This window comes from Phaseolus vulgaris, chromosome 11 (genome assembly GCF_000499845.2).
Source record: "Phaseolus vulgaris cultivar G19833 chromosome 11, P. vulgaris v2.0, whole genome shotgun sequence".
Classification (NCBI taxonomy): Eukaryota; Viridiplantae; Streptophyta; class Magnoliopsida; order Fabales; family Fabaceae; genus Phaseolus; species Phaseolus vulgaris.
In genome coordinates this window covers 47,335,287-47,406,795 of record NC_023749.2, presented here as the reverse complement: position 1 = coordinate 47,406,795, position 71,509 = coordinate 47,335,287, and the positions used below count along the sequence as shown (strand labels likewise).

Below are 71,509 nucleotides of genomic sequence, written 5' to 3'. Positions count from 1 at the left end.
AAGGTTTTAAATTGCAACCTGCCTCACATGATGCAGCTCAAAATCAATCCTCTTGATTGCCGATATTATAGACCCTATCAGCTGCAATTGCTCTACAAGAGTCCTCAATTTAACTATGATGATCACAATTACAACTGCAATTTAAAACCCTACTCGAGTTAAAAAAAATTGAATCTTAGCATACTCCTCAGCAAAATATAGCAAGAACAATGAGTTTAGATCAGAATCTAGACATATATTGACTCAAACTAACTTAACCCTTAAATAAGCATCAAAGTCACAGTAAATTGAAGAAAAGAGAAGGCAAAATTGGGTATGCCTGCAATTTAAAACCATAGACTGCTACAATTTTGTAGCCTGTATACAAGAAGCTCTAAATAAAAGCAAAATTTGACAAAATATTTTTGCAATTCAGATAAATTGAACCGTCATATAACGCAATTAAGAGTTCCAATTAAAGGAAAAGGAATTGAAGAGAGAGAGTGTTCGTTATACAGAGAGAGAGGGTGGTGGTGATGGTTGTGATTTTAGAGTCCGATCGGAGGGTCCGGCAGAAAACGATAGGGTTAGGAACGAAGGGAGACGGAGAGAGAACCCGGTGATTGCGTGTTTGGACTTGGATCGGATTCTGATAGGTATACCCAATTGGGTGGGTGTTGGTGAAGGAGAAGAGGAAACGGGTGGGTGGGTCAAATAACGGGTTCAAGTAGTTCTGTGTTTCGGGTTGGGTTGGTTAGGTTCCGAAATGCACACCTTTAGTGTATTTTTTAATTTTACAATTTGATTCTTTATTAAAATATTATTATACTATTATAATTCAGTGTCTAATAGATTGAATCAAAAGAAAGTGTAAATTAGTAGAAATTAAATTTTATTTATAATTTTAATCATTTGTTTTTATTATAATAAAATATTAAAGGCATAGTCAATCGTATCTCACAATAAATTATTATTTTATAAATATTACACACAATAGTATTATACTCTTGCCCACATTATTCTAATAACCTTAAAATAAACTTTTCTCACCCCTAACATATAAATATGCCCTCTAAGAGACTCAACACTTCCTACTCCAAGTTTGTTCCAGAAACTTCTGCATCTTCTTCTTCTCCTCCTCCCATCGTCACAAGCTCCTCCTCTCCACTCATCTCAGAATACCGGTACACCGGGCACGTCACATGGTTCTCCAGCCAACTGTCGAAGCAGTTCGCGTGGAATGTGTGCTTGCAGTGGGTAGTCATCTTCACCTCCTCTCCCTCTCCCACCCCCTCCAGACATATAGTGCACTCCCCAGCCGTCTCGGCCACCACCGTCAGAGATCTCGAAGCCACGGGATTCGACACCGCTTGCCCGTGGATGTCACCGGCCTCGAAGTTCGTCGAGGAGAAGCGCCTTTGAATGTAGAAAAATACCAATCTGACGACGAAGAAGAAGAGGATGATGAAGACAATGAGAAAGATATAGGCAAGTTTCATAGTGAAGTTACTAAACTTTCCTGCACTTCCTTGCGGCGGCAAGGAACCGTTTGTGGCATGAGGGAGAGGAGGCACATAGAGCACTCTATGGTTTTTTTTCTAAGATTAAGGTTAAGATTTCTCTGTTCTTCCATCTTATAAAGAATTTCTTTCAAATAGGAATCTCGTCACGAGGATTTTGATTTTGTAGCTTACCTTATAACTTACATCTTAGAAATGAACTCAGTAAGTCTATTTTAACATCACAATTGGCTTGGAAAATGACATTTACATATTGCTTGTCCATGATCCCCAAAAAGTTAAGAAATGAATGAAATATTTATAATTAGTTGGTTCAAAATCTATTTTGGCAACCTTGATTTTGTTTGAGCAAGAGGATTTTTTGGATGCTGATGAAAGACAGAGGGTAGTACGGTGTGAGGGAGCATCTCATTCCTGCATTTAATCGAGCATTAATCGTGACTCTGATAATTTTCTGAAACGTTTTCATCTACATTGCAAAAATAGGATGTGGGACAAAAAGTTTTCATCAAGTAAAGGAGACTGGTTAAGAATGGGTAGGAGTGATATGTCCAAGAATAAACGCTTAGAGACAATAATTTCAATGTTTTGACTTTCAGTGAGCTAATAATATAATTTTTAGGAACAATTAGTGTATTAGGAGTTTGATGATTTTATCAGTTTAGTTAAGTCAGCTTATTATAATATCAATTTTAGGATTAATTGGTGTGTTTGGAGTTTGATTATTGTATTGGTTTAGTCAATCATGATTTAAAATCCACCATGTCAAATTTAAAGTGCATGCAAGATCTTCCAAAGCGGTATTGTAGAATTGTGTCGTGTAGCATTCTGGGGTTGTTTGGGTTCAACCTCACAAATATTTATAATTAGTTTTTGGTTCAAAATCTATTTTGGCAACCTTGATTTTGTTTGAGCAAGAGGATGCTTTGCTTTGTTTTCCATGAATTATTATGGACATGATAAAGTATTTTTACTTCATACACTCCGAAGGAGAACGGTTGTATAGGATAAGGACCACTAGTCATATACTATAACTTGTACTCATGATTTCAAAAGGATTGAAACCATAAGTAGCTAAGCTTAGTCGTACATTTTGATGACCATCTGCAGATTTTGGATGCAATAGATCAAATGTTTTCCAAGCCTCAGAATCTCTAGGATGCGTCACCAATCCATCTTCCTTACCCTTTAATGCATGGCATGTCATAAAATCAATTGTCTTAGAATACATAAAAAAATCTTTGCAATCTTAAATGGAAAGTAACCAAGATTTTTGCATATTTTTTCTTATCTTTATCTTTTCACTTAGACGTCTTGAACCATTTACATTCTTCTAAGCCCCCATTCTCTTCATCCCAATATAGTATTCGATTTTTTGGACAAGCTGGTATTTTGGCATAATTAAGACCAAGTTTGTTAATAACATTTTTGGCCTCATAAAGCAAGTTAGGAAACTTAGCATGTTTAAATGCGTCATTTAGTAGGTCTATAATTAGAGTGCTTTGTCACTCATTCTACACATGCAATTTATATGATACAACTTTTTCATTATTGTCCATCAACAACGCATCAAAATTTGTATTTCCTTTATTACGCACCATATTATTTGCAGACCATCATTTCTTTACCCTCATCAAAATCATTGACACCATGTCCCCATAAACCTGCATCGTTTAACATGTCTTTCATTAGATTTTGAGATTCTATAAAATCTTCAATCACATGCACACTTGTAATGGTCGTAGACTCAATTACACTTGGTCCCTCATCATGCTAATATCAAGTTTTGTAGTTTTTAAGGAAAGATTTACATGTTAAATGTTCGTGAACTACATCCTTTGTTTGCCACTTTTTAAAATCACACTTTGAACATGGACACTTAATGACATGACCATTAGCATGTTCGAATGCAAATTCCAAAAATACATTCAATCCATTTGGATATTTAATGGTGTTTTGTTTAGAAATCCACGATTTATTTATTAGCATGACTACAAAACAAACATAAAAAGAAAAAAAATACTTATTTAGGAAGGGCATCATATAAATACAAGGAAATGTGTTACTATCCTTGAAAAAGTTAAATAAAACATAGTTAATAAACAGTTTCAGGTGATCTACACAAATAATTTTAGAGCTAATAACAGACTATACTGAAAAAGTAATTTACAATAGATGTATGCAGATATTAGATAGAAAAGTTTACCATCAAAAGTCAAAGAACATTTAGATGTGTATCGTGATTCAAATTCTTTATTCCTAGTGGTAGGTTTTGTTATCTAACATTAGATTTAAAGCAAGCTCTAATATAATATTCAATATTTGAGTTCAACCTGAGTCAAACCCAAAAGTGAGTTCATAAGGTGGGGATTCCTAAGTTTAATAAGTTTAATCTATTACATTAAACATTTCAAGTGTAGGATTGGACTGTGAACATTGTGAGACTATTTCTTCTTTTAATACTATATGAGAAAATTGTAAGGTTAGGTAGATCATTGGACAATTGAGGATTGTCTAAGATTAGATTTATGATAAGTTTAACTACCATATTAAGTTATAGATATTTGTTGGATGTTATAATGGGATAAGAGCCTGACCTAATGAAGCTTCTATTCCACAAATATTGAATAAATGTAAACTGTTGTAATAAGAAATAGAAAGTTGCTACCAACTAATCAAACTAGCACAATATGTACTCTAATTATTCATAAATGTTAATTAACAAACTTAAAAGTAGTTCACATTTTAGATATTTTACCTAAACCCCAATCAACACTACCTTCCATCTAGGCAATTAGTTACAATAAATCAAACCAAGTCCCTTGTTGTCTCTAACTTAGATCACCCACTTTTTCTAAACCTTTTTTCAAATATACCTTAAACAGTTGTAGGAGTCAATCAGTTTACAAGAAAGCTATCAACCAAATTCAAGATTCACCAAGGCAATAAATGTCCAACATATCATACATGATGAACACATCAATAGTCTCAAACAAAAATAATTTATTGAACTAAATTAATGAGATATAAAATGAAATTACCTTTGAAAAATTATGCTAATAGTAGAAATAGTCTTAACAGGGTACAAATCCACGTAGTCTCAGCAACCTACAAGTATAACATCACTTCTTATAAGTTTGTTAACATTTTCATGAACAAGCACATGAAGTAGTTATAACTTAAAACAACCAAAAATTGGCAAACTGATACATCAATTTGAAGCATAAAATATGTAAAAAATCCAAAAGGAAAACGACCACACTATTTTAGAATAATCCATCAATAAATGTCATCGCAATTATCACATTAAAAAATTCCAGCCAATTAAAGGAACTTACATCTTAAAAAAAAACATAACATCACAACAAAGACTCGAAACTAAATTATAGGACAAGCAAGAACTTATAATAATTTTCAAAACCAATTGGGACCAGGACACATTGTTGTCTAAATACCCAATTTTTTTAACTATGAAATAGAAAAGGCACACGCAACATTCATAGCATCTCAACTTTTTTTCCCTAATGTCCTAATGTCCACAATACAAGCCTCAAACTAAACAAAAACCAAACAGTAGAAAGACAGAACTAAATAACAACATTCGAGTAACTAAAATAGAAATCAATGTATCCTACATTAGACATTTACACACAAAAAATAAAGTGAAGTTTACCTATCAATGTCATGTATGAACGAAGGAGTGATTGAGGGCTAACGGTGAGGGTTCCTAGTTGCGTTGAAGGTTCAAAGAGAAAAATGAGGGTTCAAAGAGAGAATAAAGAGAGTAACAAGGGTTTCAAATGTTCAGAAATCACACGAAGATTTCAAAGTCAAAATTTGTTTTCTGGAAATAAAGCTTTTCATTTTTTAGAATTCACGAAAAAAGAACTGATATGAAGGAATGAAAAACACGGGAAAAAATATAGTCTATTTATAAAGTGGAAGTTGTAATAAATGCTAGTTTTTTAATACAAGTTGTGACCGATCTAAAGGTATTGTATTATAAAGATAATTATGATAGTTTTTAATAACAACTATATTAAAACTTATAATTTAAAATGCGTGTTTTGATTTCTTTTATATAAAAATAAGGGCTAACAATCAATAAAAAAATATATATATATATATATATATATATATATATTACATTAGTTAGGCTTATATAGTTTCATCCTAATCAATGTTTTTTTTTTATTTATGCCTATCTAATAGGCCATCATGAAGGATAGATAAGTGTGAGATAATATTGATGTGGGTGCAACTCAAGCTAATTAATTTCATGGAGTACATGTTGTTTGCTTGATTTTGTGTATGTCAATTAAAATGTATTAATTAGGTTTAGTGTAATAGACAAATTAGAAGTTATGAATGTAATTAACATTTTGTGAGTGATTTGAAAGATGTCGAGACTAAATAATTATGTTTAATTAATTCATTGATAAAGAAATTAATTCTTATGAAATAATTTTCTTTGCAATACAACCATTTGACTTTAAAGAAATTGAATACATTATATCAACATGAAAAACATTTTCTATTAATTTTACAACATATTAAGGTAGATGAAAGGTGAGGATAAGCTTTAGACTTCTTAGTTCTTTAATTTTGTTTTATAGTATAAGTTTGTAATTACAATTCTTGACCTTTACTATACTTATTTAGAATTTGTTTTATATATTTTATACTATTAAATATGTTAAATTATGAATATTTTGTCCTATTATTAAGGATATTTTACACTACTATAAAATCATTAAATAGAAATGAGACAAAAAATAATTAGTTACTATATCCTCTAACCGAGTCTTCATTGTCATCATTGCCAGTTATGAATAAAATGCTATCATTATCAGTGTGTGAGGTTAGCTCAGTTGACACAACATTTTTACGCATGTTCAAACATTATAGTCTCATGTGAGCTAACCACATCGTACCACGTTAATCAAGCTAAAATGTGAAATCAATTTGTATGACAAAGCATTTGGGGCATACTTTATGCACTATAGGTAAAACCTTTAATTCCAAGATAAACAACACGTTTAGAATTGTCTAAAAATGTTAAGTAAACATCGGTGAAGAATTTAAGTGTTCAATAAGTTCGACAATCAAAGATAAGCAGTAAATACAACCCATAAAGGTTAAAATTAAGAATCCCCCACTAGCCTTCCATCAGTTATGGTCTTTCTTAGATCCAGTTCTGAGAGGTTCATTGTTGGGTCTTGTTGGCCAACTCCAAACCCAAGCGGTCCACCTCAGCATGGAGGCGTTTAATTTCTTGTTGGAATTCGGCAGCTTGTTGAAGTCTCTTGTCTTCAGCTTTTCTTTGGTCCTTTGCTTTAACATCGGCTAGGCATACCAGGGAAAAGGCCTAATCGAGCAACTTCTTAGCGTCTAGGCGGAGACGATATTCGTCATGAGCCATTAGCCTCGTCCTATCCTGATCTAGCAAGAAGCAGGACTCACCATGTGCAAAAATATTGAAGTGGGGATCCTATAGGCTTTTTCCTTCGAGCACTCCACGACTTCGCACTCTTGAATGGTCAGACCATCCGAGTGTGAGTAGTAGGGGAAGCTTCTTCTAGTCTTCTCCTCTTAAAGACAATGCCCGAGGCGGTGTGCTCATCTTGCTCGGATTGGACTTGAATAAAGCCAGCATAAATTTTCCTTTTTTCTAATGAAGAATCCTTGGTCACGTTCGCAGCTACCCTCATCTTCTTGGCCCGCTCGGCCAACTCGACTTTGCTGATGTTAGATAACATGTTATCTGCAAAAATAAAACAATTATTCAGATTCACGAGTTAAGCTTTCCTTTTGAAGATAAGAAATGAGATATGCCAATATTGTCCTTGAGGGCACCAGGGAGATATTCTTTGTTCATTAGCGTTCGAGTGTCAAAGATGACCTTGAGATTTTCCAGAAACTCACAAATACCTTGTTCCCTTGGGAATAGGTCTTCCAGACGCCGAGCACTTTGGAATCGAGGATTGGGTGACCAATACAAATGGAAGCCATCCAATAGGGACGGGTCCCCCGCCAAAGCACGAACTTTGATGAGTCGACCTTCAAGTTTTTATAAAAGGACTGAAAAAAGGGTGAATAGACCTCTCCCAAGAGCACCGTTCAAGCAAACCCATAAATGGCGACCAAAGTGTTTTAGTTCGAAGAAATAAAGCAAAACCTCCACAGTTGGCGAAATGTCAAGATGGGAACACAAAATTATAAAGCCTCGGATGAACGCCCAGTTGTTCAGATGCAACTGGATAGGAGCCACGCTCAGCTCGGTTAACAACTCTCTTTCAAAAATTGATAGGGGAAGACGAAGTAACACTTTGGTGAAAAATGTGGCATAGAAAACACAAAACGGCCCGTCGGGGTCTGATGACTCATCATTACATATAGGCTCACCCTCCCTACAAGGGATGACCTTTACTAAGTTTTCATCTTTTTTACTCAGACCCCCTGATTCCCTTAACTCCCTAACTCTCAAACGGGGCGTGAAAATAGAAGTTTCTTTAAGCAATTCCATTTTAGCCCAGGGATATGCAGAGTTATAATCTATCTTCAAAAGCAACTAACACATAAACAAAGATACAATACGAACACAGTTCAGGGCAAAACACATGCATAATAAATTGAATCAACGTAGACTAAGATACATTTCACAAGTTAAAATCCACTAAGAAAAGTGATAATCACCCAACAAAGTTAAGTGGATAAACCATACTTGATTCTCTGATGGGAAATGACAGTGAGAGGTGGCGCGAGGAAGGAAGAAAGGCTTTTGGTTAAGCATAAAGAAAGATCAAAAGCAAAAGTGATGGGTTTGAAGAGAAAAGAAATGATTTATTTGAAAATGAGGAAGGCGAAATGATAGGATTTCTCCACCGTCGATTTACGTGCCACGTGTACGCTTCGTGTTTAGTAGGGTGAGATGTATTTTCAGGAGTCGCTTTGGTAATCGCGTCCCAACTACCCCTTGTGAGAAACGTCATGTCAGTCATCGATACAAGAGAGCCTATTCGCCTCGTCAACCTCGTCTTGAGCCTAGGGGCTGTGTACTGGTCAGACGTGCTCAAGTCCTCGATCCAAGCACTTAAGTGTGATAGCTCGGTCAGACAGGCCCACTTGGGAAGTACCTAGCTTGGCCTGGGATGAATAATAGGCCATGTGTCATGAGGTCGACCCAAATAATTGAAAATTCATACTAAAAAGATAATTCAAACAAAGTGACATAGAGAACAACAAAATTGGTTAAACGTATATATATTTTGATGTAAATAAAAATCATTAGAGATAATGATGAATAAAAACTGTTGGAGAAAATGTTGAATGTACCCGCAAAAGAAAGGCATATGTTAACAAAATATTCTTGCTTGATGAAATTGTTGAAGAAAAGTGATGAGAATCAAATAAAGGAGGCTTTTATTAATGGAGGAAGAGGACATCCACCCTCATATTTGAAGTTCTTCCTTCTAGTCTTCTCAAAATTAAAAGAAGACATAAAATAAAGATGAGGCCCAAGCCCAAAGCCCAAGCCCAAGCCCAAGAAGGCCAAAGCCCAAAGAGCCCAAGTCCATCCCATGAGGGGCAAGGCCAAGCTTTGAAATACTCTTGTATAGTTTTTAGGAGGTGTGGTTATTAAATAAAGGAGTGTGAAAATGCAAAATAAAGTCACATTGCCCATGTGACTTAGGAGAGTGGTGTAGGTGTAGTTTTTGGGAGGTGTCATAGTAGAAAAAGGTCACACCTCCCATGTGACTTGTTTTTTGTGGGAATTTCAAATGAGTTTATTTGAAATTTCCCACCTATTTTTCAACACCTCTAGGCTATAAATAAAGGTGCTTAGCTTGTACAGTTCAGATTTGAATTTTGATTAGAGAAACTATACTCAATTTTTGAGAGAGCATTGGAGAGCTTTGTGCCTTCCTCACTAGTCTTATCTTGAGAGTCCCATGGTTACCTCAAGTGGCGGCTTGCACACTCATCTTGGAGTCACCATCCTCTAAGTGGCGTGATCATTCAACCATTCCTCCATCTTCATGAGCTTTCTCTTCTCCTTCCTTCCTTCTCTTTTATGTTCATGTCTTATCTTGTTGTTCTTGCATTTTTCAGTTCGGCAATTCTAGTTCTTTTGGTTTGCTTCGGTTCATTTTAAATTCTGCTATTCATCTTTGGTTATTCTTCCTTTTCTAGCTATTTGTTTGGTGCAATTTAGTTTTTACACATTTTATTCGGTGCCTTTGCTTTTTCACTCCATTTGTTCGGTTCAATTTGACAATACATGGAACTTCCATATGAGTTTGGGTTTTAGTACTAGTCTTGGTGAGTTCTTGATTATAGAACCTTGATCCAATTCTATCTTAAAGTGTCTAGCTCATATCCAACTCAAGATGATTCCTAAGAATGTCAAGAATCATTCATATTGTGCTATTGGAATCATATCAAAAAGTCTATGAAAACTATAAAAGGGCTTGAGACCCTGAGTAAAAGGACTTTTTTTTCTAGTAACCCTACACTTAGATATTCATAGTTGTATGCTCTGAATGACTTGATCGTCAGAGTCTTGTCAACAAGTGGAGCCCCTCTCGTTGCAGAGTACTAGCATCTTGAAGCAACAACAAGTAAAGGTGATTCAACCTGGAGTCCACAACCAAGACCCGACCTTAGTTCGCCGGCAAGAACACTTTCCTACATCAAAAAAAGTATTTAACTTCCAAACTATCAAAATCTAATATTTATACATGTTCCTCACAACATAAAATCAAACAATTTTATCAAATAATATCCTTGCAAGAGAAATTGAAACTTGGGACCACGTCTCCTCCAAATTCAAATCTTCTAGCCTATGGTGCTATTAAAAATTAACGTTAGTTTCCCTTACCTGAAATTTCATTTATTCCCTTACCTGAAATATTACCAAATTTGAAAATATGGTAAAACAAGTTGAAAACAAGTTGAGATGAACACTTTTCTCAATTGTCCCCATCAAGATTGATTACTAAATCATAGAGAAAAACATAGAATAAGGAATCTTTAGGGTAAAAATGAACTTACTCTATTTGAAAATCTGATCGGGTATAAATGTTCTTTGACTCCTGAGGTACAACATGACCTGATCAGATTTTGAAATATATGAGGTATGAGAGAGAAAATTAAAGAGAGAATGAAGAAAGTTAGAGAGATAGAGAGAGAAGAAAGAAAAAGGAAAAGACACCATGGAGGGGGGTTTCTATGTTTTAAAAATTTACGTTGCATAATTTATGTTACTTACTTTCTAACAATGCCTTCTTCTTTGTATGGCATGATTAAGGGTGAATATGTAAATAAAAAAAAAAAGAGTTGACCTATTTGAATGGCTTTTGGGTGAATTTGAGTTTGAGTTTTTTTGGGAATTTTTTTATTTGAGCTTAAAGTTAAAATTTAGACCTGATGAATTACTTATAAATTTCATCAACCAGAGAGATTAACTATGATTTACACACATACTCATATATATGGCTTTTAAAATTAGAGTTTAATTTGAAAAAACTCTATAAAAAAGTTGATAAAGATGTAAGTATGCATCAAATCTCCAAATCAAAAACCTTATTTCAAATCAAAGCACCATAAAGTAATAAAGTAAGTATGCATGATAAACGAGAAATCAGAAACACAAATTAGTAAACCTGTGAGGGACAAAAAAAACTTCAATGAGAAAATCTACATGATAAGAACTAAAACTGATTTTGATTTCAATAAGTTGTTTCAACAAAATCTTAATTGCAATCACAACTAATTCCAGAGATTTACATTTCATTAAGAATAATAAATAGAATGATAAGCAGGGATAATTCTCATTCTCAAAGTAATTTTCATATAAACATTTTAGAATAAAGTGATCCAAAATCAAATAATTAAATTTGAAGCGAAAATGAAAAAGAAAATCAAATAAAAAAAACAAAAAATCCTACCTAATTCTAAGAACAACTTTAAGCTTGTAATACTGAAAGTTCAAATTCAAGTACATGTGTTTAAGCATCGTCACTGATAATAATGCGAGTCGTAAGATCGAAATAGAGAGTTATGAGAGATCGAGAAAAGCTTAACTGAGTTTGAGTGCGAGAACGAGATAGTGAGAGTGATCAATCACGTATCTATAACAATGAGAATACAATGAGACTCAAAGACATAGCAAGATAAACTAAAGACTAAATGAGGAAGAGGAACCAACCTGAGAGTGAAAAGAACGATACTACTGAGAGTATACAAGAGGAAAAGGAAGGAGAATTTTCTTAAAATTTTATCAATTCACTCTAGAATATTAAAAAATTATCTTTTAATTTTTTTTTCTAAGAAACTCTATATGAAAAACTTTAAAAATTCTGTAACTTCCTAAATTCTTTTAATATACAAACTTAAATAAATAAAAGTAAATTTGGTAATAATTTCTTGTAAATTATTATTGATAGCAAAATTTATAAATATTTTATAAGGATTTTTTTAAAAAATTAGTAAAGTATATATTCTTCTAATAGTGTTAGTTTATTTTTTGAAAGTTGAAAATTATATGTCAATTGTGTTGTTTGGACAACCCATTCATGAAGTTAGCTGTATTTTAACTTATAGAATAATCAAAAATCTCTTCTTGAAAAAACGAAAACTCTCCATCTTTTCTCTCAAAGATGTTTTTCTGCATAAAATCCATGAATTTGATCATGTAATTTAATAAAATTATTATTATTATTTTTCTTTTAAATTAATCCATATTTATTAATTTTTTTAGTGAAATACTAATTCTGAGAAATACAAACTCATTTAATTATTATTTTTATTTTATTTAATTAAAAGAGTTATCTTTTAGTGACATTTTAAAAGTATGACACCATATATTACGTTAAATTTATTTATCGTAGCATTTATTTATCGTAACATTTATTTACAAAATGTAACAATAGTGTGTTTATTTTATTTATAGCAACATTTATATAAAAAAAATGTTACTAAAATTTATGTAAGGTAACATTTAAGTATATGTAACTGGAAAAATATCATTTGTGGTGTGTTCATCCCTTACAACATGATAATTGGAAAAGGAGCAATGTCTGTGACTGTTAAAAGTTTTTTCTTACTTTGGCTACTTGTGCAACCTTCAACAAGCCATGCTATTTCTGTACCAAAACCACAAACAACTGTGATTGTCAGAAATGAATTACAAGGAGGTCGAGATCTGTTCCTTCACTGCAAATCTGCTGACGAAGATCTTGGTCTGCAACATCTTCATCCTCATGGTACTTTTTCGTGGAGTTTCCAAATTAACTTCTTTAGAACAACGTTGTACCATTGTTCCTTTCAATGGGAATCTGTTGTGCATAGGTTTGATATTTACAAAGCAAGCAGGGATGCCAATAAATGTTACTTATGCAGTTGGGAAGTCAGAGAAGATGGACCATGTTTGGTTTTTGATAAAGATGAATGCTATGGTTGGAAAAATTTAGAAGAAAGAACTAATTTCTTATCCTAATTTCTATTAACAAAACATTTATCAATAAAGACTATTTCAAGTGATTTTGCTTGGTTATATTTTAAAGTTAAATTCTAATTTGTACTTTTAATTTTCTTATAGTATAATTTTGTTTAAGGGTTTAAATTTTCTAGTGATTTCTGAAAAGAATAGTGTTGCTAATAATTCTACGATTAAGATATTCTTGTAAAAACAAAAATATTTAATTTTAATTGAATTTTATTATGAGACCTTTGGTAAGTTTAGGTGATCTTACAACAAATTTCATTGATTTCCCACTTCACTTTTTTACACATTTATTTTCAGAGGCGACTTTTAACAATTTTAGAGAGAAAGCGCATATCACTTTTAATTAGTTGTAATGATGCAGACATTCAAGCCAAAGACGACTAATCTTTTGGAGGTCCAATTTTTGAATGACCCATATTTTAAAAAGACTAAGCTGATTACATACACAACATAATATTATTATTTTGCTTGGAGTTAGGATTTGAACCCAAGACCTATAACTAAATTTGTATTTATACACTTTTGGAAATCAAAATGAGGGGTGAATATTTTGGAATTTTTTAAGAGAGAATATTTCTCTGCTAGGGTTGTTTCCTTCATCTTGTGATCTTATCAAGAATCCACCAATTCTTATGGCGATCATCCTTAGATTCAATCAAAGTGGAGAAGGTTCATATTTATTTATTTTTTATTACTGATAAAAAAAATAAGTATGACCAACTTATGTCACTCTGAGAACTCATTCCTTCACTCCTTAAGGACCACCCCTCTCGTATGACATGTTTGCTACATGTCATACTTGATCGGTTTAATGCATGGTTTCAATTCTCCATTTGATTCACAAAATTGATAAAATATTAAAAATTTATAAAAGAATAAAAAACTCAAATTATATTTAATTATTTTCTTTTTTAAGTTTGTAGTTTTAAATAAATTTAAACTATTAAAATAAATTTCTTTAGAAAAATGTTATCGTTATTTAAAATTTTTATTATTATTTAAAATTCAATCATAATGATTTTATTACAAGTAACAAACATACAAAAAAAAATTGTAAATTTATCTTTTATATATGAAATTTCTTCAAAGTTTTTTCATACTACATAATTTTGACAATAACTAATGAGATAAACAAAATTTTTAAAAACAATGTAATTATGGTTGTTACTAGTGGAATTTAAAAATAATGAATTTAGATAGTTTTTTAAAAATATAATTGAATTCATTAAGTTTAACTACATCTCACAGCTATTTTAATTTTCAAAAAAATTCACCATTATTTTTTCCTTAATTTAATGGTTCTAGCATATGACCGTTATATTAAAAAATGTTAATAAAATTCAAGAGTTATAAAGAGATATTATAAACTTTTCCAATTATTTAGTGTAAAAGAATTCTCCAACTAAATATTCCTTAAAGGTGTGTACTTAGAAAATATTAAAAGAATTTCCCATGGCTAAGAACTTTCAACTTACAAGCAAATATTTAAAATTAAATATTTTAAATGAGTATTTTTCTTTTTTTTTAGAGCTTTTTAAAATTTGAATACATATAAATTTATAGTTATTTTAATAAATATAAATATACATATCATAATGATAAAAATAAAAATGTTAATATATATATATAAGTGTTTTCACTAGTATTTAATAATATTTAATAGTCTTAATAAAATTAATAATTTTTAATAATATTAATAATACTTAATAATATTTAATAGTATTAATAATACTTAATAATATTTAATAGTATTAATAATACTTATAGTATTAATAATACTTAATAGTATTTAAAAATATTTAATAGTATTAATAATACTTAATAGTATTTAAAAATATTTAATAGTATTAATAATATTTAATAGTATTTAAAAATATTTAATAGTATTTAAAAATATTATTAATATTGAATAATATTAATAATATTTAATAATATTAATAATATTTAATAATATTTTTTATAATATTAATTATATTGAATAATACTTTTTATAATATTAATAATATTTAATTAATTTAATAATATTAGTAATATTCAATATTATTTAATAATGCTAATAATATTTAATAATATTTTTGTAATAACTAATAGTATCATCGATTTGAATAATAATAAAAATGATATTAAAAATATGAATATTAATAATTTCTATATTATTAATTATATTGATATTGATGATTATACCTATAAATATAATAATAATCATAACATTCTAACTAAACTTAGAGTATGATAATTGGAAAAGGAACTATGTATGTGATTGTTAAAAGTTTTTTCTTACTTTGGTTGCTTGTTCAATCTTTAACAAGTCATGCTTTTTCTATACCAAAATTACCACAACCAACTGTGATTGTAAGAAATGAATTACAGGAAAATCGAGATCTGTTCCTTCACTGCGAATCTGCTGACAATGATCTTGGTGTGCAACATCTTCATCCTCAAGGTACTTTTTCATGGAGTTTCAAAATTAACTTCTTTGAAACAACATTGTACCATTGTTCTTTTCAATGGGATTCTGTCGTGCATAGGTTTGATATTTACAAAGCAAACAGGGATGCCGCTAGATGTTCCTTATGCAGTTGGGTAGTCAAAGAAGATGGACCATGTTTGATTTTTGCTGGAGAGAAAGATCAATGCTCTCCTTGGAATAGTTTAGAAGAAAGACCTAATTTCTTATCCTAATTTCTATTAATAAAACATTTATCAATAAAGACTATTTCAAGTGATTTTGCTCAGTTATATTTTAAAGTTAAATTCTAATTTGTACTTTTAGTTTTTTATAATATAATTTTGTTTAAGGGTTTAAATTTTCAAGTGATTTCTGAAAAAAATAGTGTTGCTAATAATTCTACGATTAAGATATTCTTGTAAACACTAAAATATTTAATTTTAATATTGAAATTTATTATGAGACCTCTTGTAAGTTTAAGTGATTTTACAACAAATTCCATTGATTTCTCACTTCACTTTTTTACACATTTATTTTCGGAGGCGACTTTTAACAATTTTAGAGAGAAAGCGCATATCACTTTTAATAAGTTGTAATGATGCAAACATTCAAGCTAAAGACGACTAATCTTTTAGAGGTCCAATTGTTGAATGATCCTTATTTTAAAAAGACTAAGCTGATTGCATACACAACATACTTGGAGTATTAAAATAAAATAATATTATTATTTTGCTTGGAGTTAGGATTTGAACCCAAGACCTATAACTAAATTTGTATTTATACACTTTTGGAAATCAAAATGAGGGGTGAATATTTTGGGATTTTTTAAGAGAGAATATTTCTCTGCTAGGGTTTTTTTCCTTCATCTTGCGATCTTATCAAGAATCCACCAATTCTTATGGCGATCATCCTTAGGTTTATTTATGGCGCCTTCCTCTATTAGTTCTTTTTGGAATTATATCATGTAAGCACACATAATTTTAAAAATCACTTTTCTTATTTTCATTTCTTAATCTTCTTATTTCATCTTCCTAATTTATCTTCATTTCTTAATCTCGTTTCGGGGCACTTCCATCATATCAAGCAAGCATGTATTTTCCTATTTATTAATGATCCATCTATTGAAACTCTCTCTCCTATTTGTCTCATAATAATCTTTAATTTTCTAGTTTTTGCTCTTTAATTTTCAAAATTACATCATATATAAATGTTTAACTGAATTTTTTCAAACTTACACAATATATAAATCTTTAACTGAAAATTTTCAAACTTACATCATATATAAATGTTTAACTAAAAATGAATAAGTTTATGAAAGGAAAAGGTTTGATTTTTATTAATTTTTATTATTGTTACTAAACGGGTCATGATGGTAAAATGAAAGTGGAAGGGGAACCAACATGGAAGAAATGGAAGGATATTTTAAATTAGTAATAATAATTTTTGGTTATAAAAAACTTGACATCTCAACTATGTTGATACTTCAAATAACAACAATCATTTATCATCACATGAAAAAAGTATTATTAAAAAAACTAAAAAAGGTAATAATAATTTCAACTACTCTAGTTCTTTTGAAAGTCCTATTTCATCTAAACAATTTTTAAAAATAAGTTTACCTCTTTGTATATTTGCATATATTAAAGGAGTTAAAAGCCATTGAGGACTAAACAGAGGTATACATTCATGAAAGATAAAATTTATTTTTTTAGTTTTTAAAAATAGTTGTTTTGAAAGACTAAACCTATACTAATTTTATTATATACAAGGATTAAATTATTAAAGAAGAACTAAATCTAAAAAGTATAATTGAATAAAATAATTTTTACAAGTGAATAAAACATATTTTAAAACTACTAACATTTGTGATGTTAGATTTTCGTACTTTTTACTACAGTTTTTTTGTTGCATTATTAATAAATTAAAAACAATACGGATTATATTTTAAAATAATTACTAATTTTATCATACTATAATTGGATTATATAAAAATATTTGCACCTCTTGATAGGAAAATAAAATATTAAACAAATAATTGCTTTATTATATAAAGAAAATAAAATATCAAACAAATAATTGTTTCATTATATAAACTAGATTATTACAATCTAGTGTAACATATTTTTGCCACATACGTCCTCTTGTATTTTTTTTTTTATTCTTTGGTGTAGCACTAGGAGCAATCTAGATGGTGTCCAAGCTGGTGTTACAACCAGTCAAAGAGATAATGAGGTGGATTATTTCAGTACTAGTTGTTGGTGTTTAGGTAGTATGTACTCTTATATGGATTGTTTTTATATAAGGATTGGAGTACCTATTAAGTATTCTATTTTATTACATTTATTCTTAGTCGATAAAAAAATCAAATTTTTATTGCTGGAAGCTTTGTCGACCAAGTCGGGTTAATAGGCTATGCTTGAGATGCACAACTTCGGGTACAAGGTGTTGTTGCACAAACTTTTGTTGATGGCGTGAGATAGAAAATTAGAAAATTACTCAATCAAAGTCATTCCAACCTAGAACGACCTCAAAGCGAAATCACATATAACACTAAAGTTGTGGAAACACATAACAAGTTCTTCTTTGTTTAATTAAATCTTCTTTATTTGAAACGACTTTAGCAAGGTGAAGATCAAGTTAGTTTTCAACTTCAGTTTTATAATCTTTAAAAGTTGTAAGTGATTCATATTTTTCCTTAATGAGATACAAGTACATGTAACGAGAATAATCATCTATAAAAGTGATAAATGAATTATGTCCTGTTATTCCAACGATGTTGTAAGGGCCACTAATGTCAGTATGAATAAGTTCTAATAATTTTGAACTCATAGTGGCACCTTTCTTAGTCGTGGATGTCATTTTGCCTTTGAGGCATTTGACACATGTTCCAAAATCAGTGAAATCGAGAGATGGTAAGACTTCATCCTTCACAAGTCGAGATAAATGATCTCGTGAAATGTGGTCTAAACTTTGATGCCACAACATGGATGAAGTTTCTAAGTCTCGTTTTCTCTTGGTCTTTTTTAAGTTCTCATTAATATTATATGATAAAAAAGATTTGGAGAAGCTATCATCTAGTTCTAACTTATAAAGACCGTTATCCAGAAAACCAGTACCAAACAATTGAGAATTTAAAGAAATAGTAAGTTTGCCATGACCATGGGAAACATAAAAACCATCAATGTCTAACTTTGGTCCTGATACAAGATTCCGAGTAATCTCGGGAATATATAAGGTATCATAAAGTTTAATACATTTTCCAGTTTTCATAAGTAATTCTAAGGTTCCCACAGCTTCGACAAATAGTTCTTGTCCATTCCCCATCTTAAGTGTTCTTTGGTTTCTTTCCAACTTCCGGATTGTAAGGAATCCCTGGATTGAATTGGTCACATGAACCATAGAACCAGATTCAAACCACCAAGTATTAGTTGGAACATTTAAATTAAAGGACTCAATTATCATATTTAGATGATTACCTTTCTTAGCCAGCCACTCCTTAAAGCTTGAGCACTCAGACTGCTTATGTCCTACCTTGCGACAGAACTTGCAGTAGGACTTGCTAGTGGATTTGTTAGAGCTGGAGGGTGCACTTGCATCACTTTTAGGGACCTTATTAGATTCCTTTTAATGGAATTTGCCCTTCCGCTTCTTCGATTCAGCAGCCACGAGGTAAGCAACATCTGGTTTCTCCAACTTCAGGCGCTCTTCTTCTTGAACAGTCATAGTAATCAACTCACCCATGGACCATTTGTCCTTTTGAGTATTATAGTTGACTTTGAAGGCTTCAAACACATAAGGAAGAGAAGTCATAATGAAGTGGACTAGGAAACCTTCACTGATTTTCACCAGTCAAGGTCTCAATTCCCATATTAGGGGCTGGTTAGACGACGAATTAAGATACTTAGGCTAAGGAAAAAGTTAGAGTGACATAGGCAAACTTAGATCTAAAGCAGGCATAAGTAAGAACCTTTATGATAATGAAGTTGTGATAAAATCTATTATAACATCAAAATAATAGACTAAATTAAGTTCTACTTAAACAATCAGCTTTCACTTTGGTTAATTACCAATTATTTAAGCATAATGAACAATTATAAGTAAGGTATGTGCAATAAGAATGTGACACATCATCTTTGGACAGAAGAGAACATTTAAGCGTATGCACATATTAAGGTTGCAAAACACAAGTGCATCAAACATCGTTGGACATAATAGAAATAATTGTGTTTTTAGACAAATGTCATGTGAATATTTAATAATTAAGTGTACTCACAAGTAAGTGAAGGTACTTAATTAGACTCAAATAACAAGATATAACACATCATCGTTGGACAGAAGGGAGACTCATGTTATTAAGTTTAAGCAAAAATTTTAATTTTAATTTTGTCAAACTTAATATTTTTTTTTTTAAGAGTTTAACAAAATAAGTATTTTTTTTTTTTAAACATAATTACGGTATCATGAGATTTACCGCGTAAATATGTTACTCGTAAACCCAATAAGGTGAGTAGCGGAATATTAGGGATTTGATTTTAGATTTGGTCTTCAAAATTTTAATTAGATTGATATGTTTCCAAGTTTGACACGACTGCTATTTTCGAAAATAGTAATAATAATAATAATACCCGAAAATTAATAAGACAAGAATATACTATCCTAAATAAGTAAAAACTTGGAGACTAAGATATCAATTTTTATTTTTATTTTTTTAGGAAAACACAATTAAATCAAATACATTCCTAATTAAGGTAATACTCAAGAAAATTATATGAACAACAAATAATGATGATGAACATAGAATCAAAATTAATTTCATTCCAAATAAGGGAATACTCACGAAAATTATGAAGAACACATAACATTCATATTAAATTTTTTATGGATCTCAAAAAAATTAAAATTTATTTTATGATATCAAGGTGGATTTTCGAAAATAAGTGGTTCAATAATATACCAAAATAAAAACATCGAAAATCAATAGGTTGAATCAAAATCTTCGTTTCTTCCAAATTTAGGGAAAACGAAAGAAGAATCGATTAAGCAACATAAACGCTCTGATACCACATGTTGGATTAGGATTCCTCAATCATATAATGAAACGAGAATAATGATTAAATAATAACTGGTAGACCCGTGATCGTATGACTGAAGGACGAAGACATGATCTTGATCGGGTTCCCCTTTAGGGTGTATCGCTTAGAATGGAATTATGTGAGTAGAGAGATAAAGAGATGAGAGGCTCGAAAATCTCTTTAGAGAATGAGTTTCGGCCGTGTGATGTTAGAATATGAGAGTGTCTCTTTAGTTGTCTGGTAATCTCTATTTATAATACACCCAAGGGGAAACCCTAATTATTTATGGTAAGAGTAATTACGTCCATAAAGTAATTACCAATAATATAATAGGATAATTATGATAATTGATCAATTAATAAGATAAATAATCGTGAGGTGCCACATAATATTCTTACAAAGTCGTCTCACATTATCACGACTTACCTATTTTCTTAATAAAAAAATATTTATCCATTTATGTAATATATATTTTAAATTGCTCTCCTTACGTAAATATTTTGCTTTGTGACAAATACCATAAGAAGATTTAGCCCATCAAACTTTGTCCCTTTAAGAAGGCAAACTCTAGTGCTCCTTATCAATAATGTGAATTAAGAACATTTTTCTCTTGCTCATGTGATATTTCAGAACAAATATACTTCAAAAAATTTAATATTAATAATTATAAGGTAAATTATAAAAGATTTAATTACTTTTTGGTCTCTACTCTTGGAGTCAATATTCAATTCAATATAGTGGCTTTTAAAAAAAAAATCAATTTGGTTCCAAAATTTTTTTAAAAGGTTCAATTTGGTCCCTTCCGTTAAGTTTTCACCAACGGCGTTAACTTGATGATTTGGGGCACACATTGCACACGTGGAATGTCTCTCACATCCTTTTTCGCTTTTCTCTATCTCATCAATGGATCATTTATTGATTTTTCCTTTTAACACTACAACCCTGATCTCTCCTCCAACAAATAGAACCCAAGTTAGAGAAATCATCCTAGTATGAGTTAGGGGAACGACATGCACAATAGCAACAAGCTAATATGTCATATCAACATGTTACTAGGCCACCTCACAAACCCCCACATTTATGCCTACAGAGCAACAATTGTCACCACTAGTTGCTATACCAGCCAAGAATGGATTGTCTCTCGAAGACAAGATGAAACAGATGGTTAAGCACAACATGAATTTCCAACAGAGAACAAATATCACCATTCAAAACTTGGAAAATCAAATTGGTCAATTGGCCACTAGGGTAAACGAGATACAATCTCAATGGTTCAACAAGTTGCCTTTCCAGACAATTATCAACCCAAAAAATGTCAGTGCAATTATGTTGAGATCAGGTAAGAGTATGCAAAAACTACAACATACTGAGACTCATATAATGTTAGATAGTCTAGCAAGTTTAAGCATAGGAACCCGAACAAAGAAGAGTTACGCCTGCCCCTCAAAGCAGTTCAATTTATCTTTCATTTCCTGAATTATATGATTCCAATGTCCTCATCACTGAAAGAGTGAATTCTAGATTTGACAGTAGAGATCATACTGGCAGAAAATAATCGTCTACCAATTTGGAACAACAATTTATCCATCTTCCTTTTCCATAGAGGTTTTGTATAGAAGAATAAGAAATTGGAAGAGGTGTATAAAGAGATTTTGGAGACCTTCAAGGTAGAGGAACATTCCTCTACTAGACATTATTAAATAGATCCCAAAGTATGCCAAATTTTTAAGGGATCTATGTAAACACAGATACGTTTAAAAGGTAACATCAAAGCTTTTATAAAAAAAAGATAGGTTTAAAAGGTAATGAAAAGGTTAACATGGACATGAATGTCTCTAAAGTTATTACGAAACCTAGGGTTGAAATTATTGAAAAATGCAAAGACCCAAACACATTCATTATTCCTTGCATCATAGATAATAACACATTTGACAATGTTATGCATGATTTAGGAGTGTCTATTAATCTTATGCCTTTGTTTCCTTCCTTGTCTCTTGCCCCATTGAAAACTATAGGTGTTGAAATCTAGTTGGCCAATAGAAGCACAATCCATTCTTCGGAACTTATAGACGATATTCTAGTGCAAGTTTATGACCTAATTTTTTCTACGGATTTTTACATTCGGACATGGAAAGAGGTCATTCACACAATATATCAGCCACCATCATCTTCATCAGACCTTTCTTGAAAACAACTTGAAAACCAAGATTGATTTTCATGCTAGTACACTAACCATAGAATTTAGTAACCATCTAGTGCACTTTAAAACAGCATGTTGAAGACCCGTTTGTTTTCCTACGTTCTGGATTTGTTGATCACAATCTGTTTAATAAAATGGAAAGGAAGGAGGGAGAGAAAAAGAAGAATAAAATAGTTTGGTAGAGATGAAAATGAGATAGAAAAATATAAAAAAATAAGTTCCACTTTTTTCCCCTCTGTTTTTTAAGAAAAAACAAAGGCAGAAATTACGTTTCTAATATAATAATTAATTATGCAATTTAATTGATTATGCTTCAAAATTTCTCTCTCAATTGTGCTATTTTGTTAGGTTTGTGTTACATGCTCCTATCTATAATAATAATAATAAATAAAAATTAAAACAATATTATTTTAACAAAAAATGAACAATAAAAAATAATAATACACTAATAATATAATTAAATAATACAATTTTTATTAAAAGATAATAATTCATTTTTTAAAATTAAATAATTTAAAAATTAACTTTTATTTTATTTATCTTAATAAAATCATTTTTATTTTTAATTTTTTAACTAAATAATTTTTATTTTCACTTATTTCTCTTCATCCAATTAACTTGTTTGTTCTCTATTTGTCACCTAATTCTCTCATTCCTTTCTCTTATTTTTTTCTATTTTTTGTTCTCTCTACCCATTAATCTCTCTTTCACTTCCAATGCCACTTCCTATAACAAAAAAATGGAGTCAACAAATATAATTATCGGTTCCGACATAATACTGTTCACACTGATGGTCTGGTGGAATATAAATTGATTACTGGAAACAAAATTTGCCTGCTGAACAAGGATATATAGATCGGCAACAATTTCACATTTTCATGTGGCATACAAGTTTCTATCACCATGTGAACACATAGCTTTTTTAAAAGTTCAAAATGTCCATGCTAATAATTCTCAATTTCAATAGTTTATTAAACCATGAAATCGGAGGCAAAAAATGAAAGGTAAAAAAGAAGACTCCCGCTTTCATTCTTTGCTCGGATTCATACTTAGTTTTAAGGGTATTCACTTTTTAGTGTCCTCCAGTCACTATATTATACGCATCTGGCAAAATATGCATCTACAGATTGAAGCTAGGGAACTTACATGATATATAAATTGTCCATGTTAGCAGCTCTTCATCTATAAGAGTTTGAATTGAAGGTCAGAACTATAAAGAGAAGTTTAAAATATCATAGCACATTGTGCAGACTACAAATTGATTTGTGCAAACATTAGAATCGTTTTTCCTGTCAAAGGAAAACAACCAAGGGGTTAAAAAAGAAGTAAAGAAAAACGGAAAGTAAAGCCAGAACCGAAGGAAAAAGCTTAACTGGTATTACAGAAGGTTAGCCTCCTTTGTGCCTACAATCTGAAACACCAAAATATAACAAGATTAAGAATGTGCAGCAGAACTAAACTAGGAGAGTTGAGTTTAATCCTCACGTGAATAATTGAGGGCGGTTACGTGAGAGTTGAGGCCTCTTTATTGGAGACAGTATCATGTTCCTCAAAGTCATGGATGGATTATTAGTAGCACCAGGTCCAAAAACAGAATGAGCACCAGCCCTTCTGTTACCAGCGTCCCCGGCGATGGCCGTTTGTTTTGCCGGTGAGACAACAGAGAGATCAAAGGGACCGGAGTTATTGCTATTCTGTCTTGCTGGCCAGACATCATCTCTTGGTCCTGGAGTGGCAGGAGTGAATACCGGCCCACCTGCAGCAAATAAGTTATTCTACTTTTGGAAACATCTAAGCAAAAACAAGGTCAAACACAGTCCATGATCATCACCATCATTTTCTTTGTTGCTCCATTACCGTCGTGGAGATGTGAGTTACAACAATAATGATGTTAATGGTGGTAGTTGCAATGATGGGGTTATGACTGTGGTGGGAGAGGTTGTAGTAGTAATTAGATGTCATTTTCTTCATTGCTTTCATTACATTATTTAAGGGTATGTTTTCAATTACAAGAAAATAAAAAGGAAAGACAAAATAAATTTCTTCATAAATTAAAATTAACTTATCTAAGTTAGTTTTGTAGAAGTTTCTTATATTAATTTTTTAAAATAATTTTCTATTTGACTTAGTTCATGGAGAAACTGTTTAATTTCTTTTTCAGCTCCTTGTATTGATAGACAAGTTTAATCAAACAAACACTAAATAAATCATACTTTATTCGGTTTTATAGTTATTTGAAACTTTAACATAACATAAAAAGCTTTCCAATTTCTATTGACACTGAAAAGAAGTATCCTCTGACTATTGAAAGTAAAGGGTTACCTTTTCTGCCAATATCTCTGTCATCAATTATGTTCGGCGGGTTAGAGAACAAATCGTGGTCATTTCTGGAATAAAAGTTGTTTGCAGGCTGTATGGCAGATCGCTTCACTGAGTCAAACTCATTCCTCAGCTGGTCATACATTTCATCCAATTTTCTCTTCTGCCTGAAATTGAAATTGAAATTGATTTAGCGAATTAATAACGACATATAATTTTGTAGAAGAGGAAATGTAATTTACACTGACCTGGATTTTTCAGCAAATTTTTCCTGAAGTTCTTGATTGTCCTTGGTTAAGCTCTCAATTTCCTGTTGCATAATCTGACACTTCTTGGCCATCTTTTGGTAAGCAGTATGCACCTGCTCTAGTTTTTCTGTAAACTTCTCTTGCATCATCTCACATTTCTGGCGGCATTGAGCAACAATCTTGTTCATCTTAAACTGCATTTCCAGTTCTTTTTGCCCAATGTAGAACATCACACTTCTATATGCACTCTTCATTACTAAATTGGCTCAGGTAAACACGCAAGGTCAAGGTACCCTCTTAATTTCTTGAATTTCAGAATATGCACTTCATTTACGATAATCAGACTGCTAGATAGTCCAGGGGATATAACATATAACCTTAGTTTTATATTTTTACGCAGTTCTACCTCTACACAATAGACATAAAGGATACATATCTGTGGAGATACTCCTGCCATGGCCATCTGCAGCATAAAAATCACAATAATTGACAACAAAGCTAGTGAGAATAAAGAAAAGGAAGATATAAGATTGTGAAATTCAGCAAATTACAGAGTATCTTAGGTTTATGTAATATGTAGTAAGTATTGCACATGAGAATAGTTACTTACATTGACCCATTCATCATTGGGATTGACATCCACAGGTTTCATGAGACTGACAAGAGGAGAAACATATAACTTAGACAACAACACGTCATCCATGAGCTTAAAATTGACAACTCAAAATCTAAAAATGAAGACAAAGCATCAAATTTCCGCACAATTATACGTACTAATTATTGAGGGGATATTACTGCTACCAAATGACCGCTTACATCAGCATTATTTCCATGAAACTTAAAATTGACAGCATATAATGTAGAATAAAATTAAATAATCAGCATAACTCCTATAATAAAACATTATTTCCATGAAGCTTAAAGTATATATTGCTGAGGGATGATTCGTTCCATTAATTGACCGTTATAATCAGATACCAATCATATCCATACCTCTTAGAAAGGACTTGATCACAAATAGGACATGCTCCGTCATTGCTTAATATCTTATTGGCATCATCTGTGCCTTTTAACAGTGTTAAGGAAACCACATAAATAAAAACTAATAACCATTTCAATGATAAACATGCAGAAATTCAACCTAATTTGATATGAACTAAGTTGATCATATTTTACTAAAAAGGAGGAACACGAGGTCAAAACTGTTTGCATGTGGATACATAATAGGTGACCACAAGTTGTGGAAATGGCTCGCCCTTCTAGTTCTCGCCAGCATGCATTGCATCTCATTTCAGCCGTTGGATATTAACCATACATGTCTAAGGGTCGAATTAAAAAAGACTGCAAGACAAAACAGTACATCAGGTTTCTTCATGGATTAATAATAATAAAACTAGGCTTTACTTAAAGCCAGACAAAGGAAAAGGAGCTAGCATATGTGCTCAACGGCAAGCGTAATCTACCAAAACATAATAACTATGATATCATTGCAAAAGTCCTACAACTAAAGAAGCAATAAGTTTCTTAATTAAAAATAACAAGTTGAACACAGAAAGAGTTGGACTTTTAGTAGGTCAATAGGAAAATGTACCATTAAATAATAGGGCAACTCTAAGTTAAAATGTGAGAACACTTGCACACATAAATATTGATACATTATACATTAAGCAGATAACAAACTACTTAATCATAAAAATTAAATACTTGAAATCATACAAGGCAGAAAATTTCCAACGATGATTTCAGTTCATTACCAGATCCTTGTCTAACAAAGATCTTACAAACAAAGGATTGTGTATAGAATTTCATAAGCATACTTGAAAACCTAGAAGTACTATTCAGTTGTATAAACTTACTAATTCTAATTCACAGTCCTAGCTCCTAACTGACTAAATATTAACCCCTCCTCTGTTCTCACACACTAAACCCATTCACACACAGAATGCTAACAGCTGCTCTCGCTTTCTCATTAACTTATTCGTCACTTTTTTTATGAATAAATCAAAAAGCAACAAATGACTATCTTCTAATCAGCACTTTCAACTTCCAATAAAGTTTTATGAACTCTCTATATAATTGCAGTTTCACAAAGGAAGACGAAAACTTGAATGAAGAGTAATGACAAAAGGACTTCATAATGCTTATGTTCCACCATCAAAAATGAGGAAAAAGAGATAACAACACCGAAAAATCCAATGAATATACACCTTTGCATCATCAACAAATATTTCATCAACTACTGTGAGATAAATGGGGAGCAGAAAAGGATTAAATGACCTAGATATAGAGGTAGAATAAGCAAAATAATCGCATCAACAACTCAATTGACTATGCATCATATTTTCATTCATAATTGGTAGAATAAAAGAAATTTCAGTTACACGCTAACTCCCAGAATCAGAATTTCAAATGCAAACAACGAAATAACTTCAACTAAATTCCTTTAAATAGATAACCGTGACTGAAACAGCCAGCAGAACCAAATCCGTGACTTTATCAAACGCCTAAAAGTTCAACATATCTTTTTGTTTTTCAAAATTTTGCAAACTCAAGCTATAAATATAGAAGTTCTCCAGAACCTTCTTTTCCGTCAAGGAAGAACATGTAATAGCAAGAGCAATTGCAGAGGTTCAAGAGCGCAGTACCTAACAGGATTGGTCGATAAATTGAAGACGGAACGAGAGAAGCTTTGAATTTCAGAGATGAATCGAAGACGAATTTTGGCGCGAAAACTTGAAATGGGAACACTGAAGCGCAACACAGTATCTATGCTTTGAAAAACCCATAAAAGAGAAAGAAAAGAAGAGTAACGGGCAAAGTTGAGAATGTGAGTGTATATATATTATATACTACGGAAAATACATAAAAAAAAATCTTTTGATAAAAAATTATTATAATTATTGAAATAAAAATATATTACTAAATTATAAAAAATAATTATAAAAGAAATATTTTTTTAATTTAATGTAGATATTTTTATTTATATAAGTGGTTTTTTATTATAAATAATTATTTAAATTTAAAAAATATTTATTTAAAGGATAAAATTTAAGAAATTGTATACTATATATCATTTTTATATATTGTTAATGTTATAGATATATAAAAGGGTTATAAAATAAATTTAATTTAAATATCCTTGTAAAAAAGTTTGTATATTTTATTTAGTTAAAAAAGTGATATATATATATATATATATATATATTAAATATTTTATCATAGTTATCTTAAAAATTTATAGGACAGGTATTTTAATTGTTTGTAATATGAAGTTTATACCCTTATTTAAAGAGGATACATCATTTATTAAATTTTTTTTATATCATCTTTTAATTAAACAATTTTTTTAATAAAAAAATAATTTATTTATTTAATAATTAAATAGTTGATTAAATTTTATTTATTTTTAGATAACTAAATAACTTCTGTTTTTAAAAATAACGGTTATATAATTTTGTAATCTTTTTTGCAAAATTACATATATTTTTGTAAATTATATTATTTTTATTTTTTAATTAATATTTCATAAAAAAATAAATATATACTTTAATATAATAAATATGTGAAAATAATATATAAAACTAATTTCTTATAAGGGAAAAAGAGAGATTGTACAAGAAAAATAATATAATTGTAGTGGACTCAACGTAACTTCTATAATTATTGTTTGACATTCAATATAATTTTATACTAGATAATAATTTATGCGTATAAGTATTCAATATAATATATATGAAATTTAATATAATACCTTGTTTTATAATGTTTTACTCGTCTAATATCTCTTATCTTTTGAGAATCGTTCTTTAAGATCTTCCCACAACTCCTTTGCATTATCAATATACACGATGCTTTGCGCTATTTGAGTAGTCAGTGTACGTGTGATCCATGAAACCACCATGACGTTGCATCTTTCCCAGGCTTCGTAATTTTCATCATCACGGGTTGGTTCCGAGATATCACCATTGACGAACTTGTACTTGTTCTTTGAAAGCAAAGCTCGTTTCATAGACCGACTCCAAGAGTGATAATTGGATTCGTCAAGCTGTGGCGCAACAAGAACCACACCTGGGTTTTCTCCTAGATGAAGTTAGTAGGCACTGATAGGGTTTTGTTGATCATTTTGTTGGGTCGCAGCCATGGAAAGGGGCAAAGAAAAACAAGAAACGGAATAGGAAAATTAAAGGAATGGAGGGGAAGAAGAGAACCGATGGTAGCGGAGCAGAGCGGGTTAGACCCGCTCTGATACCATATTGATTTTCTCCATGAACAGTCCAGAGGCTCAAGGAAGAAGAAGATGTGGCAGAGATATATGCTTTGAGTGTGAAAGAGGGACACGTAGAAAGATAAAATAATTTGTGTATTATTGATTATTGTAAACCTAGCATAATAGCCTTATAAGGATACATGATGTGTGGAAAGAAAATAACTATTGGGTTGAACTAAACTTAACCAAATAAACTCAAGCCCAATCAGCCCAAAACATCAAAAGGCTATCAAAGATAACAAACCTTAGAACTCCATTTGATGTTTTTGGTTCAACAAATTTTATAGCGAATAGTTTCGTCTAACACATTCTTCAAAATAATAGTGTAAACCAAGTTGTTTCATTTAAGTATTAGAACATGATAAGACTAGCTAGAATCTTAACTAATCATTTAATAATAATTAAATATCATAAGACGAATCAAAGAAATATTAAATAGAGTGACAAAACTATAAATTAGGATCTTTCTTACTAGGTTACTTACTCAGATAAGAACAAAGAGATTCTTAATTACTGTTCATGGCAATAAAAATTTAATGTAAGGGATAAACTTAATAATATTCTGTTACTCTATTCCACTAAAAACCTTCCAAGTGTAATTTACTTAATTATGTTTTTACCAATCCCCTGAATGATTTATCTCTTACAAACTAACTAGTGAAATCTAAATTCAATTGGAACCAAATTGTAGAAATAGAATTCAAATTGAAAGAAGTGTAATCATTACAATATATGACTCCACTATAGCACTTGCTTTAATTGAAATACCCTATTAAGTGTTTAAATATATATTGTGCAACTATCTCATTATTTATTTTATATGATATCTTTGCTTAAATTGTTGTCATATAATATTATTTGAATGTTAATGGGCTCCTTCCATCATATGTAGTAAGTTTTGTAGGCATGACTTCTTCATCAAGTAAAAGACAACAAAGTCGCAGAGATAATAAAGGAAAAGCCCCAACAACTGATGTTGCGGTTCCTGCTCTACAACTCCAAGGTATTGAGGACATACTAAATCAGACACATTATTTTAGTCAAGGTGAGCAGATGATAGAGTACATGAAGAGGTTTTATGCCAGAGAAGCTCTCACAACTAATATCATGAATTTTCCCTTATTTGCGTCGTTAGAGTTTGAGTTTCAACATCATTTGCAATTCTAAGGTTTAAAACATTTTCTAATGCTAAAAGCTCCATATTTTGAAGATCTTATTAGAGTGTTTGATTCAAATCTAAATATCGTATATGATGGTAACCTTTTTATTAAGGTTAGCTATAAGATGATTGTAATAACACCTTCAGATTGGATACTTTGGCTCATTAGAAATATCAAGGGTCAGAAATTTAGTTCTTCAAACATCCCTAATGACCTTAACTATGATCGTGATATGACATTGGCAACTACGATTAGACCAGACATGCATGGTCAAAATGCGAGGAATGTAGGTAGTTTGAACATGAATGACATACTACTTCATTACACCTTTGTGCACATCTTGAGTCTTTAGGGAAGCAATTTTTTTCAATTGTTGCATGAAAATACTTTTATGTTATGAGCCAAAAAACTAATATATTAATTAATTGATCTATTATATCATACAACACACGATGAAATGTCAAGACAACACCATGCCTCTTCCTTACGACATTCTTATCACACAGATCATGACTGTGTGACGTAGACATATCGATTGATGTAACTGTCAAGCTAGGATGGTCACACTATTTTTATCTCGAAAAAAAATCCTTGAAACAAGTTGAATATCTATAAAGTAAATGGTGTCTAACAACATGGTAGAAATCATGAGGATGACCAAGATGAGCAAGACCCAACAATATCAACGACCATATTAAGGCATTGCACCTCAGTCCCCAATCCCTCATCATTATGAAATAATACCACAAATTTGAAATGACATTCAAAAATTACAGGATCCATAAAAGAATTGACTAGCTTCAACATGAACTTCATTATTTTCGAAACTCTTTTTAATGATAAATATTTGACTATATGATAGCTATTTTTTTCAAAAGACATTGTTTTAATATCAACTACTCCTTTTGTATCCTTTTGTATGTAGTTTACAAATCAATTATGCTTTAACTTATTAAAATTGATTGCATTTTCACCTACATATTTTACAATTATAAATATATTTTTTTTTAATTGAAACAATTTTTTTTTTCATTTGTGACAATTTTATATAATTTGTATTTTTTTAACTCAAATATTTAACTACAAACAACTAAAAGGACATAAATAAATTATATTTATTTTTTAATTATTTTTAAACACAAACAAATTTATATTTTACTTTTTTATCAAATTGAAAAAAAAATAAAAAATTCAAGTCCATCTTACGAGTAAAGAACCAAATTAACAAACACTTAAGAGGAGAATAAAAACGCAGCTTTTTCTTCTGCGGGAAATCCGACAAGAGAGTAGAGTGATGAGAAGAGCCCACCTTGCCCTGATCAAACGAGTTTACCCTTTGCGCTGCCACAATGCACGACGCTCGTTCAGCGCACCCCTCCCTCCGCCGCGCGAGGTGGTGGAACCCTTCTGCAACCTCTCCGAAGTCGTTTCCTCCCCTCAAACCTCTCCGTGGGTCCCTCAAATCCTCTCCCTCCTCGACGGGTCCCCTTCCATGGAGTCCAACCTCGACTTCTTCTGCCGCCAATACCTCATCACACTCTCCCCCTCCTTCATCTCCCACACCCTCCGCTCCCTCTCCGACCACCTCACCGCCACGCGCTTCTTCTCCTGGGCCGCCGCACAGCCCAACTACTCCCACTCCCTCGACTGCCACGTCTCCCTCCTCCACCTCCTTCCCCCCTCCTCCCTCCCTCCCGCCCTCGACGCCCTCCGCCGCGCCAACCTCCCCATGACCCTCCCCGCCGCCCACTCCCTCGCCAAAACCCTCGCCGCCGCCGGCCTCCTCCACGACCTCCTCTGGCTGTTCCGCGCCATGACGGCCAACAACCTCCTCCCCTCCCTCCACACCCTCAACTTCCTCCTCAACGCCCTCGTCAACGCCTCCCTCGTCGACTCCACGGAGCGCGTATTCAAATCAATGCAGGAAAGCGCCTCGCCCAAACCCGACATCGTCAGTTACAACACGCTCCTCAAAGGCTACTGCAAGGTCGGGCGAACGCGGAACGCTTTGGCCACGCTCCGCGAAATGGAGGCTGGAAACGTGCCACCCGATGAGGTCACGTACATGACCCTGATGCAGGCGTGTTACAATGAGGGTGACATGGATTCGTGTGTGAGTCTGTACCATGAGATGGAGGAGGATGAAGTGTTGGTAACGAAAATCCCTTCTCACGCGTATAGTTTAACAATATGTGGGTTGTGTAAGCAGGGAAAGGTTGTGGAGGGTTGTTCTGTGTTTGAGAGTATGGTTAAGAAAGGCTGTGTAGCTCACAAGGCTGTGTATACTGCCATAATTGATGGTTATGCCAAGAGCGGGAACATGGATGTGGCGCTCTCGTTTTTGGAGAGGATGAAGGTGGATGGAGTTGAGCCTGATGAGGTTACTTATGGGGCTGTTGTGGGTGGTTTGTGCAAGAGTGGGAAAGTGGAGGAGGCCATGGATTATTATAGGTTTTGTAAGGGTAATGGTGTGGCTGTGAATGCTGTGTTTTATTCGAGTTTGATTGATGGGCTTGGGAAGGTTGGGAGGGTGGATGAGGCGGAGAGGCTGTTTGAGGAGATGGCGGAAGAGGGGTGTCCGCCGGATTCGTATTGTTACAATGCTCTCATGGATGGTTTGTGCAAGAGTGGGAGGGTTGATGAGGCTCTGATGTTGTTTAGGCGGATGGAGCAAGAGGGGTGTGAGCACACGGTTTATACGTTTACTATACTTATTAGTGAGCTCTTCAAGGAGAGGAGGAACGAGGAAGCTTTGAAGCTGTGGGAGGAGATGATCGACAAAGGTGTCACGCCGAATGCTGCATGTTTCAGGGCTCTTTCATTTGGGCTGTGTCTTTCAGGCAAGGTTGCAAGAGCTTGCAGGGTGTTGGATGAGCTTGCCCCAATGGGGATTGTTCTGGAGAGAGCGTATGAGGACATGATTGGTGTGCTGTGCAAGGCTGGCCGTGTTAAGGAGGCCTGCAAATTGGCTGATGGGATTGTGGATAGGGGCAGGGAAATACCAGGAAAGGTTCGGACTGTGCTGATCAATGCCTTGAGGAAGGCTGGTAATGCAGATTTAGCGATTAAGTTAATGCATAGCAAGATTGGTATTGGGTATGATCGAATGCGTAGTGTTAAAAAGCGAGTGAAATTCCAAACACTCTTCGACAGCTGATTATATTGAGTTTCTGATCTGTAGACTCAATGTTTTGTCCCTGAAGATTTGTTCTATGGGTTGTATATGGATAATTTCAGGATATACTATTTTAATCCAAATGTGTGTTGTCTCACTTTGAAAGATTCTTAATCAAATCGGCAAGTAACTTTGGATTGAATGTCTGGGGGAAGTTACTTTAGACTTATTTGGCTTCTGTAATGTTGCAAACCTGATCGACCATATTTGGGGTCACACCATTGCTTCAGGTTTCAAGCACACAGGCAAGGAGTTGAGGGAAGATACTTTGAAGATCTAATATTTTAAGTTAAATGTGTACTGTTTCATGTTGAATGATGCTAAATTAATTCTATTCAGCCTGTATATCCGAGTAACTTTGGATTCAGTGTCAAGGTATAGTTACTTATTGGGCATCAAACTGGGCAAAAATAGAAGTACTTAGGGAACACTCAAGCTGCACACAACATTTTTTCAGCACCGGTGCATCCTAGAGTGTAAGCTGTGGATAAAATGTTTAAAATAACAAAAATAGGTTAGATGTCAGAAGTGGTCAAAGGGTATGAAGAAAATTTTGTTATTTAAATTTCAGCCCCCTGATAAGAAATCAAGAACTCAAGATTTTGGCCGAGTCTTCAAAATCCTAAGCAGTGTCTGGAAGGCTGAAAGTATACTGTGTATTGGCAATTTGCTCATCAATGAGTGTGAAGCGACACTTTGCTAGTGAGTTTGGTTGAGGAGGCTTGACAGAAGATCCGATTGAAGGGATGGTTTCTCATTGAAGGTTTTCTTTTCTTCTCTCCCTTTGAAGCTCAGTTTTAAACGTATTTTGTATTGCTGTAGAAGTAGTGTTTGCAGTAGGACTGTAGATGGATCTGATATTATTTGGGTGCCATAGTTCTGTGAGTAATTGTATTAACATATAATCATTTATCTGTTTTATTTGATTCATGCCGGTGATAGCTTGATTGATGCTGTAATTACAAAACAAAATATGCCATGCCATGTCTCTTGATATATGTTATGGAGAGATACCCTTGTTATAACAAAGATAGTATAAAAATAGAACAGTGAACTCCTATATAATAAAGGCAAGACGTAGGTGTACTCTACCCTAGATATTTTTGGTGTGATTCTCTATTCTAAGTTTGAGTTTCATTTCTATAACCAGCACCACCAACATTTAGTGCTGACTTTTCCTGCTTAGATTAGTGAAGTAAAACGTCAATTTTGACTGGAGAACAACAATAACATGTAAAGTATTAACCTTAAGTTTTGTCCTTGATAATATTTGTGTTTTGTTATATCTTAATACGACTGTTTTGGCATAAAAAATGCTGGCTATGTATTGTCATGACTAGTAGGTTACCTTCTAATTGGGACCTTCTTCCTGCATTTCAAGAACAATGGCTCGTATTGTCAAATCTGTCTTTTGATTTAATTATCACCTAATGATATCCGGCTTTATTGTATTACTGTATTCTGTTCTATATTTATGAAGCTCTGTTTCGAGGTTTTGCTACATTAAGGTTCTGATTTTCTGTTAATTTTTTCTTATACTACTTTTTCTGCACAAAAGAGGCTTAACCCTGATTAAAGAAACTAATTTTGTGAATAAGAATATTCTCTCTTGTTATACTCTGGTTATCCTTCTTCAAATAATGTGTTTTTACACTTTTTCTTTATTCTCGTTCAAGTTGTCACTTTTAGTTATATGACAGTGTTCGAAATTTTAAATTGGTAACTTCATTACAATTTGAAATTGAACATTTTGTAGAGGTCCAAGAAATACAACTAAAGAAACTAATTTTTGTAAATAAGAACATTTTTTCTAAGGTATAATTATTTTTTTCCCTACATTTGCTGTCAATATTTAATTTAATATAATGATTTTTAAAAAATTGAATTTGAGGTTTTTTAAAAAGGTTCAATTTAATTATTTTTGTTAAGTTTTCACAATGTGCGATGATGCTACAGTCTCCATTAATTTTTCACCTTCTTTGTCCAACTTCTTTTTCACCTTCTTTGTCCAACTTCTTTTTCACCCAACTTCTTCTTCTTCATGATTAATTCATATATATTTCTCACTCACTCTTCTAAAACGTCTCCCTCTCCCTTCCCTTTATTTATTCTCTTCTCCCTCCTTCTCCCTCCTAATGTCCCAAAGGAATATCTCTCTCATCCCTGAAAATGATGGTGGTGGAGTTGCTGGTGCGGTGGGTGTAGGTACTGGCACTGCTGTGGGTAGAATTTTTGGAGAAGAGAGTTAAAAAGAAAAACATAACTCTTTTATAAATTAAAATTAATTTATAGATTTTTTTTCATAATTTATTTAAATTTTTGCTTTTAACTTATATAAACTAAACTTAATTTATAAAAAAAATGTTTTTTTAATATTTTTCTCTCATGGAGAACTCTATTTATTTGAAGGAATAATATATATGCTTAACTGCATATCAAAATTAATACAATTAATACAATCATTTAGTGGTTTACTTTTTTTAAAATAAAAAAATGTTATTAAAAGAGAAATGTATAAAAATATTTTGTTATTGACTTTTTTTTTGTATTTTTCCATTCTTATACACATTGTTTTAGTTTCTACCATTTAAAGTTTATAATTTTTTTAAAAAAATATATAGAAATAGAAAAAATAACAAGAGTTTGCATGAATAATTTAACCTATATGTTATACTGTTTTGATGATGAAAAGATATTTAAAATCCTAATGTTATGATAACGAGAGGTTGTTCTAGCACATGGGGTTTCACCTTGAAGAAGCACCAATGGCACCATGCAGCAGCTAGCTTCAGTTTTTATGTTTTTGTTCTCGTTACTCACAGCATGGGTTCTTCTGCAGTGCAATTTCTTTTGCAGACTCCCACAACCGCCCCACCATCACTGCCCGCAGTAGCACCAGTACCTGCACCCTGGTCCAGCTTCTTCTCCATCTGCTGCAACTTCCCCAGCTCAGTCACTAGACCTTCCTTCTGACTCTCCATCATGTATGAGTAGTTTGGTGTGGTGTGTGTACTTGTTGGGTGGCGTAATCATATTGGGGAAGTGTTAGATTGTTGGGGTAGTAAAGCATTGACGGTGGAGGGAGGGAGGGTGTGAAGAAATGGAGAGAGGGGAAAGCGGAAAAGGGATGAGAGAGCATTCATTTCGGACAATAAGAGGGAGAACAGAGTAAATAAAGGGAAGGGAGAAGAGGAGACCTTTTAGAAGGGGGAGTAAGTAATGTATGTGAATTAATGGTGAAGAATGTGAAAAATTAATGAGATATAAGACTATAGCCTTAACTCCCCATTTGTGACCTAAACCCTAAATTAATATTAGTGTGTCACGTCATTAACCGTTAATAGTCGTTGATGAGAATTTAGTGGAAGAGACCAAATTGATTTTTTTAAAAAAATCTTGGAACTAAATTGATTTTTTTTAAAAACCATTATATTAAATTAAATATTGGTTTTAAATGTAGGGAAAAAAAATAATTATACCTTTCTCTAATTATATTCTTAGTTATTTTTCCTTAAATAATGTGTTTTTACCATTTTCTTTTTCCTTATTTGTTCACTCGTCAAGTTGTTACTTTTACTAATATAAAAATCTTAAAAAAATTACAAATTAAATTTCAACTTTTTTTAAATTATAAAATTACATAAATATTATCTCATCACATGAAATATCATCTAGTATTTCTATGTCATGTGATGTAACATTTGTGATACATTCTTATTTGTTAGATCGATCGTAGTTCAATTGTCCTTTTAATTTGGTTTTGATCTTGTATTTAAATAATAAAATATAAAACATAATTTAATGAACATAAGGATTTAAATGCAAGTGATTTTTTTTAAAGATATATAAGTATTTTGTTAGATGCAAACATTATTTGTTATGTATTTCATTTGAGAGATGATAAACCTTAAGCATTTCATAATACACATATAAATGTTTGTTTTCTATTTGCAGGGAATATTTGTCTCTTCGTTTTTTCTCAAAAGCTCATAATAAAATGTCTACATTAAGATATCTTATAGGGTGTGTTTAAAGCTATTTTATGCCAAAAAAATAATTCTGAACAGGCTGAATGTTAGGAGTCAGCCAACTATGTTAGACCCAAGCTTTTTGATGAAGAGGAAAAAAGCTACCCTGGCTAGGCCTATAATGCCATGTATTATAGAGGTTGAGTAAAGAGGCCACATGAATTAAAGGTTACATGAAGAACATTTAATGTGTCTAAAAGTTTAAAACGTGAACATACAATAGTTGTATTTGTCTCACAACATGCAGTTAATGCTACATGAAGAACATTTAATGTGGCTAAAAGTTTAAAACATGGACATATGATAGTTGAAGAAGAAGAACTTTTATTTGTCTCACAATGGCTCAAAAAAATATTTGCAACAACTCTTTTCTTCTCAACTCTTTGTAAAAAAGTTCTCTTTAAAGAAGAAAGATTGACAACAGCAAAAATATCTATAAACAAGCTCTCTTTATCTTTAGAAATTCTTAAGCTTTCAATTTGTGAGAAAGAACAATGATGTGTTCATATCTAGAAGAGTGTGCTCAATCTTGAATTTTTCTTAGGATGTTAAATTTATTTTAGTGAGCGAAACTTGTAATCGTTTAGATCACAACCTTTGTATAAACAAAGTGGTTTAGCAAGAGTGGTTGCGTTCCAAAGGGTTTAGCAACAATGACCATAACAAAGGCTCAACACTTAAAAAAAAGCTCATATGGGATTAGCTTTTCAGAATTCTAAGAGTGCATGAAGTTCACTTACAAGGTCGAAACTAAAGGAAGCATCAACTTCATCTGACGAAGGTCTTCAAGATAAAGTTAAGTCAACACCTATTAGAAGAAAGGAGACTAAAGGTCTCAATGATCTAGAAGACAAAGTGGATGTGTCCGAGGTTGAGTATGAAAACTCAATCGATGAGGAAATATCACTCATGTTTCAAAATTTTAAGCAGATTCTGAAGCAAAGAAAACAAGGAAACAAGAGGTTTCCTAACAATAGAAATGGGTTCTGGCTTAAAGGCTTTTCTAGGTTGTAGAGTGATTAAAGAGTTGAGCTTTTCGGTCGTCCTTATCTTGTCATGTGTCGTTACCATTCGCATCGGTCTTTATATGAGGAGGGAGGCGAGCTGAATCTGAGTATCATTTTCCACACGGGTTTCTTCTGTGCATATGCATAGTCATGGGTCTCTCCCAAATTCCAAATAGACACAAGACGACACAGAAAGGAAGGATGAAGGTTTGCAAGATATTGTTCGCTATGAACAAAAGAAACATGGACACATGTAGACTGAATATCTTAAGTTGAAAAATAGAGCACACATTTTTAATTCCTTAAAATGTTTTTCAAAAACTTTTAATGTAGTAAATATGCGTGTTCTGTTTTTCACTTTCCAATTAAAACTATTTATTTAAAAAACTTTCTATATCAAATTAATAAACTCATTTTGATTAAATATTTGATTTATATAAACTAATCATATAAAAAAAAATTAGAAAACATTCAGGAATAATTATACAATGTAAAAGTTTGGAAATTTTCCTATTATTTGATCGCCCAACACATTTCAGAAGCATGACCTTCTGTTACGTTCAAAGTGCATCATCCTCTGATGCGGTGCATTTCAACCATCATCTGATGTATTGAATGTTGGACGGTGTATAGGACTTTGTCCAATTTATTCTTCTGGTAATGTTATTTGTCAAATCTTCTCTGTTGAAGTGTGAGTTTTTAGTGTTTGACATCATCTAACACTTGCTTCTATTGACTACTTCTATCACTTCCTTGAACAACGTCTTAACACTTTTGACATATTCTATCACGTTCGTTCTTCACTTTGGATCATCTGGTACATTCACTATGAAGCAAAGACTACACCATCTATTGACATAACATTAGGGTGCATGGAAGTCATTGACAAATCTTCATCTCAATCTTAGAAAGGCGATATACCTATAAAAACACTCTTAACACTCAGATCAATATACAAATATCACAACCAATACATAATAATAAATGAACAATAATATCACTAATAAATACCTTAAAATAGTTATCTATTTATATTATTAATTAATCTTTTAATTGTGCTAGTCTTCCCTTTGAATAACCTTCTCTTTGAAGTTAAGTTATGTCATTCTTAACCTTGATTTAGATATTGTTTAAACATAAAAATTAGTTTTAAATATTCATTAGGATTGGTTATATATATATATATATATATATATATATATATATAATTGTGACGAGACATTGGCAATCTTGTCTAGTAATTATACTCTATGATATTTTTTTAGCAAGACTAATTTACATTTTAGTTTAAATTGGTATAATAAGTTAGCCTAAACCATCACAAACTCATATCTATTGGCCTAAACCTTCTCATGCATTGTGTCAAGTCAAAGAGAAGGCTCCAGTGATGTTCTGCTTAGATGTTTTTTTTAATGAGGAAGTGATGTTGTAGAGACATGTTTCGACAATTTCACGTATTTGGTTTGCACAAACTTTCCCATAATCATCAAAATTTTGTCTTCATGTCTCATTCTAGATTGGTCCTCCATATGATGCTGACACTTTGTCTTTTGTTAGGAAAACAGATGTAAAACCTGTCCAAACATATTATAATAATTTGCTAGGTATTTCAAAATAGAATATAACCTAAAAAACCAGCTATTTATAATGTTTCTTCAAAAATAAAAATAAAAAATATTTGAAAAATGGAGACAAAGAGAAATTAATAACAAAACAACACTTATCGACCAACACAACACATGACAACAGTTTGACACCTTGAAATTTAATATAAAACACAAATATGAAATTAAAAAAAATCCTTTCAAAACTAAAAGTAAATAGTTATAAATATATGTAATCAAGTTTATAGTTTATTAGATTTCTTGTAAAAAATACTCATTTCCATGCATTATTGTAAGGTTTAAAAGATATAAAAAGTTGCAAATTAAAATATTTGAAGAAAACTACAAAGGCTAGTTTCATCGTTTCTATTTTTTTCTACTAATTGAAAAAAAATTAAATATACATTATTAGTACTATTTGGTAAACAAAAAATTTCAAGTAACTTGTGACATTTTTTTGAAACGTTGCTTGGAGTATTATATTATTTTGAACACTAATTTCTAACTTCTTATATTTAATTCAATTTTTTCATTACAATGTTTATTAAGTGTTTTTTACTTTTTTCATATACATTATTTTTTTTATTCATCGATTTATATAAACATACTTCACTATTTTCAATATTTTTTTCACATAAGATAAGTCTATTTTCTTTTAATTTTTTTTTAATAAATAAGGTATATTCATAATTAAAAAAAGTTAAGTATATTGATATTATTATTGGGATACTTTTATATTACATAATTATTTTAATTATTATATTATTTAAAATATTTATTTTACTACACTTTTAGACATTTATATAGAGTGATTATAGATTTGTTTTATTTTTTATTATTTTAAAGACTTCTAATTTATTGTATATTTTAATCATGACATTATTAACCATAGTATAATAGGCGACACACTTTCTCCATAAAAGTAATTAATTATGAAACTTCCCCTTAAAAAGAGTATGAAAAAGATTAAAAGAATACTTTTTAATTAATTGCCAAATTTTATTGGTGAAACATGTGAGAAAGAAAAATGAGAGATGATTTGTGTCCTAATTTAGTAAGGTAACTTAATAGTTGTAATTACCAACTTTTAATTATATTTTAGTTTTTTAACTTTTAACTAAGTTAACTAAATATATCTTAATAAGTGTATTTTGTTTGGTGTAATTTTTATTCCTCTGGAAAAGTTTAATTAAACTCATATTGTTTTTAAAAAAATTCATTTTTATAAAAAAGGGAACTTCTAAAAATATTTTAAATTCGACACAGTATTAATCTAAAGATATGTTTTTTTTTACAGTTTTTACAAAAGAAATAACAATTTTATTACATGACAATTCATTATTAAATAAACATATACAGATAGAACATTTGGTTTAAATTCTTATTAGTAATATCTTGAATTTAGTTAATAACCAATAATATATATAACCATTTATAAATTAGTTCAACAATTTTATTATCAAATACATATCTTATAAATTTTTTAGTTACATACACAACATATATAACTTTTTTATCTTTTGACTTATATTTATACTAATTTAACTTTATGCATAAACTAATTTCAATTTTAAGAATCATTTCATTTCCTTTGGTATTTTTCTCTTCTAAACATTTATCTAGAAGAAATTTATCCAAACATACTTCAAAGAACACCCTTACAAGAACCAGCATATGTTGAATGGATATCTATGATGAACAAACAATGAGAAAAGCCTTTAAAAATGGTGTTACAGCTACTTTCTTTGTCAAATTTCCAACAACAGATGAAGAGTTCAGTGATTCACTCCCAAAAAGAAATTGAGGACTGCTATGAATACAAGAAACATGTTGTAGCAAAATGAATTTCAAATGCTCTAAAGAAGGATACAACTTCAAAACCTCACTCCATCTCTAACAGATAAAAATCTTTTTAACATACCAAGCTAGTGAAAGTGATCAAATTATAGGTTCCTCCTCCGTTTTGAATGAATAGAGTTATGAAGAACATGGTGAGGCTGCCGCCGGACGTCAGAAAAGGATATGTCAGGAACAAACATAGCATTGTCAGATGTATACCGACGGATTTCCGGACAGTGTAATCCGGAAGCCGTAGGAGGGGAAGAGATCTGAGGAACTGTCCAGGATGAATCTGGGACACGCCCCAAGAAGGAGTCATCATCCATTTCCTCTTCAATAGACCTCAAAACTGAAGAATCAGAATCCCCAGGTTTACCACTGTCAGCCTGCAGAGATTCATTGGGACGAGATGAGATCAAGAATAATAGATAATGGATAACCATATCAAGCCAACATCAAGATTGTTGACAAGTATGAATGCCACTTCATTTACAATCTCAAAACAAAGTCAAAATACATCAACTTGGATACTAGTTTGGGTAAAATATAGGTGTAGAAACAATGCATAATCCCTAGCTAGTAATACATGGAAAAAGAGCAGACAACTGATTAAGATTACAAGCACAAGAAGAGATGTTTGATAAATAAAACATTGGAATACATCTGCCTTTGACAAGTGCATGTCTTTTAAACTATATCAACTATCTCACATTCTCTTACTGATAATATCAGACGTTTTGTGGTAGTCAAAATCAACAGGAATACTCCTTACTACTCATGAATTTCCATAAAAGATAGTCATTGCATAGTTCTGTATGATTTACATTAAATTTTACAGCTTACAGTACTGAGTTTAGCAGATTTTCATGAAGATCTTACAGAAATCCAACTAGGCATCATGTGAACACTGAGCACCTAAATTCCTCTATCTAGAACACTAGTACAGGATTTTGAATTTCTCATAGGTCAAATTTTGTACATTGGTTTTACAGCATGGATTGGGGCACTAACATAGTTGAGATTTGCACCATTTGTATAAACTTCGCTAGGATAAGATCTGATACAAAACCAACTTAATAAGGTGAGTTTGTACTCATTTATATACTATAAATTGATCTCATCTCTAGTAGATGTAGGATCTCCACAAAACTACACAAGACGAATAGACTTCATTGCAACTTAAAGCATACCTTAGATGATCCATCCATATAGTTATAATACTGACTGAATTCGTTTAACCCGAGAAATTCTTCCATGGGCCATTGTGAGACGTTTCCAGCAGTATAACCACCACCATAAGACACCTTGTTTGGTGGAAAGTCCTCAAATGCTCCCATTTGGGAGGGTAGCACTTCATTGAAATTTGATGGCTGAGGCAGGGAGGAGACATTTCTGGAGATGGATGAAGATTTAGCATCAGATGTTTTCTCCCCAGATTGTGACTTGACAGAGGACGAGGAAGCACCACACTCAGTAGCTTCAAGGCCTACTCTCACACCAGTAAGCAAAAACCTTTGATGACCAGAGACACAGGCATTAGCAGTGTGAACAGATACATCACAATTCCTACATAGCAAAGCCCGATCCTCTAAACAGAAGAAATAACCAACCATTTCCTGTACGGTGAATAGCACACATTAGCATCACAAGCAATCCAAAATAATGAAAGACTCATATGTAACTGAACCGGAACATCTAACAAATCAAGAAAATTCTCTCTTGGTAACAATGCCAAATAGTGAACCACAGATTCAAAGAACAAATAATTTGGTTTGACAAAATTCAGCAAAATACAAAAAAACAAAGCGAATTTCTAGAAAAGGATGATATTGTAATTTAAATCCAGAAAGAAAACACAATTAAACCATTTCTATAACAACAGAAGGAACTTTGTTAACAAAAAATCCTCAAAATGCCAATTTAAAATCAAAGATAAATGAACCTGGTAAGGAAAAAAAATTTCAAAGCTCCAACGAGAAATTCATTTTTGAGACTAGATCTTCCATGAAGAGTTTATCATATCTATCTACAAATGTTTACTAATACACTATAACTGTAAAATAGTAGCTTAATCAACTCAATCAAAGAAGGGAAAGTTAATAACTGCATTTAGAGCTGAACAACATCAAGGTCACTAAACGCATAAAAGCTCATAAATTGAAAGTGAAGTCCCCTGAAGCAGTTGAATCAAAGTTTAATCCTTGTTTTAACAAGAAAGAACATCCATTTAGTTAGCAGCACAAATGGTTACAACTTACAAGTCAGCAATGGTAACTAGTAAGTAACCTTGTAAAAAAATTATTTTGGAACTGTTACTTTTAGTTCCTAAAATAATTCAATACACTGTTAGTCCCTGCATTTATCCAGAAGAGGTATGCTACTTAACAACCCAATATTTAACAACGTTATTCATAATTGACTGCAGTTTATTGACAATCACAAAAATTTTATAGGTCTCACTTCATATTTAACGAACCCCCTTCATGATTGTGTAGTTTCCAATAAATTTTGATCAACAAGAAGGGGTATTAGGAAAAGTGTGTTAGAGAGGTTCCTTGCTCCATAATGAGATTAGATATTTTTAGGTACCCACTTAGTGGAACCTGGATATGGAGAATATTGCCCCAGAATGAAATTAGATATTTTAGGCACCCACTTAGTGGAACCTGGATATGAAATTAAATTTTTGTAGATAGTTTAATAGCAACTTGAAAGTTAGGAATTCGAAGTAAATTAAAAGTCTTAAATTAAAAATGAATTAGACAAACAATATATAAGTAGTAGAAAGACTCAAATTATTTCCTTAAAATTTTGAGTTAAAGGTGGTGTACTAGTCTTTTTATATGATTTTGTCTATCGTTCATTGGTGCCAAATCTCAATGTGTACCTTCAAAGAACCTAACACTTGATAGCAATTGGCATATAACCCAAAAGATAAGATCTGAAAGAATGTTAGAGTAAATTTTAAGTGTAACTAAAACCGACTTAGTAAACATATGAACTACAAACATGATAATTTCTGTCAGTACAAAACCGACATTTTGAAATACCTTGATGGAACAAAACATGTATGACCCAAATACTACTAACAAGAGGCTTCTGAGTTGTTTTTCCACAAATCCAGCACAGTTAAGTTCACTGATTCCAAACATTAATTATTGAAAACAACTAAAGAAATGGTAGAAAAACAGCTAAAATGTTGAAGATTTTACTTACATAAAGCCAAATTATAACACACAAATGATAAACTCACTTTGCAATAAGTATTAAAGTCCATAAATTTTAAAAGGGTTGAATTAGAATTAAATCCCCTTTTCATGAAAGGAAAGTTAAGAAGCAATAATAGGAGATACATACCTGGCATATGTCACACTTTGGCACGTGGGAAGCAGAGAGAGAGAGGGGAACTCTTTGGTGCTTGGTGGCGAGCTTGTTGGCGGCGTGAACCTTTTCATCGCATTCCAAGCACAGTGCGGCCTCGTCAGCGCAACACAGGACCTTGGCCTCCGCAGCCTCGCAGACGTTGCACTGAATCTTCATGGCGATTCTGAACCGAGTTGGAGCGAGTTAGAGTGAGTTACAGTGACCCAGTTGGAAGAAGTGGGAGAGAGAAGAGAAAGTTTAAAGCTTGGGTGTGTGAGAGAGAAGGGAACACGAGGGCCAAGTAAGAAGAAGGTGGAGAGCAGAACAAAATGCGGGATATTTTTGAAGGGCGTGAAGACGAATGCCACGTGGCTGGGACACCGACGTTGCTGGATTGGGACCGAACCGGTTGGTTCACAGTAGTTGTGTTCGGTATTCTTAATTAGTTATTAAAACTAGAACAACTAATCATGTTTTTATCATGAATAACAATCATTGCAGAAAATGAAAATCTACCACAAAAATGGAAAAAAAAATTATTTTCCAAATTAACTCAATGCTAATTATAAACCCATCCAGATTTTAAAGCTTGCAAATCTCATGTCACAAAACCGGTGGTATTTAAAAAGAATTATATTTAAATTTTGTTTTTTAAATAATGAATTAAATTTTAAAAAAATGGTTAAACAAAAACAATATAATTAGAGGAATTAGTTAATAGAAATAAAAGAAAATTAAAAAAAATATATATTATATTAAGATAGTGATTTTGAAATAAAGCATAATAAAAGTATTAAATATTTAAATTCATTGTTGAGAGTAGTTTAAAAGAGTATGCGAAAACATATTAATAAGAATAATAATATATTAACGGAAGTAACGAGAGCTAATATAAGTAATTTGAAATGCTAAAAATGAAATATATATTTTAAAAATGAATAAATGAATATTAATTTAAAATTGATTAATATTATTTTGTATTAAGGATTGTTAGTATAAATTAAAAATAAAACTAATGTGTAATTAATAATATGGAATGTGAATTTGAATTTATAATGTAATTAATAATATAATGTATGAATTTGAATTTACAACTTGTAAAAAATACATTAGAAAGTATAGATTTCTTAAAAATTTAAAGTAATGATTTCAAATATTGTTAATTATAATTTAATTATTTATTAAATAATTAAAATAATTTGTTAATAAAATCTGTATATTATTATAGGGGTAAAATAAATAATATAGCTGAAAAATTTATTCTAAATATATATATATATATAATATTTATAATTAATAAGCATTAATTAACACAAAAGAGTTATTTAATGTATAAAATTTTATTATATATTTATTGAAGTAATAATATAAAATAATTAATTTAAAAATATATGAAATAATATTTAACAATGAAATGTAGGGAGATTTAACTTTTTACATAAGATTAATTCATTTCATTTGTTTGAAAGTTAAAGGTAGAAGGAAGAAAAATAAATGAAGTTCAAAGAATATAAATGTACCGCCCTGGTGGTCGGGTATGATGACGTGGCACCCTGCTACAGTGTAGGCGTGTTGACAAGGCGCCAGGTTGGCAGTTAGGAAGGAAGTCGGGAGGCACGTGTAGTCGCCGATTGTTAAGTTGGCGTGTTCCGACTTCCAGTTTACCAGAATAGGCGATCGCCAGGTTGAGGATGGAGTCGCCAGATGCAGACTCAGGCGACCAAGCAATCGGAGATCGCCAGAACAAGCACATCGCCGAAGATGAAGGAGAAGCAGATTATGAAGGCGGCCGACGAGACCACAGGGAAGGTGTATGAAGGCCCTAACTCGCCAGTTTCAGTAGAGATCGCACTCCTAAGTTAGCTATGCACTGGGCAGTACCATGCATAGGTAACTTAGCCAAAATGAGAGTAGAAGCAGCGCCAAGTCAGTAAGCCTCCGGATGATGGCACGTGTACAGTTGGATACGAGCCACGTGTCCAAGTCTGTAACTGCCAGGAGAGAGAAAATCACCAGGTATATAAGAGCTCTTAAACGAACTTTCTGAGGTACGCACGTTCAGTTCATACACTTTACGCTTGCGAGTGACAGAGCTGTTGTGAGAGAGAGTTTTTGCACGGTTCTAGTTCTTAGTATTTGGTGATACCGTCACTGACTTGAGCGTCGGAGTGCGATCGGCCGCAGCGGCGCCGTGTCGTTTCTTTGCAGGTTCTTGAAGTAGATCCAGAGGAGGAACGAAGGTGATAAGCGGTGCGCACGTCGATCCTTTGACGAGGCACTCTCCAGCGCTCCGGTCAACAGGCAGGATCAATAAACATAATCGAAACGAAATAAAAAAAATAAAAGGAAACACAAAATATTATTGAAATTATTTTTTTATTTTTAGTTAAGGTAGATCTTCTTATATTGTGTTTGTGAACGGAGTTATAGTCTTTTAACTCATGAATAATTTTATTTGGTGTTACCTTGTAAATTATTGATTTGGAAAATAATTCAATTTTATCATCACTACTTAAGTGAAGAGTTTGAAGATTTTTTCCAACACTTAATTATTTGTGTCATGTTAACATCAATTTTGATTTCTGAGTCATATCTTTAGATTAGGAACTTATTTGGATGTTACTTAATTTATGTGACTTGTTTATAGTCTCTGTAGTTTAATATTTTATTGACTTGTAAATAATTGAGTGAAAGACCAATTATATTGGATGAATATTGTTCTAGGGTTACAACATTTCTAGTTAGGTAAGACCGTATTTATTGAAACAACAACCACTTCTAGCTAATACATTGAGTATTCTTTGAAACAACAATCATTCCTGGTTAAAACACTTGATTACAAGAGAAATGATCATAGGGTTGCTAATTATGTTTGAACTGTGTGATCTGAAGTATATGGTCCTTTATTTGTTGTTTCCTTTGCATTTAATCTTTTGACTATGTGATGATCTTGCTATATTTGATGGCCTTGTTTCATTTGGCGCTTTTATGAGTTGATTTGCAAAGTCATGTTCTATATTAGATAGTCTCCTATTAGTCTATTCAAAGTATTTTTTAAGCCTTTGATTTTTTGGAGTACCCCAAAATATACCTTTGTCAACTTTGGAGTCAAAATTTCCAATTTTTTAACTCTTTGTCATTAGTCTTAACTCCTCTTCTTTTTATCACATCAAACATTCTTCTTGCTAAATATTTTGTGAAAATTTTTAATACACAAATCAACCATCATTTCTTATGTATTTTACTTGTTTTTGTTGGGTCTATTAGTGTCTAAGTTCAAGAGGGGAGGGGTGAATTGAGCTTATAAAATTTTCGCAGGAACACACAATTTTCAGTATACCAGAGGTAAAAAGAACAGATTGTTTTTACATGAAACAGATTGATTCTTCAGAGCAATCTAGCACAATTTGAATTTGTTCAATGTAAAATTGTGATTAACAGAGAATTACAACAGAGTCAGATCAGCTGAATATTATGAGGATGAAAGATACAGTTATGCTTAGAAATCAAACAAATTTACTCAACACAAGGTTCTAAGGAGAATGGTTCTTTCTCAGATTTTAATGAATAGACTGTTTGTTCACAGATCACTTAAACCATCATATACAACTGCCTTGTTTGTGATTAGAAAGCTTTAACAAATCAGGAAGAACAGTTTTTACTTAAACCCATAATTAACATATTCAATTTCAAAAGAACAGATTTAGTTCTTGACAGAATTAAGAAAAACCAGAAATGAGTGTAGGGATGAGAAGAAAGGCACACAAGTTTTTATACTGGTTCACTCATACAGAGCTACGTCCAGTCTCACCTTACCCCAAGGTGGAATCCACTAAAAACAGTACCAATTACTTACAAACTCAGCAGTTCTTGAACACTACAAGAACAACACCAACAATGCTGAAAAACCCTATTTCAGCACACCTTGCACTCCAAGAAACCCTATCAAGGAGTGACTAACATTTACACCTTTACAAAACAGAATAAAGGAAAGATTACACCTGAAAAGAAGATGCAAGAACTCAAAACCAGTAGTTCAATTTGCTGCAGAACTGCACCAGCACCTTCACCAAGATCAAAGGTTTCCTAGAACAAGCACACTTGAAAATCTCTTTGGAAAAACCTTTCAAAAATCTTTCAATCCTTCTTCTCACATGGAAATTGTTTGATCTCTGTTAAAAACGTAATTGCTCAGCGCTTTTTCATGTGAGAGAGACTTTTCTTTATATAGAAAACAGTTTCTAACTTCTTTTCAAAAAACAGTTGAAAAGCAGTTATGAAAACAACAGATTCATTTTTGAACTTAACAGATTTATTTTGTGAAAACCACCAACTCAGCTAACTGAAATAACTGTCTGAGTTGTACCTTTGGTGCCCTAACTAACATGTGAAAAACCTTTCAGCTGACCAAAGAATAAACCTGTTCTTTCACAGTGAAACAGATTAAATGATAGCAAGTAAGTCAGCTCAGCTTTAACTGAAATAACTAACTAAGCTTTACCTGTGGGGTTTTATCAGAATTTTAGAAAAGCCTTTTAACAGAGAAGAAATAAACCGATTCTTTCTCCATAAAACAGATTTATTTGTGTACTGATTTAAAACTTTTAAGAGCACTTTAAAAAGCTTTTCAAAAACCATTTAACCACATCATGTGCTTGATCTAGGCTTGGTTAGGCATCTAGGATAGATCATGTAGCAAAAGGCAACCTTACACAATACAAGCCTACATACAAGATCATCTAAACCTATTACAAACATTACATCAAACTAGCTATTTTTTTACATCAAACACACACTTAACACTAGGTAGAGAAGAGGCTTCATCCATCTTCAACAGTTTTCACAACATCAAAAAATAAACCTTAAAGTAAAATTTTAGAAAACTCGACTTCTCAAAGAAAAGTATTAAACATTCAATTGTACAATATAAAGAACCATAAATCTCATTCGTCCTCAAATTTGAGGAACCACTAAAATCGTCCTCTTGCACAATAAAAAAAAAATCGCATTTGAAGCTTGGGAGACTTGTGTACATACCCACTACCAATATACATAAATCTTGATAAATAAGTTATCAACCAAAGAATTATTTATCTCTATAAATATATTAAAACATGTTATCATTGTTAAAGTTGTGGTGTATTTGATGAATCCAACGCCTCTTTTGAAGAAATTGAAGATTGGACATGATCATGAAGACTTGTGTTTAGGATGTGTTGTGTTGATTAGGACCTAAGATAAGTTTCTCTTTCCTGATTTGATCTTATAATTGTAGTTAGAAAGCTTTCTGAATAGAATTAGAATTTGTCTTATTGATAGGATATATTTTAATTAATTAAAAGATGTTTTTAATTTGTTAAAATGTTTATGTTTGAGTTTGAAATGACCGAAAAAAAAGCATTTTAATCCATTACTAAATTTATTTAATCAATTAGATAATTGATTTAATTGATTAATATAATTTAGAACCTTAAGAATTTATGAGTTCTCTGTTTTAATTTGTTAAAATGAGTTTTTAAGTAAATTAAAAGTTCTTAAGCTCTATAAAAGCTTTGGATACTTCTATTTTAATATGTTAAAATTTTGAGTTAATCGATCGATTAGTGAAATGAACAAATTAAAACTCAAACAAAACAGATTAAAAACTTGTCATTTCGAAATCATTTTTTACCTGAGATAAAAACATAAGTTTCTAAAATCTTTTCTACAATTGAGATAGAGTCCAAGCTGTAAAAATTGTTCATGAAGCTTTCACTGTGTATATTTGAGATCAATACCAAGTTTAAAGAGAAACATATTTCTTCACCTGAATTATTTCTTTTCCACTATGCTTATATTATTCTAGGTCATATTGTTTTCATTTCTGTATTCTTTTTTAGTTCTTAGACTATATTTGGATAGGGTTTTCAAATTTAGTATAGTAATAGGTATTACTAGGTGTATAAATTAATTTTATAGGGTTCAAAATATTATTTTTTAAGTTGTTTACTTTCACTATATTGGTTGTGTTTGTAAAATTTTAATTTTTAGTGAGTTTGGCTAGTATGCCTGAGGAATTGGATGTATCTCTTAAATAGAATGAACCAATACAAAAACAAACGTGTATTTCTTTCTCTTTTATATTTAATTCTTGATATTTTTCTGATTTTATTTTCTATGCATTATTTTTTAAGCAACCAAATTTTGTAATCAAATGATTTATTAAAGATATGAGATAGTTCGTTTTCTTATGTTGTAATATAACAACCATGTATCCCCAACGAAACTATCAAATTATTAATTTTTTTGTTTATCAAATTGATATTTTACCTTATTATTTGGAGACTAAACATTTATATAAGTATGCCACCACCAAAGAGAGTGATGTCTCATATCACACTCATTCTTTACATTATCAATTTCACTTATATTTTTATAAATTAAGCGTTAGAAAGTCTTCTAGTGGACCCCATTTAGTGTTTGAATATTATCTATCTCTTTGGAGTATAAATTGGGCACAAGAAAGACCTCATCCATCAATACTCCACATTATGGTAAAACCAAATATAATAAATTATCATTGCTTATAAATAAATTATCATTATTTATAAATTAAGTTGTTGAAATTTTCAAACTATGTTCTTATTAAGGCTTAAATAAGTTTTAGATCTCTAATATATGATTGATTTTTACTTTGAGTACCTAATTTTGTTTTTCAAATTGAGTACTTCATGAATTAAACATTTTGCTTAAGTCCCTTCCATTAGTTTCGTCAATTTTACTATTCATACGTTAGTTAATTTAAAATATATGTCACCTATTTAGAGTGTTAAAAATGATATACATTTTAAATATAGGTCTCGTCATTTAGAGTGTTAACAATTGTATGCATTAATAAAATAAAAATAAATAAATATTTTTTCATAGACTTAAACTAAAGTTTATAATTTATTAAATAATCAATTTATAAAAATAATTTATTATAGGTACTCAAAATAATATATTGAGAACCTATAACTTATTTAGTCCGAAAGTCATTAGTTGGATAAAGAGAAAAAGAATTGTTTGAATTTGAGATCAAATTTTACTAAGACGAAATTAAACAAAACAAAAAAAGGTTACTGAAAAATATTTGACTCTTCACTCGTTGTTCTAATAAAATTTTATATTTATTCCTTACAAGGTTCTTAAGCCAAGCCTTCAACACCACATAAGTGCTCAAGCTCAACAACTATCAAGTGCTTAATCTTCGTAAATGATAATGTCTATTAATTCTTAAATTATTACAAAATAGAACAGAGATGAACAAAAGGGAATAGAGATAAACAAAAGAGTAAACTGAAGACAAAGGATATGAGAATGAATATCTCTTCTTTCTTGTTATTCAAATCAAAATAAATGGTCTGAATATATACAAGTAGTACACTCATTCTAGGGTTTAACTAAAGAAGGAAATAATCAATATTAAATACTAGAATCATAACACACAAAAATAAAATAAAGGTTATTCCCTTCTATAAAGAGAAACAACTGATAATTAGAAAAGACTCCCAATTAATATTAGGATCCTTCTGTACCTCTGGTATTCGTATCCTTTAATACCCCGCCACAAGCTGGAGAACAAATATTTATGAAACCTAGCAAATGAATGAGACCCTTCTTTAATTTTTCTCTGACCACGTGACAATATATTTCTATATGTTTTGTACGCTCTTGAAATACTGGATTTGTTGCAATGTATCTTGTTGAGTCATTGTCACAGTATAAAAGAGATGGTTGCTCAAAAGGAACTTTGAAATCTTGAAGAAGATAAGTTAGCCATTGAATTTCACATGTAACCGTGGCCATTGCCCTATATTCAGCTTCACAAGAACTCTTTGATATTGTTCCTTGCTTCTTTGATTTCCAAGATATGAGAGAATTCCCAAGATACACACTAAAACCAGTCACTGATTGTCTTAAATCACTGCAGGTGCCCCAATCACTATCACAAAAGGCTTTGAGATGAACAGAAGTAGTGGAAGAGAAAAATAGACCAAGACTTGAAGCCCTTTTGATACATCTGAGAATTCTAATCGCTGCATTATAGTGAACAATTGTAGGCTTAGCAAGAAACTGAGAAAGTTGTTGCACAGAAAATGTTATGTCAGGTCGGGTATTAGTGAGATACATAAGCCTTCCAATCAATCTTCTGTAGGCTTGAATATCCGTGAAAGGAAGACTTCCAGTAGAAGAGAATTTCTCATGATTATCAATAGGAGTGGGTGCAGGTTTGTAGGCTAAAAGACCTGCATCGGTTAATAATTCCAATGCATATTTCCTTTGATTTACCATTATTCATGTCTTACTTCTTTCTACTTCTAGACCAAGAAAGTATCTTAAATTCCCAAGATCTTTAATCTTGAATGTCTGATTCAAGGCTTGTTTGATTCGAACAATTTCTTCTTTATCATTTCCTGCCAATATAATATCATCCACATATACCAATAATGCTGTAAAAGATCCTTTAGAAGAATTAATGAACAAGGAATGATCATTCATAGATTGAGTATATCCCATAGAAAGCAAAAATGATGACAGTTTGGCAAACCATTCTCTGCTAGCTTGTTTAAGGCCATATAAAGCCTTTTTTAGTTTACAAACTTTTCCTGGTGGAATAGAAGTCAATCCAGGAGGAGCAACCATGTATACATCTTCTTTCAAAACTCCATGTAAAAAGGCATTGTTTATGTCTAATTGTTTCAATTCCCAATTATAAATAGAAGCTAAAGAAAGAAGCAACCTTATGGTGGTCATCTTTGCTACTGGAGAGAAAGTATCGAGGTAGTCAATGTCTTCTGTTTGTGTATATCCCTTTGCCACTAACCTTGCTTTATACCTTTCAATTGTTCCATCAACCTTATATTTTATTTTGAATAACCATTTGCAACCTATGACAGCTTTGTTCTGAGACAGAAGAACAGTCTCCCAAGTTTGATTTGACTCTAAAGCAGATATCTCACATTGTATAGCTTTTCTCCAACAGTCATGTTTCACAACTTCAGAATAAGTGTTTGGCTCAACATGTGAAGAAAGAGACATAACTAAAGATTTGTAAGAAGGTGATAAATTGCTATAAGACAAAACAGAATTCAAAGGATATTTAACGCTTGAAGATGTACTGGAAACATTAAGATTACAATGATAATCCTTTAAATACTCAGGTGATTTTTTTATTCTTGTGCTCATTCGGATATATGGATCTGATTCAGAACTTTGTTCTATATCATGATTTTCATTGAGGTTTTGGTCTATATGGGAACAATCTTCTTCTGAAACCTCAATTTGTGACTCAATTATTATCACTGCTATTTTCAACATTATCACAAGGTGTATTATCACAAGGTGCAAGAATGGCTTGTGATGGCTGACTTAAGACAAATTGATCTTTAGCAAACAAAATTTGATCATTAACGTCGGGATTGTTAGTTTCATTGCTAGTATCTTGAACCCTTTGGTATGGAAAAACATGTTCATAAAAGACAACATCCCTAGACACAAAAATTTCTCTTGATTGAATATTCAACAAAATATATCCTTTTGTCCCCCGTTGAAAACCAATAAAAACACATTTTGATGCTCTTGGATCAAATTTTCTTCTATTTGTTGACAAGGTGCTAGCATAACATAAAGAACCAAACACCTTTAATCCATTAAAATTTGCATCAGTTTTGAAAAGCATTTCATGAGGAGAAGAATAGTTTAAAACAGGTGTGGGAAGCATGTTTATAATATGCGCAACATGTATCACAAAATATGACCAATAAATTTTGGGTAAATGAGATTGTATCATAAGAGCTCTTGCTACATCTAATAAATGACCATGTTTCCTTTCAACTATACTATTTTGTTGTGGAGTATTGACACATGATGTTTGATGTATTATTCCTTTACTGACAAAAAAATTAGTCATGAAAAATTCAGTTCCATTATCACTTCTTATTATTTTTATTGTTGTCTCAAACTGTGTTTGAACAAAAATAACAAAATTTTCCAAAACCTTAACAACTTCAGATTTTTGTTTCAAAAGAAAAATCCATGTGTACCTCGAATAGTCATCAACTATGGTCAAGAAATATTTATGACCATGAATTGATGGTATTGAGTATGGTCCCCAAACATCTACATTAATTAAATCAAAACATTTTTTTGATTTAGATGTACTGATAGGAAAAGAAAGTCTTTTTTGCTTTGCAAAATGACAAACATCACAAACAAAAGATTTGTTATATTTAACAAAAGGAAATTTATTCTTGATAACATCAATACATTTATTTGAAATATGGCCTAATCGAAAATGCCAAAGGGTTTCTAGATCACTAGCACCGACATTAACAGTATTGATGGTGTGTGTACATTCGAGGGGTTTAATTTGAAATTTCTGGTAAGATGGGATCCTGAGTATAAAGTCTATCTTGCGTCTTATCAATTCCAATCATCTTCATTGTTATTTTGTCCTGAATGTGACAACCATTAGAGTCAAAGGTAAGAACACAAGATAGTTTATCAATCAATTTTGCTACGGAAAGAAGATTAAAATTGAAGCAAGGAATGTACAAAACATTGTCTATGACATGATTTTGATTGAGAAAAACACTTCCAGAATAATTGACAATGACTTGATTTCCATTTGGTAATTTGACATAAATAGGATCAATTTGATGATATGAAGTGAAATAAGTTAAGGATGAACAAATGTGATTAGTAGCACCACTATCAATAATCCAAGAACTAAAAGAAGAAATAAAATTGTTACCTGTTTGATTGGAGGGATTGGAGGGAATAATAGAGACTTGATTAGAAGCATTGCCACTGGATTTGGTCTGTTGTAAAAGAGCTAAAAATGTTTGATACTGCTCAGAAGTAAAACCAATTTGTTAAGACTCCACTTCTAACTTTGAACCTTCATGATTCTGCTCATTATTATTGAAATTTGTATTATGAAAAACTGCATTAGTATGACTCTGATCATGATTCTGATTTTTGAACTTGAAATGAGGTGGAAAGCCATGTTTTTTATAGCATGTATCAATGGTATGCCCTGTCCTTCCACAATGACTACAAATTTTGGAAGTATATCCTCTTCCATTGCTTCCTCTTCCGTATCCAGCACCTCTACCATAGGTTGTAGCATTGTTTTTATAACCTCCTTTGCTAGTAGCAATCATTGCCTTGGATTGATCACCAAATATTTGCCTCTCTTGTTGTGTAACAAGAGAACAAACTTTATTCAAGGATGGCAAATGGTCCATCAATAGAATTTGAGTTCTCACAGTCGAATAATTATCATTTAGCCCCCTTAGAAATTTGATAATTTGGTCTTGTGTTTTTATATTTAGAAACATTCACAAGAGTATTTGCATTTAGAGGCACATGAAGAAGCGGATAGCGGGCGGAAAAGATCAAGTTCATCCCAAAGAATTTTTAACTGAGTGAAATAGTTTGTAAAAGTCAACTCACCTTGTTTAAAAGAAGAAATCATCTCCTGGATATCAGAAATACGAATCATGTCTCCTTTTGAGAACCTTTCCTTTAAATCATTCCATATGTTAAAGGCATTGTCCATACAGATGATGCTCTGCGCGATGGATTGAGAAACAACCTTGAGAATCCACGAAACAACCAAGATATTGGCTCTCTGCCATGTTGGAAATAATGATTTGGTACGATTGGGAGCTTCTATAGTTCCATCAATGAAACCTATTTTGTTCTTTGAAATTAAGCTCATTTGAAACGAATGAGACCAATGATGATAATTTGGTCCCTCAAGAATAATAGGGACAATAAGAAAGGAAGGATTATCTGATGAACTAACATGGTAAGGTGAACTAAGATCTTGTGAGGGATCATCAACTTCACCCATGAATAAATGTAGCAAGCAGAGCTCTGATACCATGTTACGAAGTGGACTTTAAGCCTAACTCAACCCCATAAAACCGGCTCATGAGGTTGAGGTTTGCACCCACTTATATACAATGAAAGGCTCTAATCTCTAGTTGATGTGGGATCTCCAACACACCCCCCTCACGCCGAGACTACCAACTCGTGCGTGGGACTATATATTATGGGTGGTCCGATAGCGGCCCGATAGCAGGTGGCACGATAGGCCCAACACAAACACTCGTTAGGATAGACTCGAAATGGCTTTGATACCATATTACAAAATAGAACAGAGATGAACAAAAGGGAATAGAGATAAACAAAAGAGTAAACTGAATATACAAGTAGTACACTCATTCTAGGGTTTAACTAAAGAAGGAAATAATCAATATTAAATACTAGAATCATAACACACAAAAATAAAATAAAGGGTTATTCCCTTCTATAAAGAGAAATAACTGATAATTAGAAAAGACACCCAATTATTCTTCTCTATAAAGAGAAACAACTGATAATTAGAAAAGACTCCCAATTAATATTAGGATCCTTCTGTAACTCTGATATCTGTATCCTTTAATATAAATTGATATTATAAACTGAATCTTTGTATGATGAAGTTAGAAATAGGTTAATATGGAGTCTTTCATCTAATTTTGTCTAAAAATAAATAAATCAACATAAATAACTCTAAGACTTCGTGAGACGACTCTTTAGTACAACAAATTTTACAATAAAAAGTATTGTCTGACATTTTGAAAAGAGACAAGATGGATATGAAAAAAATAATAACTTTTGCCTGACATATTCATATCAATGACAAACAATCTATGTTGAAGAGACAAAACTTGCATGGAATGCATGTAAAGAATAATCATATGAACAAAGTAAATTTATTTCATCTAAGTATTCGAAAATGGTAAGACTAACAATCTTAACATATTATCTGCCAAGAATTAACCATAAGACTAATTACAAAGTCTTAACAGGTGAGATATATAATAAGACTATAAACTTTTTTAGAAAGTTATTTACTCATATAAGAAAACACAAGATATTTGTACCCTTAGTTAGTATTCATAACACTACAAGAAAATTATAAACTAGAAACCAATTTTTAGAGATCAAAATAATTAGTTGCAATAGTAACTAAATTAGAGATCATTTTAGAAACTAAAAAAAAAATTGGTTTCTAAATTAGTTTCTATTATTATTAAATAGTTTCTAAATTGGTATCTAATTAGTAACCAATGTTTTTAACTACCAATTATTTAATTTTTAAATTTAGTAGAAAAACATTGCTAAATGATATATGTATTTACAAAATTAGTTATATCATAATTAAGAAATTTGATAAACTATTATAGTATAAAATGAGTTAACATGCATTATGGTTCTAAGAATAGTAAACAATAGTACTTGACTTGACTTATGATAGAGATGTAAGTAGTTTCATTTAGTAATTTTAATAAGGAAAATCATTGTCCTCTGACCATCCCTGTATTATTTTTACGATCCATTGCAATCTTGAAAATGTGCCATTTATTACTGCTGAGAATTGTTCAACAAACAAGGAGGCCATATATTTGTATTCAAACTATATTTATCATTTTCATTAGAAACAATAAACGTAGAAAAAAAAAAGCAAAATGATAACAAATATCTTTCACTTTCGTGTCATAAGTTCTAATGTGAAATTATTATAAGAATCTGATAACTCTATTTATGAATTTATATTTCTATTTTAATAGCATGTCATATATAATAATTTTATATTTTAAAATTTTGAAAACTATTATATTTTAATAAGCAATATAATTTTATAATTTAAATATTTTACTATATTTATATTTATTAATTAAAATGGTTCTAACAATATCAAATAATTTATATTATTAATAATATATATTACATAAAAAAATGAATATACAATTAATATTTCTTTTATATATTTCAAGATTTGAATATCTCTAAACATAAAGTGCATAACCAAATTCCCAAAAAAATTATACAATGATAAACATAATTTTTACTTTACCCTTATCCTCCTCTTGAAAGCTAATAGAAAGAAATGAAAAATAAAAGTATTAAAACAACTCCAAAATTTGTCTAAATAAATATAAATATAGTCAAATACTATAAATAAATATAAATATTGTGAGCTTATCTCGGGTGAAACCGAGTGAATCCTGAATTATACATGAGTTCATATATTAGTATTTTTTATCTCAATATTTCTTATCATGTAAAAATCAGATTATAGTTGTTACTTAATGTGTCAGTTTAGATAAAATATCAACTTACATAATGATATCTAATATAAAAATATTTTTATAATAAAAAAAACTCACAGCAGTGGAATTTCATAATAAAATCTTATAATTTTTTGGAATTTTTCTTTTTTTTTTAGGCATGTTGTAATACTTTTTCATAGCTTACTCTATTTCTACAATAAGAGAAAGTCATTATTACACATTAAATATCATTGACTTTAATTTCTAAATAAGGTTAAGCAGTATCTTTCTCTAACTTCTTTCACGTTACAATATATGTTAATTTGACCAAAAAAAGAATGTGTTTTGCACTTAAGAGTAGATTCCATCACACTTCTCAATATGCTGAAAACATGTTAGAAGAATAACATTATACTAATAGGATTGCTGATTATTGGCATGTTAGTGTGCATGAGGGGCTATCGCTTTTGCAGGTTATTTTAACTGCAGATTGAAGATCACAACATCTTAATGGAAAACCTAAAAAGGGAATACCATATACAAAGAACTTGGTTGCTTAAAAAAAAAAAAAAAAACCATGCAGATGAACTTTGTGCCAGAAATAATCAAGATCAAGAAACTGCTGAAGAAATGGTTGAAAAAAAATATCACAACTGGAAGATGCAAGGGTCACTTGAGGAAACTAGGGTTCTTGCAAAATATTATATTTTATTGCTAAGGAACATAGAAATTTCATTTATATTAATTTAACTAATAAGTCTCTAGAGTAAGTAAGACCAGGAAAAAGAAATTAAGAAAAAAAAAAACAAAGAAAGTGACGAAGCTAAACACAATGAAAGAAAGTTCGGAGGAAGCAAGAAAGAAAAAGAAATCAAGAGAAAACTGAAATCAATTTTTTTCGAAAACTTTGTTGTCTTTTTTATTTATTATAAAAATGAAAATGCTTGACTTTTCAAGACTTTTAGAATTTAGAAATTTTGTTTAGCTGAACTTCTCTGACTATGAAAGCAAAAATAATTTTAAAAAAATGGTAGAAATTACCCAATCAATAATCACGTAATGATGTTATTTTCTACTTTAATTATTTAAAAAAATATTATTAAAGTACGAATTATAATTAAGTTCTTAAATATTGTTTTAGTTTGTGTACATAACTTTTTTTTTTTGCAGAAATTTATTTTAAAAAAGTATCCATCATTTTTATTCACTTCAATATTATTGATCAAAGAATGCTAAGAGAAAATACTTCTTATCAATATTAAAATTTACAAAAATAATTTAAAAATACAAAATGACACATACTAATTTTTACTTTTTTTTAAAGATTAAAAAAATATTTCTTTTAGAAAGTTCTCTCATACTCTTAAACTAGTTTTATTTTCTTATTATAATATTATATACATTTTTTTCATTTCTTAAGTTCATTCAAATTGTGTATTTCATTTTAAGAAACAACAACCTCAATTTCATTGAATCAAAATTGTTTATATTGTTTACAGGATGCACACATTTGATTAATTTAATTTAATTTAAATATTTTTTATTATCTATTTTCTTATTTATATAACTATTATTTCTTTATTGATACATATAGAAGAAAAGAATGTGTACGATCTTCTCACATGATAATATCATGTTTTCTGATATCTTTATTTTTATATAAAATTATTTATTCAATATCTAAAACAAATAGATACAAGCATGAATACATTATCCAATAATAATAAAATGAGACAAAAAAATATATAACTATTAAATATAAAAATATGAAAAACACAAATTTTCAAACCGGAGATATATGATGGTCAAACTTACACTCATCTTACAAATTATCATGCCATTTGGAATTTTATATTAAATATATTAATTTTTTTAAGGACTAAAAAAACAAGTGGACGTAATCACGTTAAACATTTATAATAATATTCAAAATTTGCTTAGCTGTCATCACTCCAAATTCAACGGAAGACTGAAAACAAAATCTTATACGTGAGTTTAAGCGTAACAACAGGTCACACATGGCGGCGCGGCTTGCCACGTGGCATAACCGACAAAGAAGCAAAGTCAACGCCAAGGAAGAGGTATTGTAGCATAATCGTTCTATTCTATTCTTAACAATTTCGCAGTGTACAGAGAAATGGCCATTGTTCTTATTTGCAAGCTTTTGTTTCTCTTTTCTCAAATCTCCAATGCAGCTCTCACCATCACCGACCTCCACCCACTTTCCGACGACGGCACCACCTTGGTTTCCGAGGAGGGAACCTTCGAGATGGGTTTCTTCTCTCCGGGGAGTTCCAACAACCGCTACGTCGGAATCTGGTACAGAAACATCCCTGTCAAAACAGTGGTTTGGGTTGCGAACCGCGACAATCCAATCACACGCGACAACTCGACCACAAACAAGATGGTCGTAACGCAAGACGGAAACCTCGTACTTGTCACCCAGAACGACACTCTTGTCTGGTCTGCAAATGCAACGAAGAAGGTTTCGAATCCAGTTGTGCAGCTCTTGGACTCTGGAAACCTTGTAATAAGAGATGCAAATGAAGATTCTGTTTTTCTATGGCAAAGCTTTGACTTTCCCTGTGACACACTGCTACCAGGTAGAGGGTGAACTGAAATAACGAGTTACAGAATTCAACTGAATTTCTTTTTTACTTTTCAAAAAACTCTTTTTCTTCTTCTTAATATATCTGTTTAAATAAATTAATTACAATTTAATTAGTAGCATAAACCCAAACTTTAATGTGTCCATATTTTTATCACATTAATTTAAAATTTAATTGTTGTAATAATATATTATATATTAACTTTAAATTTACTATACATTTTTAATATATATCTACTTATTTTTTATATGTTTAGTTTGAAATTGAAATCTTATTTAACATATTTAAATTTAGACTAACTTTCTGCACCCAATGTTATGTTTTTGAACTTGCACTTAATAAATAAGAGGTGTGAATCAAAATACATTCTGCTGGATTTACTATTCTGAAAAACATTTTAGATTTGGATTTTTGAAATATTTGTTTGGATTCTTAATCTCTTTTATGGAATACGTTTTTAATTTTTTTTTGGACTACGTTTTCGAAATCCTATTTCCAGAATTTGTTGCTGAATTTTTTTTTTTCGAAATGTATTTTTTATTTTAAAATTGTTTTTTCATAATTTGATTTTGGTTTTCTAATTCTATTCTGGAATTTCATTTCCAGAACACAAAAATATATTCCATATTTCCTTTTTAAAAATATATCTTTTAATTCTAAATTTTTAATTCCACGATGAAGAACAATTTTAAAAATTCAAAAGTTGATTGAGTGTGTAGGTAAAAATCATTGGGTGCAAGGAAGCAATTGCCTAAAATGAGAACAAATCAGATGTTCAAAAGTTAATAAAATAACAGATAAAATATTAGAACTTTAAGTGAAAAAAAAAATTTAAGGGTTATTTAAAAGAAAATAAAGCATACGAATATAGATAAGTAATTTTTTTATATGATAATAGGAAATGAAAAATATATTTTAAAATGATTCGTGGAGATAGTTAAGTTGAAAGAGTTTACAATAGTTCTAGTTTAGTTCCATTTGTTAAGCTATTTGAAATGAAACTTTACAGTGATTCAGTTTATGCATTGTTGTGATTGATATGAACAGGGATGAAGCTAGGGTGGGACTTAGAAAGTGGTCTTAATCGGCGTCTCACTGCATGGAAAACATGGGATGATCCATCTTCAGGGGACTTTTCTTGGGGAGTGGAGTTAGGAAGCAACCCTGATATCGTGATGTGGAAGGGTGAAACTGAGTACTTCAGAACTGGACCTTACACTGGGAACATGTTCAGTGGAGTATATGGTCCCAGGAATAACCCTCTTTATGATTATGTTTTTGTGAATAAGAAAGATGAAGTGTATTACAGATACACCCTGAGAAACGCTTCAGTCATCACCATAATCGTGATGAACCAAACCCTTTATCTTCGCCATCGTGTTACGTGGATTCCCGAAGCCAAAGCTTGGACCATTTACCAGTCCTTGCCACGAGACAGTTGTGATGTGTACAACACCTGTGGACCCAATGGGAATTGTGCCATTGCTGGCTCACCGATTTGCCAGTGCTTAGATGGGTTCGTGCCGAAGTCGTCACAGCAGTGGAATGCAATGGATTGGAGACAAGGGTGTGTGCGAAGTGGAGAGTGGAAATGTGGGGTGAAGAACAAAGATGGTTTTCGTAGATTTGGTGGGATGAAATTGCCAAACACCACACATTCTTGGGTGAATGAAAGTATGAGACTTGAGGAGTGTAGGGCTAAGTGTTTGAAAAACTGTTCTTGCAGTGCTTATTCGAGTTTGGACACCAGAGGAGGAGGTAGTGGCTGCTCTATTTGGGTTGGAGATCTCTATGATTTGAGAGTTATAGAAAGTGGGCAAGATTTGTATGTTCGAATTGCCACTTCAGATACAGGTATATATACCCTATATCATCTTAATTTCTTTAATGAACCTTTTATGGTAAGAACTTTTTTCCAAGATATTATATTTCAAGGTTTATAGTTTTTATGCAGTTCTTAAATGCATAATTATGCAGAATTTAATGCATAATTCTGCAGGTAGGTATTTGTGCTGGTGAAGTTTGTTTTGCTTATGGTTTTGAATTTGTAAGCTAGATGGTTGGGTAATAGATTTTTTTTATTAAGGGTTGAACTATTCAAGTGTTCTCTTTAATTAATTAATTAATTTTTTATTGTTTAAAAAAGTAATATTTCAAGGTTTAGTTTCATTTCATATTAAACTTGTGGGTCTTTATATATTATCACATAATTGGTTTGAGACTGCACATTTATATCATACTAAAGTTAAGGATACTTTGGAGTAATTACCTACCACAATTCTTATTTTATAAATTAATTTTATAATAAAGAGTTAAAATTAAACTTACTTTATAATATGGTATTAGAGTATGATTTGATCATAGATTACTTATAAATATATAGTCTCATAAACAAAATATTTATATTTTGTATGAAAGAAATGTGTTGAAGATTCTACATTAATTAGAAATGAGTTTTCTTCACAATATATAACTACGACAATCCTAGTTCTTTCAAGTCAATTTTGTGATAATGAATTAGGGTAAATTCAATTCTTAATATAATCAGTTTCTTTCATAATCACATAATCAGTTAACTGATTGAATCTTTGATGCTTAGTTTCTTTATCAACCTGTCTATATATGCAGATGGTAAACATAGGCAAAGGAAAAAGATAATCGTGGTGGCTTCCGTCACAACATCGTTCGTGTTAGTGATGCTATTAACATTATGTATTTACATAGTCAAACGAAAATATAAAGGTAAATTTTTTTCCCAAAAACACTTTTATTATACAAAGATTATAAACAAATAAGAGTGGTACTACATCTATTACTCATTTTTTTTATCAAACACCTCAATAATAAACACACACACACACACACATATATATATATATATATATATATATATATATATATATACCTTTGTTTATTATCTTTTTGTTTTTTGTTCAGATTTTCAATGACTTATAAAAGGAATGTTGAATGGGTATTGAAACTATACTAATTGTCCTACATATAAATGCTAAGTAAACTTGCTTATTTGAAGACTTTTGGTGTATTTCTCTTGATATACAATGAACTTGATTAATTAGAATGTAATAGATATTGTAAATTTGAGCCCCTCACACAACATAAAATGTTTAAGTAAATAATTGGGTATGGAATGGTGGTAAGTTTTTAGTTTTTGGTTTTGAAATTCAATTTTCTTTTCAAAACAAAAACAATAGAGCTAAATAGTCTCTTTACTATTTTTTTTATATTAATCCAAAACTTAATATTTTTTTGTAAATTCAGCTTTTAATTTTAAAAAAAATAATCATTTTTTCTTTCTCTTCACTATTATCATTATGATAACTATTTTGATGGTATCATTGCATAGTTATCACTTATCATCACTACATTCATTCGTCATCAAATCACCCCAATACCATCACAACCACTTACCAATGTCATTGTTACTACCTACTACAAGTACTAATTAACATTAGAAACTATACCTTTAAATTAATTTTAACATGAAATAAATTCTTAAACTAATTTATTTAGAAACTAAAACTAGAAAAGGAACTTAGTTTTTAAAACTTAAATTTACCTTAAACTAAAAAGTAGTTTAAAAATTAAACTAGTTGCAAATTTTAAGAATTTTGAGACTTGTTGCATTTAAAAACCATGAGTTGAAGCATAAATGTTGAGTGCATGGATTTAAATGAGGTCATCTTGTGATTATAACTTTGAATCAAAGTTTTGATTTTGTTTTTACATGAGATTTTGATCTTGTTTAATGAATCAAAGGAAAAACAAAAACAAAAATGGCGACAGAGGATGAAAATGATGGAAAACAAGAAGATTTGGAGCTTCCTTCCTTTGATCTTACTACAGTGATTAGAGCCACTAATAACTTCTCAATTGAGAATAAACTAGGTGAAGGTGGTTTTGGACCTGTGTACAAGGTAGTTTCAGAAGCTTTCTATTATTAATATAGTTAAACAAAACTCATGAATCTCATCATTTTCAAATTTGAAACTATAAAATTTAGGGTACATTAGTAGATGGTCAAGAAATTGCAATCAAAAGACTTTCACGAAGTTCAGGACAAGGATTGAAAGAATTTAGAAATGAGGTAATATTGTGTGCCAAACTTCAACATCGGAATCTTGTTAAGGTTATTGGTTATTGCATTGAACAAGAGGAGAAGATGTTGCTTTATGAATACATGCCCAACAAAAGTCTTGATTTAATTATTTTTGGTAAGGTTTCTACAATGTTTTTATTTTAGTAAAATAAGAGATTGATTTTGTTTTAATGGTCATTTTGGAAAGAAAAGACTAATCAACCTCTTGATAAATCTTGCCAGATTCATATAAAAGTAAGAATTTAGAGTGGCAAATGCGCTTTAACATTTTGAATGCAATTGCTCGAGGACTTCTTTATCTTCATCAAGATTCTAGATTAAGGATCATACACAGAGATCTCAAAGCAAGTAATATTCTACTAGACAATGATATGAATCCAAAAATATCTGATTTTGGTCTTGCAAGAATATGTGGAAGTGATCAAGTCGAAGGAAGTACAAGCATCATAGTTGGAACTCAGTAAGTATCTTAATATTATGCTAAATGGTTCATTATTGGATATGAAACTAATTTTTTGTGGGTCCTTTTAGTGGTTACATGGCTCCAGAGTATGCTATTGATGGGTTGTTCTCAACAAAATCGGATGTGTTTAGCTTTGGAGTGTTATTACTAGAAATTCTTAGTGGAAAGAAAAATAGAGTATTTACCTTCCAAGACAACAATCATAACCTTATTGACCATGTAAGTATCGCAAAATACAAAATGAATCTCGTATTATTTAATCTCATTTAACAAATATATTAACTTATTGTAGGCCTGGAATTTGTGGAAAGAAGGTACTCCAGAGCAATTGATTGATGCTTGTTTGGAAAACTCATATAATGTGTTGCAAGTTGTACGATGCATTCAAATCGGTCTTTTATGTCTACAGCAACATCCAAATGATAGGCCAAACATGACATCAGTTGTTGTTATGTTGACCAGCGAGAATTCTTTACCTGAACCTAAGGAGCCTGGTTTCTTAATTAGAAGGGCCTCAAAAGATGGAGAAAATTCTTCTAATAGACAAACATCTTCTTCAGTCAATGAAGTCTCTATCTCACTTTTAAATGCTAGATAAAAAAAAATCAACTTGTTTCTAATTCTTATACACAGTTTTGTAACAAAAACTTAAATATTGATTGTCAGATAGATTATGTTAAGGTGAAATATGAATATATATTTTTTCATTTTTTAAATGAATATAGTGACAAATTTAGTTGAGATTTTATATATACTAAATGTAAAACATAATCATATTAAGCCAAAATAACAGACATTCCTTTAACTACTCACAATATATCAAAACTATTTATTATATCAATATATCTATCATGAAAACCATGCATATGAGGGAAGAGGGAAGCACTTAACAATGTGATTCATCTTAAAAGACTAATTTTGACCCATTAGAAATAATTAACAATATGATAAGATACTTACAAGTTTAGGAAGTATGTAAACATATGAACATATAATAGAGAAAAGAGTTGAATCTCCTCATTTGTTGCTATTATGAAATAGTTTGATAATAAACTGAGTTAATGATTCTAATAAAAAATTAAAGATATAAAAGAACAAGAACTATAAATTAGGACCAAATGAATGAAAAAAAAAGCAAAAGATGAGAGGAATTAGAAGTGGAAGAAGAATGGTTTGTGTACCGTTATAATAAAGTAGATCATCAATAAGTGATTGAGGGTCATAGTCTGATTTTCGTAAGTGAATTTGTTTCTTTATCATGTGTTCTAAGTTTGAATAAGTGGTCAAGCCAATCTTAACTTTTAAATCACCCAAAGACCAACCTAAAAATATATTTGCGTCGAATTTGGAAAAGATATTTAGTTACCAAGATTCACGACTTAATAAAATTAGCTTTCTAGTACACTAAATTATTCACCTTCGGAATTTGTTTTCTTGTACTCAAAATCTTTCTCTTCAAGGGTTTATTTTCCAGTACAAAGGATTTACCCTACTGGAAACCCTTTATAAATATAAGGCAATTATGACCTAGCTGGGACGCTTGAACATTCTAGCTTGAAGTCACTTAAAACTTTAAACTAGAATATTAACGTCCACCATGGGGTAGATAAAACTAATCCTACCTCTACACAAATCATTAGGAACCAACAACATGTGATATAGCCAAAAGAAGACGGTGAGATATCAAACCTTCAACAAATCTTGGACATCGCTCGAGATTTGCAATGAGAGAATGAAAAATGCAGGAGAAGATTACATAAAAAAGTTAAAGATTCTTAACGTTGGATGGAAAAGGCCCTGAAAGCACACAAAGAGTCGTGGAAGATGAACAAGGGGCTGCAACAGATAATGCATAGACAAGTGACTCGTCAAGGGTAGACAGAATCAAATCCAACTTTTGCCTAAACAGACACTCAACCTTTCTTCCAATATATCATGGATGAACCAGTTGCGACATTACATGGTCCTGAAAATCACTCATTTTTTTTGGATCAGGTGACTTGGAGAATCAAGGCTTTCTAAGCCTAGATGTTGATCTCGAAATGATCAGATGCAATTCGACGTAAGATATTCATCGAAACTTTCTCAGGATTTGCTCTATAGTGGTTTAGTGGAATTCTAGACAAGGCAATCACCTCCTTTCTAACATTCTCTCAAATGTTTGTAGAATAGTTCACTTCTAGCATGGTGAAACCACCAAGGATCATCAATATTTTTATATTAAACAATAAGAGAACAAACCCTTAAAAGACTACCTTAATCACTTTTGCGATATTGCGGTATGCATTCACTAACGAAATAAAGAGATGTTTGTGGATTGTTTCATTAAGGGACTCTGAGACAATCCCTTTAATAAGTAACTCATTAGGAACAAAAGTTGAGCCAATGATTGAGATTTGAAGCCGGGTTCACCACACATCGAGGATTTGTATGAATTCTCTTCTTCCGTTTTTCCAATTCTTTTATTTCTAATTTTTAATTTGTAATTAAATTAATTTTAATTTATAGAGAAATTTAAATTATTTTTATTATTTATTTTTCTTTAAAACATTTATGAAAAACTGGTATAAATCATTTATTTTGAAATTGAAATAAGTAAAACAATCAAATTATTCACAAATTATGTCTCCTCAATCCATAACTCTAATGCAAAACCTTCAATTCCTAAACTCTTCTAAGCAAAAACAATATGTCACTACCAACATGAATTGACTCAATAATAAAACAGAGAAATCAAAGACAAAATGAAAGATAAAATGAGAATGAGAGGACGAAGAGATACAGGATACAAATACAAGAAAGTTGAAAAAATGAAGGTAGACAAATAGAGAGATCTTTGACTAATTAATATAAAAACATAATGTGTTTTCTAGAGATTCTCAAAATTATCAAACACTTCTTTTAATTTACTATTAAAATTTATAATATGGTAAAGAATGAAAGAATAAAAAAATAAAATTGTTTAAACTAAAAAAATTAGAAGATGAAGTATACTTATTTATTAATAGATTTTACTTTAGTTTATTTTAATACTATTATTTTAATTATTTATTTTATTATAAAAATATATATTATTGATAAAATACTAACGATATAATTATATCTTTAATCGTGTAATATAAACATAATTATATCTTTAACTATAGTAGTTTATATATAACTCATAATTTTTTTATATTTGTGCATGTTTTTCATTTTTTTATTTTTAACTTTTTTATTTCTTTTCGTCTAATTTTCCCTACTTTCCACCTCGATACAAAAGTGTGACTTGTAATTGTTTTTTTAAATGGTTCTTTTTTTAACTAGTTTTTGGTAGGGTTAATTAAAACACTTAATTAATGATTGTGATCAATAAATTCATAATATTAAAAAGGTTTTATCCACATTAACAATCTGTAGGTAGAAGTTTAACTACACTGAACTGTGAATGTTACTTTGCATAGATGTAGTTTTGTTCGTATTTCACGTTATTCAATAAATTATTAAATTATCATCTTTTTATTAAATAGTTTTCAAATTAATAGAGTTTTATAAGTAGTTTCTAAAATATTAAATATTTATCAATTTAATTTTTAGATCGATAAGTTTTCTTAATATTGGGAGATTAATCTGACTAATTTTTTACGTCAAAAGTTTATGTAACATGATTACGATATTTCATAATTACTCATATATTATTTTATCAATTTTAAAACTAGTTATAAGAGAAAATAATACTTCAAAGATAAAATTGATGGTTTATCATTTAATATTTTCATTCAGCAAAAAAAAATCTGAGATAACAAAGTTAAGTCCAATGCTTCTGTGGGTAATTTTATTTGCAATGATGACTAAAACAAAACTTTATAAAACCTTGATAAGCTTTTGCCATGCATATACATATATATATATAGATATATATACATATATATATACATATATACATATATACATATATACATATATATATATATATATAGATATATATACATATATATATATATGTATATATATATATATATATATATATTATTTTCAATCTCATTGTTCTCCTCAATGGAAGCTTCTCTCTTTAGAGGTATTACAAATGGCATACAAAGATGGTGTGAAAATGCGTAGGACAATTTCAAATGGCATTCTATTTTCGGTTGTGTGCTCTGGCTTTTGCTGTTCTATTGTCAGTGGCATCTCCACTATACCTTGTGCAAGGCAATGGTTGTGATTTTTCTCTCGGAGATTGGGTTCTTGATCAATCACACTACCCTCTCTATGATGCCTCAAGAGATTGTCCCTTCATAGGTCATGGATTTAATTGCCTCAGAAATGGTAGACCTGATCAGGATTACCTCAAGTATAGATGGAAACCCTCTGGGTGTGATCTTCCAAGGTAAAGTTTTCACTTTTAGATTTCATTTCTATTGCATTTGTAGCATGTTTTCTTTCCAAGCTTCCCATGTAATTTTTCTGGTTTTA

The 71,509-nt window shown here is 31.1% G+C and overlaps 9 protein-coding genes and 1 long non-coding RNA gene across 16 annotated transcripts in view; 3 read left to right on the top strand and 7 right to left on the bottom strand.

Moving 5' to 3' along the window:
* LOC137819473 (zinc finger BED domain-containing protein RICESLEEPER 1-like) overlaps positions 1-760 on the bottom strand; it is a 3,774-nt gene extending 3,014 nt beyond the window's left edge. The window contains exons 1-2 of one of the 2 annotated variants that reach the window (XM_068623337.1): positions 496-742; positions 1-134 (exon numbers count right to left, since the gene is read on the bottom strand). The exon at positions 1-134 is cut by the window's left edge and continues 227 nt beyond it. The gene's annotated coding sequence lies outside the window, so the exon portion shown is untranslated. Of the gene's footprint in view, positions 135-495 lie in introns of both variants that reach the window. The other variant, XM_068623336.1, reaches the window with a different exon arrangement.
* Positions 761-1,070: 310 nt separating this feature from the next.
* Positions 1,071-1,478, bottom strand: LOC137809081 (RING-H2 finger protein ATL57-like). Its single transcript, XM_068610224.1, has one exon. It carries the CDS (start codon positions 1,476-1,478, stop codon positions 1,071-1,073), a length of 408 nt encoding a protein of 135 aa, XP_068466325.1.
* Positions 1,479-3,067: 1,589 nt separating this feature from the next.
* LOC137819469 (uncharacterized) lies at positions 3,068-5,325 on the bottom strand. The gene is made up of 3 exons (XR_011082296.1): positions 5,173-5,325; positions 4,541-4,607; positions 3,068-3,163 (listed from the first exon to the last, which is right to left on the bottom strand). It is a non-coding gene; the product is annotated as an uncharacterized lncRNA (long non-coding RNA).
* An 18,402-nt stretch (positions 5,326-23,727) lies between these two features.
* Positions 23,728-29,653, bottom strand: LOC137831792 (E3 ubiquitin-protein ligase CCNB1IP1 homolog). Of its 6 annotated transcripts, XM_068639613.1 has the most exons (11): positions 29,048-29,653; positions 27,942-28,062; positions 26,517-26,637; positions 26,290-26,362; positions 25,907-25,952; positions 25,729-25,759; positions 25,297-25,552; positions 25,052-25,215; positions 24,215-24,485; positions 24,103-24,140; positions 23,728-24,018 (listed from the first exon to the last, which is right to left on the bottom strand). In XM_068639613.1, the coding sequence occupies exons 3-10, from the start codon at positions 26,584-26,586 to the stop codon at positions 24,134-24,136; spliced, it is 918 nt and encodes a 305-aa protein (XP_068495714.1). In that variant the 5' UTR covers positions 26,587-26,637; positions 27,942-28,062; positions 29,048-29,653; the 3' UTR covers positions 23,728-24,018; positions 24,103-24,133. The 6 variants fall into 6 exon arrangements, with proteins under 6 accessions (XP_068495714.1, XP_068495705.1, XP_068495730.1 ...); XM_068639604.1 differs by lacking the exon at positions 29,048-29,653 and having other exon boundaries at positions 27,942-28,109; XM_068639629.1 differs by lacking the exon at positions 29,048-29,653 and having other exon boundaries at positions 24,215-24,455; positions 27,942-28,109.
* Positions 29,654-31,963: 2,310 nt separating this feature from the next.
* LOC137826591 (pentatricopeptide repeat-containing protein At1g03560, mitochondrial) lies at positions 31,964-34,828 on the top strand. Its single transcript, XM_068632609.1, has one exon. It carries the CDS (start codon positions 32,018-32,020, stop codon positions 33,878-33,880), a length of 1,863 nt encoding a protein of 620 aa, XP_068488710.1. The 5' UTR covers positions 31,964-32,017; the 3' UTR covers positions 33,881-34,828.
* Positions 34,829-42,254: 7,426 nt separating this feature from the next.
* On the bottom strand, positions 42,255-46,060 carry LOC137828416 (B-box zinc finger protein 22-like). Its single transcript, XM_068634986.1, has 3 exons — positions 45,734-46,060; positions 43,567-43,992; positions 42,255-42,762 (listed from the first exon to the last, which is right to left on the bottom strand). Exons 1-3 carry the CDS (start codon positions 45,914-45,916, stop codon positions 42,481-42,483), a joined length of 891 nt encoding a protein of 296 aa, XP_068491087.1. The 5' UTR covers positions 45,917-46,060; the 3' UTR covers positions 42,255-42,480.
* Positions 46,061-53,313: 7,253 nt separating this feature from the next.
* LOC137809071 (uncharacterized mitochondrial protein AtMg00810-like) lies at positions 53,314-54,052 on the bottom strand. Its single transcript, XM_068610214.1, has 2 exons — positions 53,441-54,052; positions 53,314-53,331 (listed from the first exon to the last, which is right to left on the bottom strand). Exons 1-2 carry the CDS (start codon positions 54,050-54,052, stop codon positions 53,314-53,316), a joined length of 630 nt encoding a protein of 209 aa, XP_068466315.1.
* A 2,582-nt stretch (positions 54,053-56,634) lies between these two features.
* Positions 56,635-57,653, bottom strand: LOC137809064 (uncharacterized). Its single transcript, XM_068610208.1, has 2 exons — positions 57,218-57,653; positions 56,635-56,981 (listed from the first exon to the last, which is right to left on the bottom strand). Exons 1-2 carry the CDS (start codon positions 57,651-57,653, stop codon positions 56,635-56,637), a joined length of 783 nt encoding a protein of 260 aa, XP_068466309.1.
* A 4,325-nt stretch (positions 57,654-61,978) lies between these two features.
* On the top strand, positions 61,979-67,805 carry LOC137808083 (G-type lectin S-receptor-like serine/threonine-protein kinase At4g27290). Its single transcript, XM_068609037.1, has 8 exons — positions 61,979-62,471; positions 63,525-64,331; positions 65,106-65,219; positions 66,255-66,412; positions 66,499-66,709; positions 66,817-67,054; positions 67,126-67,276; positions 67,350-67,805. Exons 1-8 carry the CDS (start codon positions 62,006-62,008, stop codon positions 67,653-67,655), a joined length of 2,451 nt encoding a protein of 816 aa, XP_068465138.1. The 5' UTR covers positions 61,979-62,005; the 3' UTR covers positions 67,656-67,805.
* Positions 67,806-71,085: 3,280 nt separating this feature from the next.
* Positions 71,086-71,509, top strand: part of LOC137821087 (protein trichome birefringence-like 42) — a 2,518-nt gene continuing 2,094 nt past the window's right edge. The window contains exon 1 of the mRNA XM_068625514.1: positions 71,086-71,423. Within this exon, the coding sequence (XP_068481615.1) occupies positions 71,167-71,423 (257 nt within the window). The 5' untranslated portion in view covers positions 71,086-71,166. The remainder of the gene's footprint in view (positions 71,424-71,509) is intronic.

What these genes read in the sequence shown, in the direction of transcription:
- LOC137828416 (XM_068634986.1), bottom strand. Translation starts at nt 45,916, where the DNA reads ATGAAGATTCAGTGCAACGTCTGCGAGGCTGCGGAGGCCAAGGTCCTG. An exon ending in CAAAGTGTGACATATGCCAG is followed by an intron (nt 43,993 to 45,733) that starts GTATGTATCTCC and finishes TTCACCGTACAG; the next exon opens with GAAATGGTTGGTTATTTCTT. An exon ending in ATATGGATGGATCATCTAAG is followed by an intron (nt 42,763 to 43,566) that starts GTATGCTTTAAG and finishes GAATCTCTGCAG; the next exon opens with GCTGACAGTGGTAAACCTGG.
- LOC137809081 (XM_068610224.1), bottom strand. Translation starts at nt 1,478, where the DNA reads ATGAAACTTGCCTATATCTTTCTCATTGTCTTCATCATCCTCTTCTTC.
- LOC137809064 (XM_068610208.1), bottom strand. Translation starts at nt 57,653, where the DNA reads ATGGTATCAGAGCTCTGCTTGCTACATTTATTCATGGGTGAAGTTGAT. An exon ending in GATTTCTTCTTTTAAACAAG is followed by an intron (nt 56,982 to 57,217) that starts GTGAGTTGACTT and finishes CCTTGAATAAAG; the next exon opens with TTTGTTCTCTTGTTACACAA.
- LOC137809071 (XM_068610214.1), bottom strand. Translation starts at nt 54,052, where the DNA reads ATGGTAAATCAAAGGAAATATGCATTGGAATTATTAACCGATGCAGGT.
- LOC137808083 (XM_068609037.1), top strand. Translation starts at nt 62,006, where the DNA reads ATGGCCATTGTTCTTATTTGCAAGCTTTTGTTTCTCTTTTCTCAAATC. An exon ending in CTGTGACACACTGCTACCAG is followed by an intron (nt 62,472 to 63,524) that starts GTAGAGGGTGAA and finishes TGATATGAACAG; the next exon opens with GGATGAAGCTAGGGTGGGAC. An exon ending in AATTGCCACTTCAGATACAG is followed by an intron (nt 64,332 to 65,105) that starts GTATATATACCC and finishes CTATATATGCAG; the next exon opens with ATGGTAAACATAGGCAAAGG.
- LOC137826591 (XM_068632609.1), top strand. Translation starts at nt 32,018, where the DNA reads ATGAGAAGAGCCCACCTTGCCCTGATCAAACGAGTTTACCCTTTGCGC.
- LOC137831792 (XM_068639613.1), bottom strand. Translation starts at nt 26,586, where the DNA reads ATGAGATGCAATGCATGCTGGCGAGAACTAGAAGGGCGAGCCATTTCC. An exon ending in AACTTGTGGTCACCTATTAT is followed by an intron (nt 26,363 to 26,516) that starts GTATCCACATGC and finishes CACTGTTAAAAG; the next exon opens with GCACAGATGATGCCAATAAG. An exon ending in GATCAAGTCCTTTCTAAGAG is followed by an intron (nt 25,953 to 26,289) that starts GTATGGATATGA and finishes TCCTCTTGTCAG; the next exon opens with TCTCATGAAACCTGTGGATG.